This window comes from Podarcis tiliguerta (assembly GCF_965153285.1).
Source record: "Podarcis tiliguerta genome assembly, chromosome: 6".
Lineage (NCBI taxonomy): Eukaryota > Metazoa > Chordata > Lepidosauria > Squamata > Lacertidae > Podarcis > Podarcis tiliguerta.
In genome coordinates, this window is record NC_139539.1 from 44668995 (window position 1) to 44741083 (window position 72089).

Here is a 72089-nt window from a genome sequence, read left to right on the forward strand (position 1 = left end):
CTTGGAGGCGTCAGAGCACAGTCGATGTTTGTGAAAAGCCAGTAATGGCAGACTGCCTTGGGCCCCTAAATTCCTCAAAAGATGGCCTATACTATTATGTTCCATCAATCAAAAGCCCCTTTGCACCAATGCCTGGTGTTTGTCCACAGCATCTAGCGACAGTAATTATAGCCATAATAACATCCCCAAATAATAGGTAGGTGCCATATAGTGGATAAAGGCAGTGATCATTGCCTGCGGTATAATGATAGAGGTTGGGAACTCCATGTTCCCTTCAACAATGTCTAGTTTGGCCCTGATAGACAAGGAAAGTGAGGAATGGAGCTCAATTAGACAGGAGGATGTGATCCTAATCGGGCAGATGCCCATAATGTGTATATGGATGTTACAACTGACTGAGGAAATGAATATTCTCTTTGACAAGCATTGCAAAAATAAGCAGAGACATCTTTGGAAAAACAGGTTCCCATGTCTTTGTTTTTGTTTTTTTTAGAAAATCTAAAAACCCACTTGTGTTTTTGTTCTGCAAAGTATTTTCGGCGCTTGATTTCCAGCACAGTAGTTTTATGGAAAACTTAAAAGTTTGCATCAAGCATTTCTCATATTGCAGGGGAAATGAACATTCTGTTCCATTCAAAAGCTTTCTTTTTTATATAAAAAAGGGGGAATCGTGTTTTCTTCTTGACAAAAGCATTCCAACCACTGTCTTTTTAAATTCTCTGTACAAAGGCAGCTAGAGAAAACTCTATCTCCACTTAATTTCATAGTCATTGTGGCTGTGCACTGAGCTCTGGCACATTTATTTTCAAAATACCGCTTGAAGAGCCAGGGTAGTGGCTTTTTTCAAAGGCAAAGGGAATGGGCTCCATATTTTTCTTCTACCTGGTTCACTAGGTAGCTGAGCAGCTTAGTTAATTAATGCCTGTAAGGCACTCAAGATTCCCTGATGAAAGGTGCTAATGAAGTGCAAAATATTAATTACTGTTGTTAATAGTGGGCCAAAGTCTGAAGCTATTAATTAGTTTATCTGCAGACATCCCCCACTCCAAAAATAAAAAATAATAAAAAATAATCACTGACTTCAATGAGTCAAGAATCCCTGACATTTTCATGCCCACAAACTATTATTTCACTAGTACTTCCAGACTAGAAATAGGAAAGCAACTACTTTAGAATATCCACAGCATTAACACTGTTCCACTTGACCTTTGCTGAGAGCCCTCTTCTATTAAGCAATCTAATCTGCCTGGTTTCTCAGCAGGCAAATTAGAGCAGCCATCAGTGTAAATGTAGAGTATGGTTACCGTTCACTTTTGCTTCTCAGTGACCATAATGTCAGAGGTGAAAAGCCTTGATATGTGTGATGGGGGAGGGGAAAAACTTTTTTGATATATGTTGATACCTTGATCTATCTAAAAGTTCAAGACTGATCCCAAGGTTACCACGAAATCATGCCAGTTATATGCTGGAAAATGGTTTTTGTGTCAGGACTGGGTGGGTAGGTGGATGGCGAAAGTGTCTCACATTTATTAGCTCTGCAATCACAATAGAATGGACAAATGCCCAATTAAGAGGTGACCATTATATCTGATCGGTATACCTGAAGGAGCGTCTCCACCCCCATTGTTCTGCCCAGACACTGAGGTCCAGCGCCGAGGGCCTTCTGGCAGTTCCCTCACTGCGAGAAGCAAAGTTGCAGGGAACCAGGCAGAGGGCATTCTTGGTAGTGGCGCCCACCATGTGGAATGCCCTCCCAGCAGATGTCAAAGAAATAAACAACGATATGGCATTTAGAAGACATCTGAAGGCAGCCCTGTTCAGGGAAGCTTTTAATACTGGATGAATCATTGTCTTTTAATATTCTGCTGGAAACTGCCCAGAGTGGCTGGGGAAACCCAGCCAGATGGGCGGGGTATAAATAATAAATTATTATTATTATTATTAATAACCATTAAGCAGAGAAGTGCTGCTGCCATTGGCACCAATTTTGGCAAGATCAAGGCCATTTGGCACAAGGTCTCACCCCAAATCGGCATGACCCTGCCTAAAATCTGCATAGATGTTGGTGCTGCTTCTCTGCAGACAGCAGATGGGGCATGGCGCAAGGCAGTGGCAAAGCAGGCAATGGCAGCAGGAACAGCTAGGTGGTGGCAGGAGGACAAAGCCACCAGGGCAAAGTGGCACATCTCGCTTCATCTCAAGTGGTGAAATGGGACGCACTGCCCCTGCTGATGGCACTACCATAAAGATCTCCTCAGCAGCTCTCAATTCACAAGCTGGTTGGTATATACAGTGGTTGGCTCTCTAGTAACTTGGCCCCCACCTATATATGGGTTTATACGTCAGAACTAAAGCAATGAATTTAACACGGTAGCTAATTGGCAACCACTGCAAATGCTTCAGCTGCATTTTGCAATTGCTGCAGCTTCCAAACTGTCTCCAAGGACAGCCCCACTTAGAGTGCATTGCAGTAATGTATATGGGAATTTACTAGAGCATGGAACACAATGACCCAGTTTTCCCTGTCCAGGAACAGCCATCTGAATCTGGAAATAGACACTTGGGCCTCCAGCAACAAGGTGGAATCCAGGAACACTTCCAGGCTACAGACCTGATCCTTCAAGTCGAGTGCAACCCCATCTAGAATAGCTTTTGTACCCAATTCCCAGATACATCAATCCACCGTGCCTCCATCTTGCCAGGATTCAACTTCAGTTTGTTGACCCTCACCCATCCCATCATCACCTCCAGACTCTGATCCAGTACCTGCATGGTGTCACCTGCTTCTGATGATGTGGACAAGTGGGAATATCATCAGCATACTGACAACAGCTTGCCACAAAATTCCTGATGATGATCACTCCCAACAACTTTAAGCAGACATTAAAAATGGGTTTCCCACATGGTTGGGTGGTCATCTGTATGAGTAACCTGTGGCTGACAGTGTTGAGGAAAGGAGACATGTCCCTGCACTATAAAGTTTCATGGCTATGTGGTAAGGCAGGATATAAATTTAAGTAAATGGATTAAAGAAATCACTTCTGTTCCAGTCGCTGGAGCCTCCAAATCAGAGTGTCATGACTTTCTGATCCTCAGACATCATAGTTAAGTCACAGCTCCACCTCTGAAGCCTCCAGGGAAACATACAGAGCATGGGGAAGGCAGAGTCGTGAAGAAGCATCATAATGAGAGAGGTCAAAGGAGACAACTATCTTCTTTATATCTCTCAGTCGATTAAGAGATTGTTCCTAAAACACCAGGGGAGAATGAAAACATATATCACCTGAATCGGCCGGGGACAGGCAATAAAACAAAAATAAAAAGGGAATATAATTTATGAGGCACAGTAAAAAATATCCTGGGAACTGGGTTATGGAGAAGAATTCATTCAATCTGATTCAGTGCATCTTTTAAAAATGATGAAGTATATTACAGACCTTCCTTATAGTTGAAAAAATGAGGGAGGGAATCTGTTTTCCCCACCCACTCAAGGCTTCTTCAGTCATAGGCCACTTTGCCCACTGAAACCTTGCAATGAAGAAACAAAGTTCATTGTTTCTAATATCCTTTCCAAATGTTGGTGTTTTTCGGAAGGTGAAAGCGCATTTGTTACTATTAGACATTATGGGTGATGCAGCCAATATCCCCCCAGCCAATCATCAATTCCTGTGAAGTCTCATTTTCCCAGCACTAAAATTGGCAACACCCTCTGCAACTGCAATTTCCCCCAAACTTGACTCTGGGGGACAGAGGCACCATCTTCTGAAGAACATTGAGGGGGCCCAATGCAACCTTGTCACATTGTGCACATGACATCATGCAATGCCCTGATGTCACTCCACGACCAGCTCTGTGTTTAGCCTCAACAATGGGGGGGGGGCAGAGACCCACAGATTGAGGGGGCCCATAGAGCCTCAGCCCCAAGGAGCCAGCACCTATGCTGGGGGGAATTGCAAGAATCCCCAGAACAGTCCATGTGGGGAGGAGAGGCAGATTGTTCCATCTGGCAAGCTGCAATGCTTGTGCAGAGGGAACAGATTAATGTTGAATTCCACCCACTGTAACCTTTATTTGTAGAGGATCTCCTCCAGCTTCATGACCATTTTAGTTGCCCTTTTCTGCACATGTCTCCCAGTTGCCTGAATCCACCCTGAAGTGCTTCAAAAAAATAAAGAATCTAACTTGACCAGAGACTGCAGAGGGGGAAAGTGTTGCGTGCATGTGTATAGACCCAAAGGGGGTAACAATAGCTCCGTAATACAATCTTCAAGCCTCTAAACATCACTGTCTGCATGTACACGACATAGAACTCCACAGTCAATTTCCTAAGAATAACAGCAGAGATGGGGGAGAAGGAGGCATACATAGGTGTGTGGAGAAAATGAGACACATATCTCAGCCAAGGGAAGGCTACCTGAAATATAAATATGACGGTGAAGAGGTCTGGGACATGGACCAGCTCCATGCTCCCTTGAAAGAGGTCTTTGGAGAAGCTCTGACCTTGTGCAAATGAAAGAGAAATGGTTCTTTGTAGGAAGTTTCTCCCTCTTTAAGATCTGGATGGAGTGCCCATCCCAGCTGCCAGCTCAGCTCCCTTTGCCTGCCCAGCAGGTAATTAAACCTTTTATTCCAAGTCTTGGAGCATCAAACATGCCCATCAAAGGGTGAACCCCTGGCAAGCAGGTTAACTGGCTTTAGAAAGACCATGAGAGGAATGGGACTGGGATGCTCCCAGAGCAGTTCTCACAAGAAAGTTTACTTTCAGTGGGTGAAATTCAATGTCACACTCTTCCGGCTGTTCCATTTGAACAATCATTTCAGCTAGTCATCAATCTAATTCCGCCCCCCCCATCTCCTTCTGCTGGTGCCACCACAACTCATTTTGCCATCTGCAAATGGAGTGGCAAATGATGGGAAGCATGCAGAGAAAGGGTATTGTGCCCCCCCCCAAGAGGCCGTAATCTGAACACATAAACACACAAGCCCAATGCACAACCAAAGCGATTGATTTCAACCAGCTCCTGTAGCTGACATGGCACGAGGTGGTATTCTTAGTGGGAATGGCCATAGATTAATGTTTGAGCACATGTCTCACATGCCAAAATGGTCCCAGGTTCATTTTTTACATATACAAGTAAAGATGGGAAAGACACGCTGTCTGAATCCCTCAAGGTAGACAGTACTGAGCTAGATGGCTTAATGGTCTTATGAGTATAAGGCAGCTTCCAATATTCCATCAGAACTTGTGCACAATATAGGAGGTGGAGAAGGTCTCAACCAGCAAATGGATGCCTTTTAGGACTTGAGATACTGAAGGGCACGGAACAGCTTACAGCAGGAGTGACTAAGCTGTGGACCTCCACCTCTAACTCTAACACCTCTAACTGGAATGGCCAGTGGCCAGAGATGAGAGATGTAGTCCAACAACATCTGGAGGGCCACACGTTAGCCACCCCTGTTGATGCCATAATAAAATGTGTTGGTCTTTCTTGGTCTTTGTTGTTTTTGCTGCCACAGTCCAGCACGGCCACCCTTCTGGCAATAGCTCAAAAATATATAATGTGTGGATTGGCCTATGGTCCTAGGATCCAAAGCGTCAGACGGCTCATTCTTGTAAGGAACATCTATCAGCTTCTTTGTGAACGACAGCAGATTTGTTTTAAAGGTCTCAGAACCTTAAAGTTTTCCTAATTGAAAAAAAGTCCTACGGTGCCCTCATCCCTTGCCCTTTGCACATTGGATACAACAGAGCAGATGCAGGCATTACCTTACACCAGGAAATTAAAATCAGATAAGAGGCCAGGTCCCTACTCGCTGCCCTGTGGAGTTTGATCTTTCACCAAGAATTCATATTAGAGAGGAGATGATGAGATCTCGTGTTATTGCTTGTAACAAAGCACTGCAAAGGTCATGAGCTGTCTAATACAGAGAAGTTGATCTGTATGTGCCTCTGAGACACTCCTAGATTGACTTACTGCAATGCCTTGTTTGTCAAGGTATCTGGAAATTTAGCAGTATTTGCCAACCTGTTTGGAATACAAAAGACTCAATGGATTTGACAAACTCTTAAGGAATTCATCATCTGTTCTTTTCCTGTTTTCATTAACAATCAATCCCCTTTGCATGTAAATCCCACTTGGGTGGTTTGAACATAAACAGTAAGACTTTGAACAGAAGCCTTCACAAGCAAAAGTGTCCTGTTCAAGCACAGCAGGAAGAAGTTTTTGTTGTACTGCAATCCTCCCACCCCACCCCACCCCACCCCAAAAAACCACACTAGTCTCAGCAGAAATTTTCAACTTTCACTAGATTGTTTTGACCATGATCATTAAGAAATTTCAAAACATTCATGGGACATTTCTCTGTTTTTGTGATAGTTTAGAACAGTTATCAATAAAAGAGAATCCAAGTGGAAAACTATTTTAAGGTATTTATTTATTTATTTATTTATTTATTTATTTATTTATTGTTTCTTTAAAAAAAACTTCATTTGAAACCAATGTCTCAGAAAGTACAGTTGCAGGGTTTTAATATGCAGAGATTTATGTTTCATTCTAATTCATAAGGTGAGCCTTCACCAAACTAGTACACTCTAGATATTTTGTACAACTCCCACCATCCCTGACCATTTGCCATGCTGGCTGTAGCTGATAGGAGTTGGAGTTCAACAAGATATGGATAACATCAAGTTGGGAAAGGCTTGATAAGACTGCCTGTTAAGCACAATATCATTGGAAGATGATCCACATTTAGGAACTGTGGTACTTACTTATGAATTGGCATGTACAGAATGGCACTGTTGACAATACACACTGAGGATTTCCCTTGCAAGTGTCAGGCCCTGGTTGGCATGAAACACTCTAAGCTCCTGCCAAACTAAGCCTGATGGTACTTTTCTGTGGCTTGTTCAGCTTCAAGTCTTTTCTGTCTTTCAGTGCCTTCCAACTCTTTCCCTACACCTTGCTTGGATGAAAACTCAAAGGATTGTACAGAGCTCCAAAGAACTGATAAGAAGCATATCCATTGCTTAGCTTCCTTAATTTATTCTTTGCAAAGCTCATTTTGATTTTGGCTTGATTCTCTTTTACTCTGATTACAGATTTCTTAAGTGGTGGCCTGGATGCTGTGTGTTTTTGATACAATTTGTGAATGGCATTTCCATACTGGAAAGCATTTTATTCAGCAGTCTGTTCTACTGCCAAACAATCCCATCCACTGGGAAGTTTTCCTGGGCGAGCTTCATTGAAATGGATGGGATCCATGCAAAAACACCACAAATCCAGCTCACAGTGAGCAGCAAGGTATGAAAAGTGGGTGCATTGGTACCATTTTGCTCATGGTGGATCCCTCAGATCAGTAGTTTGCTGGACATAGACACAGATCAGGCTAATAAAGAAGGTTACCCTGATAGTTTATAAAGCAGGTTCAGGGAAGCAAGCATGTGAGTTCTACTGCAAAAGAAGAGATCAGAAGAGTTTGGGTGCCTGGTTTGATACACCACTGTAATTTTCTCCAGGACTAAGCTAATCATTGGACATATGTAAGTACTTCCCTCTTTCAGCAGCAGCATAAAATCAGAATTGGGTATCTGGCACAGGGCATGGCACCCTGTCAAACTTGGCTTTCATTTAAAAGAGGGAGGGAAGTCTCTAGTCCATGCATGAGAAACCTTTGACCTTTCAGATGTTGCTAGAGTGCAATTCCCATCATCCTGGGACAGTGGTCATGCTGGCTGGGGTTGATGGGAATCCAACAACATCTGGTGAGATAGAAGTTCCGCATTCCTGCTGTAGTCCTCTTGCTTATAGGGAATCCTTGGAATCATAAAACTGTGGGCCTTGTAAGCCATTTAGTCCAATTCCTGTCCAATGCATGGAACCCAGGTATAGGGTATCCATAAGAACATAGGAAGAGCCTGCTGGACCAAGCCTGTGGCCCATCTAGATGAGCATCATTTTCTCATAGTGGCCAGCCATTGGAAGCCAACAAACAGCATTCACCCCTCCCACAACTGATTTTCAGAAGCATGCTGCCTCTGACAGCAGAGGCAGAAGATAGCAATTAGGGTTAGCAGCCATTAATAGTCTTCTCCTCCATGAATTTGTGTAATGCACTTTTTAAGCCATAGGTATGTCACCTCACGCAATATAGTACAGCAATTCTTCTTCTTGCCATTTCCACAAAAGAGCACCTGGGACACAAATGTAAGACAATGTTACTGACATATTCAAGATGCAACTGACTCAAATGTTATCTCAGTCTTTCCATTTAACTGTCTAGTAACATGCCCTTAATTATCTGTCAAGTCTGGCTCTACTTTGGGCAGGCAGCACCTGTCAAATCCATCTCTGCAATATGAATCGTGCCAACATGTCAGGGTGTCTGATCGCACCTCTTGACAGTTGCTGAAGGCACAAAGATCAAACCTTCAGTTCAAGCAACAGGGAAATATCACAGTTGCAGGTTTCACAGGGGCTAAATGAACTCAGCCTTTGGCAAGCCTTCTGCTCTCTATGCACTGGATTGCACCAGACATTACAGAGTGATCTGGGTTAGCAAACATCTCTCTTCTGAATGCCAACAATTTTTTCAGGCAATGGATGTAATGGGGAATAACCAGAAAATATGAGGGACAATGGTCCAGATTTGGTTTTTTTAAAGTTATTTTTAATGTTGCTAAAATTATAAGCTTGAAGAATTTTGAAGATCAGGAACTGGCATAAGCCATTTTGCTGCTTGAAGTGAAGGACAAGATGGCGCCCCCTCTGTTGCATGTACAAAAGCAGACTAGACTGGAAGATGAATCTTATTGCAGTGCAGACCTTGTTGTACACATAGCTTTGTCCTCCAGCATCTGCTAGTCCTGAAACCTTTGTAGGAACTGCTCTTTCCTTTTGCTATTTGTCTGGACTGGTTATTCTGAACAAATGATTTCTTAACAAGTTTTTGTCGTTCTTTTATACACATAATTGAAGAGTGATAAAAAGCTGGGTCTTCCCCACTACATGAATACACATTACACAGTAATATACAGAATAAAGAAGCAAATCCTTCGTGGCAGTTGGTAGTGTGAGTATGGAACCAGGGGACCATTCTCAAGTTCTCTTAACAACCTTCGCTACTGTGTCACAGTCAGGAGTGTGGAAAGACTATTTCCCCACCATTTTAATCCTTCCTTATTGGTGAAGCGTGGCTTCCAATCCACTTTAGTGGCTTTTAACAGGCGGTTGTAATTATTCCCAACTCACACAAACTGCAAAAGTGTGATTTTGTGTAAATGATGCATAGATTGGAATGGATTTCCAATTGAACCATGCTTGAGGAAATAGGGAGGGGGGGGAGAGATGTGTTGGTATGAAATATGTAGGCTTTTCAACCCTGTTCTGTTATACATCCCTTAATTTCTTTATATTTACTATTAAGAAGTCAACGTTGTAAAATTTTCACAATAACATGGCTGCATCCAGCAGTTCAGTGGCGCTCTTAAGGGATTCTGCCCTTAGGAATGCTGATCAACAGAAATCCTCTGTCAATTTGGAATGCAGTGTGATCAATGGGCTGATGAAACCCACCTCTATTTCCCTCTGCTCCACTCCCATCAATTCCATGATTTAGTCCGTGTAGAAAGACTGAACTGAAATCTCTAGCCATTTTTCTGCCCCATTGGCAGATGATGAGATTGAGGACGTATTTTGATTATTTGAAGCAAGGTGTATATGTGGCTGAATTTACCCATAGTGGTAGTAGAATCCTTCTTAAAGTTGTCAACCACCATTTTCCCTTACAGGTTCCACATAACACATCCATGTCAGTGCATATCATTCTGGGGACATGTCTGGATAAAAGGGGGGCATTTCCCAACATCTTCCACTAAGGGAAACTGGTGTTGGTGAACAAAGGTGAGCTAGGTTTCAGGATCCATCGTCCCCAAACCCACCACCATCAAATTTTGAGCGGAAAATTTACTATAAATTGTTTAGCTCAGTAATCCCTGAATTAATGCCTGAACACTGTTGTAGGCTGTGTTAGAGCTAACAAGTTGAAGCTTACTAGAAAGAAGATAAGGATTATCATGTGAGTCTGCCTAGGGTCTTGGGGTGTATGGGGCATTAGGGGAGAGATAGTACCTCTAGTGGGGGACACATCATGCTCCCTCTGGGATAGTTTGTCCACCTTTGGTCCCTATACGGCACTCTGCTCTCACCTTTGGCTCCTAGAAGCTGTCAGCATGCAACAGCAGCCACATCCCAGGAACGGCTTCTACTGGCCAGGTGAGAGTCGCCAATAGATTTCAAACCCTCAGTGAGTTAGGGTCTTACCCTGCATGCAAAAAAAGGCTCTGTCAGATTGTGCAGACAATACCAATAGTGAATCCACAGGGACAGAAGATCCCAATGTAGATCTCTCTCCCCCCCCCCCATTCCTGATTTAGCTCTTCACTCACCCCTTCTTCTCCAGTAAGGAGGGAGGTACCACTCTGTGGTTTGCCTCAGGTCCCAAAATTTATTAGGCCAGCCCTGGAGAGGATATTACTTCCAGTGCAAATTCTTCTGCATGTGTTCCTTGTTTGCTTGCAGACCCAATTCAAAGTAGTGCTGATTACCTTTAAAGCCTTTCAGTGCAGACAGGGAACCTATGACCCTTCAGATTCCAGCTTTCATCAATCCCAGCAGCCACCATGGCCAATAGGCAGGGATGATAGGAGCTGGAGTCTAACAACATTTGGAGGGCCACAGGTTCTCCATTTCTGCCTTACATGATTGGAGCCCATACCTTCAGGACTACATCCTCCAGAGTCAGGATTGTAAGGGCACAGGATTGCACCTCCTCCATTGTGATCCCCACATTTTGGGAAGAATTGCCTCCTTATTGACTTTTTAGTAGCTAATGAAAATAAAATTTTGGAAAGCATTTTATACTGGTTAAGAGCATATGGTGCTCATTCTTCTTTTATCTCTCTCTCTCTCTCTCTCTCTCTCTCTCATTCTTGTACTTTTAAATTGTTCAACAGATATTTTAATGGATATTTTTGTGCCTTTTAAAATGTACATTGTATTTTTATGGTTGCGTCTTACAACTATGGTTCAGATTATTGTATTGTGTTTCATTGTTATCTCATGCATGTTGCACACTACTTTAAGTGCCACTTCTTCGCTGTGAATTGCAACTAAATTTGACAAAATAAACACATAAATGTGTGTCTGTGAGTCCTCCCTACTTCCAGCTCATCCTTCCTTGGGAATTTCAAAAATCCCCAGCAGCAATGTCTCAGAAGAGTTTGTGATGTCTGCTCTAATGTGGTGCTTTCCAGATGTTAGGGGATACAACAGTGACCATTGGCTATGCTGGCTGCAGCTGATAGGAGTTGGAATTGAACGACATCTGGAGGATACTAAGTAATAGAATGCTGGTTTGGGGATATAACAAATTATATATTCATTCCCTGAAAGTGCATTTGCTGACAAACCTTTTCAAACAGACAAAATTAAGACCATTCCAGTGTCTTCATTACTGTATTTAATTAAGCAGATGTTTTCCTTAGTTTTGACATCTGGAGATTCCCATGTGATTTACATTTCTACTATGAAATTGTATACAGATGGTAAAAAAAACCCCTGAATGTACCCTCCCACCTCTCAGGCAATTGATGATATTTCCTCTATATAATCTAAACTCTTAATAACTGCTCATTCTACCCTCCGCCTTTACTGTTAACTTCCAATTTTTCCTTGCATGCTTCCAAATGAGTTTTGTAATGAATTCATAAATGTAAATAAGAATCCTTACAATGAAAGATTAGGCAATTGGAAAATGATTTAATTTTTCATCATTCTGGATTATAGAGTGCAGATATTTATATCAATTGAATGTGCACTTTTAAAGCAAATTTTGCAAGTTGGGTGTTTTTCTTAATCTGCTCCTTCTAGTCTTCTGAATACGTGATGAGAGTCTCAGTCATAAATGTAAAGTGCATGTGTTCTGTTTTGTATGTACCAAATGATTCATCTTTGATTAGCCATTCTATCACTAATTCAAGAGTTAATTAATACAGGATATATTAAATCATGTCATATCAAGTTTTGCACAGTAACCCATAACTCAGAAATTATTATTCACTTTTTCAGCTAATAGCCTCATAATGAAGTTTTATACCAACTAATGAACAGGCCTTATACTGTCAGAGCCGTAGTGCTATTTAAAGAAAATGCTGCTTATAAGGCTGTAACCCTCGTAATGGTTTGTAACCAGCTAGATTACTGGCCTGGGTTTCATTTAGAACTCATATTAACCCCTGCTTTAAATCAAATGCACTGGCTGCCAGTTTTTTTCCAGGCTCAATTCAAGGTGCTCACATTAGTGTTTAAAGCCCTGAATGATTTAGGCCCCAAATATCTAAAGGATAATCTCCTTTTCTACAGACTACTTCAGGTGTTAAGATTGGCAGTGGGGACTCTCTAGGTAGTTCTGCCACCCTCAGAATTGTGTACAAATTGACACAATTTGGTTCAGGATTCACAATCAGTGATTCAATCAGAATTCACAATCACAATCAGAATTCACAATCACAATCACAATCAGAATTCAATCAGAATTCACAATCAGAATTCACAATTTCGTTCAGGATTCACAATCAGTTGTGCGATCCCATTGTGGACCTCCTTCTCTGCCCATGAAGAGTGAAGTCCAAAGCCAGAAAAGGAGGTCCACCAGTGGAGACCTCCTTATTGTGATGGCAGAAAGCTATTCCAGCACCACCCCTCTGCTGTTGATAGTCCAATGATGAAGGGGGTGAAAAGAGGTGTGTTGGGAGAAGATTAGGGGAGGCTTTGTAGCCACACAATTCAAAGCTCCCCTTTCTTCTGCCATATCTCTGAATAGAAAGAACAACTACACCAATCCTGGAGCTAGCACATACCCGTCAACTGCCCTGTTTTAAGCAGGACATCCCAGAATCACAGAAGCCAATCCTGGCTTCCATTTGATTCCCAGGTGTCCTGCTCTTTTGGTCTGGTGCTCTAGCGCAAGTCCTTGTTCAGAGCACTGGACCAAAAGACTCTCACTCTGGCACTTGTGAGGAGGGTCGCACCAGAGTGCTGAAGGTTCAGGGCTCAGGCATCACCCTGCTCATGAGCACCAGAGCGCTTTTCAGTCTGGTGCTCTGGGCTCATCAATAGGGTCAAAGGTCCAGCACTCTGGCGTAACCCTCTGATGAGCCCAGTGCACCATGATGCAATCTTGCTCTCTCTCTCACCCCCAAAAAAGCACTCTAGGACGTATATTTGCCCCACCAACCCCCAGCTTTTTAGCTAAATATCAAACTGAACTCTGCCCCCCCCCCTATTTCCAGCTGGCTTGCATCTTGGGCAGCACCAAGGAAGATCTGTGTCTGCTTGAAGAACAACTCATAACTCTGAGTGGTGTAGGATATCTCATTAACATAAGTAAACATCCTGAAATTCTATCCAAAGACCTATGAGTCGTAAAACCTAGCCTCCCCCACCTCACCTTTGCAATGGAAAAATACAAGCCCTCATTATGTGTTCATGCATTTTTCACAGTAATTTAAAATACAATTACCATTATACACCATTTGATGTAGCATTAAGTAACTCCAGCAATCCAGGCATAAATGGCTTTGGAAGCAAGCAAACAGGAAGAACACATTTTTAACTTTTCAACTTGACTTCTAATGGGTAACATTGCAACAGGGGAAACTATTTAAATAAAAATGCATACCACTCATATATTATTATTATTATTATTTTAGTTCATAATAACTTCACTTGCTGATAACTCTTCTGGTTTTCATGTAGGCCGTTTAATTCCAGACTTCCTTGAAACAAAAAAAAATGGTGATACTTATGGGAAACATCATGCAAACCTCAGCTTTCAAATTTATCATAAAAGTTTTACCCCTCACAACTTAAAAAGGCAACTTGAAAGTACTGTAGGTGTGTGGGTTAAACAGAGCAAACAAACTTGACAAGCATTCAATCATACCCCATCAGTGCTAATTCCTCACAATTTTTAGCTTTGTAAAGAAATCAGTGGGACAATGACTGTCCTAGAATTTATCTGCCCTTCCAACAACAGAATCTATTCTTTCAGGGCAAACAGTCGCCCTTATTCCCCATAGAAACCAGTTAAACACAGAGGAACTCGATGTACTCCCAAAATGAGCCATTAAACAGATCCTGCTAACAGGTGTTCTTTTAGAAAGGCCTCCTAAGCTTTTAGAAACAAGGGGGGAGGGAGTGATTGCCTTTAATCACACACAAAAAAGCATATTCATTTTCACAGCAGGATGGCAGGCTGCCTGGTCCAAAATGCTGCTAGGGACGCATGTGTTTCTACAGTCACGGTTACAGCACAACCAAGGGAAAAGCAAAATCCATCCTTTCCCCTGCCTGCAATTTCTTAATCTAGTTTGGAATCTTTTATTACCCCTGACTCTATCCCATTTCCATTTGTTTCTCTTTCCATCACCCTTTCTGCTTGCCAATTAAATTATGCACCCAAACCCATTGTTTTTACTGGCAGAAGAATGACCTTCTAGTATGTGCAGTTTTCCATGTAAGTCCCTTGTTGTTTCTAAATAATGTATTGCGTGATATGACAACATTAATTGTAGCTTGGACTCCTTGGCCCCTGTTCACAGAGCTAAGAGAAGCTGGTTCTTTATCTATTTCTGCTGTTTCTATTGTCAAGGATCTGGCTTGTTTAAATATTTGGGTGACTAGGAAGGCAAGTCGGTAGAATGAAAACCCATTTTTCTCCTTCATGTCTTAGTTCTAGAGTTTCTTTTAATTAAAACATAATTATTTGAAAGACCAAGTAGAGGGGGTTCTGGGGTTGACCCAACCCACCACCACCATCATGCCACATTCCACTGACATCCATGCATTCAATGAACATTGGAAGGAGTGGTACCCACATACAGATATATGTTGGTAGAGCACCATCCACATGAGAAGGAATACTTCCCAGTCAGGGTCGCTCCTCACATTAAGGCACTCTACCTACATGTGTCTGTATAAAGCACCTTCTAACATCCATTGAACATGCAGAAGTTAGCCCTTGTGATAGGTGGGACTAGCTTGTGCAGTGGTGGGAGGAGATGAACCATACAGCTCTGCCCATGTGTTATTTCAATGCATGGGGGCATTTGCATGGACTCCCTCAACAGAGATGCACATTTATGTGCACAGTCCATGAGTCTGATGCAGTCATACAGTTCTCCATGAGATCTTTACACATGTGTTTGAACTAATGGCAGAAATTCTGTTGGTTAGAGCTCTAACCCAGCTGGAATTCGTATTGGAGCTACAGCTTCCACAGTAGTTAGAATCATTTCCAGAATGGGCCCTGGATCTTCTGCTTCCCATCAGGCTCTGAACAGATCTTGGAAGTACATGGAATTACAGAAAGGGGGAATGTAAATAAATGGACTTGACATGAGAGACACAGTTGTCGCTGGCTGGACTGCACTCACTTCCCACATCAACAATATCACCATCCATTGATGTCCTTGAGGACTTGATGATGAGAAAAGGTTTAGTATGACCCAATGAAGCTTCCTAAGACTACACTAAAAAAAAAATTCATCAGTTTTAAGCTATAATGACCCCAAAGCCTATAAGCTATCTAGGTTCAGTCAGAGGCTGCAAATTCTCTCATTATGGAGTCAGACCAAGTTTAAATCTCTGATGCTGAAGATCAGGAGATGATTGCACCTGAGGCTGACATACAGGAGCCCCCAGAAGAACCTCCCATACCAACATGGCCTGCGGGACCAGAGCCAGGACCCTTACAGACACTTTCCCCTGTGCCCAAGTAACCCAGTGCCTCCCCTCATACCTCACTGGTCCAGAGGCACAGGGAGCGCACCAGGAGGGAGGTGATGGAACAGAGGAGATAGTCTGGGGCAGATGCTTAATGAGTCACAGTCCCATCTCAACCTTGTTGGAGCAAGTTGCTCACCTGGAGCTATCCGTGGTCCTGCAACCTCTGACCTGCATTGCTGGTTCATTTTATGGGATCTGGCATTGGAAAAGAATGTGACACAAAGTTCCTGGTGCACAAAGGGGATAGCAATACTACCATCTCTTTGGCATGTTGAAGACCTTTGAGTATTTGCAGAGAGGCCTACCTATGCAGACCTCTCTGTGATGTGATTAGGATGCCAGATTAAGAGTGGGGAGACCCCAAACTGAATCCCCACTCAGCCATGAAGTTCACTGGGATGATCTTCAGCCAGTCACTATATCAGCTTAACCCACCCAACAAGGTTGTCGTGAGAATAAAAGATGGTGAAAGAACTATGTATGCTGCTTTGAACTCACTGGAAGAAAGATATAAATTAAATATACAAATGGAGTGGTCTGGCATTTATTCAAAATACTGCAAACCATTTGGAGTTTGGGTGGCACGGAAAGGCTTAATTCCATACTCCATCAAAAGTATTTGAATCCACACACCTCTAGTTATCTCATGTTGCTGAAGTCCACTCCTATGAATGGATTTCCATAATCATTCATTGTCCACATTTTAATACAGTTCTGGGCTTCCACCCTCCACTGCTTTTTCAATTGTTTGCTCCATCATGAGCTCCTGGAGGCTTTGCCAATTTGGAGTCTTAAAGCTTTGTAATATATACATAGTAGCTCTTGCATGTGCCTATTTTGCTTGGGGTCACCCCTGCACCATGGGAGCTATAATCTTAAAACTGTGGAAACTGTCATTCAAGTAAATTGGATAATAAATGTTCACATTTTAAATGGGTCTTTGCACATAAAGATTATCATGGGATTCAGCAAGATTGCAGGAGGTGGTGCTGTGTGAAAAGGATGAGCCACTCAAGAAGATGTAGTATGCTCCTTGCTATGGTACTGAAAACATTAGAGCATAGCCTGGGAGCACATGGGATATGATGAAAGCAGAGCTGATTTTGGGCCAGTATTCCTGAAATGGCAGAATTGCTGTTTCACCTTACCAAAACTGCAGATTTTGCCTCAATTCTGCTTCTGAATAGCTGAGGTGAACGGACAGGAAATACTCCCATCACCAGGGTGGGGTAAGAATTGAATTCAGCATACCTTTGTGGCATTAACAACTTGGGAACAGGATATATAAGGGACCGCCTCACCCAATATATCCCTGCCTAGCAACTGCACTCCTCAGATGAGGCACTGCTGAGAGAACTATATGCCTCAGGGGAACACTTAGCCTATACTGGAAACTGGGCTTTTAGTGTTGCAGCTTCAGCTCTCTGGAATCATTTGTCAGCCAAAATCAGACAAGCACCTAGTGTAGTGATATTTGGGTGCTTACTGCAGACATTTTTGTTTAGGGCAGCTTTCCCGAGGTTTGAACCTGTCATTCATGAAAATCGGTTTTACTGTTTGTAGGGATAGTTCTATTGCTTTCAGAGTTGGTTGAATGTATTTTTAATTGTTTTTAGTGTTTGTGTTTTACCCACATGTACTCTTACAAGCTTGCCTGAGTATTAAGATCAGCCTCGGGGGGGGGGGGGCACCAGTTAGATGGGTAGTCCCAGAACTTTGGAACCGCTTACTCTTCAAACATAGAACAATAGTAATTAATTAAATGCAAACTGGAGTTGTTGTTTTTTTTAAAAAAAAGGTTCATCTAGTTTCCCAACAATTAGCAGTGATCTGGCAGTGATGGCTGGATCACCACTAGTTGTTAAGAGACTATGAGGATTTTTGTCCCAGTTTTTATTTAATTATCGCACTGTGCTTGAAGAATTGTGGCTGCCACTGGTTTAATTAATGATTTTAATTGATGTTTTTTATCGTAACAGTTATTATTTTTATATGTTTCTAAAGCTTGTATAAATTGCTTTCTGGGGGCAATGGGCCCTGAAAGGTGAGTTATAAATCCTTGAATAATAAATAACTAAATAAACCATTCATCTCCCTTTCCCCCTCCCAGCTATTCTAGATGCTTGTGCTGGTCTTATTTAGGCAATGGGAGAGAAATGTGGCTCCATTCACATTGGAATATGAAACAACCTAATTCACACTTCCCAGAAAAATATGTGAACCAAGACATGGCTATTCTTCAAAATGCTCCAGATTTGACTGTGCAAACTCAAAAATGAGTAGAACAATGTATATATTAAAGGAAAGTGTGCCTATGCTGCATTTAATAGTAAAAATAGCATACAAAGATGCATTATATTAGGAAAAAGTGCTTGCAAAATGTTTATATCGGACACAACTGCATACACTGAAATACTGACAATTTTTCATGAGAATTTTTTTTTAAAGTCCTACAAAATAATGTGGAAATGTGATGAACTGAGTGTAGACCGAAAAATATAGACACTAAGAGAAACCAAACTCAATAGATCTGCCAATCCCTAGCCTTGCTGGACTCCAAGGGGCCTCAGCAGCTCACTTTAAATATAATTAGAGATTGTGGGGGGCAAAATTTTATCATCATTTTTTTTGTATGCTGCCTTCCCCCCGCAAAATAAATCAACGACTTCCAAGGAGCTTATGAGAACAATACACCACAAAATTGTGATTGCAAGAACAATTTCATAAGAACTGCAACAATAAAGCAGCAATACATAGCAAATTCAATAGCAAGCTAAATGGCAGCTGGCTCTCTCATCTCTTCTCTAAAGTGGTACTTACCTACTTCCACTGCTTTACATTTGGTATTCCTCTTCAATGCTGGGGGACCTGTGAGATACTATTTCTCCAAGCACAGCAGAGTCTGACTTGATGTTGAAGCCACATAGGTAGTAATGCTCTTGACAGAGTCATGCATTCCATCAGCGCTGGTGTGGCAGTCCATTGAACACATTGCTCACATCGGTGCCAGCTTGCTAGGCAAAGCAGAGGTGCACAAAGGCCAACAAGTTGTATATGTGATAGTCAATAAGCACCAAGCGGATGACCTGAGCACAGTGCTGCCACAGCTGTGCAAGAGGAACCCACCTATAAAAGGGACACATGGTCAGGCAGTTAGGCAGCACACAGTTCCAGCTCCTACTGCAGATCACAGGGCACCATGACAGAGGTAAAGCAATGGGTGAAGAAAAGATTGGTTGGGCATAAACTTTGCTGCCTTCAGAAGGACACTGCCAGTTCAACTCCATTGACTTGAAAGGGGTCGTCCTTCTTGATTCCAGACTAAGCAAAGCACGGTTTTGTTCATTTCTATCTGGGCATTAGAAGTTGTATGTCAGGTTCCCAGGTTCCCAGCTTGATAACACAGTAAGCGTAGATAATTAAAAAGGAGAATTTATTGCAAAAACAAACAGATAGCTCTGGACGGCTCTAACAAAGTCTCTGGCACCGTTACTCAAGATGACCCTTCTGAAGACTCCTTCCAGCACTTCCAGCAGATATTGAACTTACAACCATTATGTCTTTTGTTTTGCTTCCTATCTAGCAACCCTCCCATTCAAAGACTCCTCGGACAGATTGGATCAGCTCCAACCTCTTCCGGTTCTGAGAGGCTGTCTCTGAGTTTCTTTCTGCAGTTGGCTGTAAACCTTTGCTTGGAGCAGGCTCATTCCTGACACTGTATTTTAGTGAATCAACTCGCTGGTCTCTGGAATAAGCCTTTCCAATTGAGATCCTTTAACATGTTGTTCTATGGATTAAATGTGGGACTTTTTGTGGTCAAACCACATGCTCTGAGCCATGACATCTCTCCCTATGACACCTACACTGCAAAACCTCTATGGTTCTTTTCGGTCTGACACATTGGCTTAGAGGCCTACGGCAATCATACTAATAGAAAATCAGCCCATACACACTTTTATTTGTCCTGTGATTTCAAGTCACATGTCCAAAAGGGGGAAGAAAGTGTGTGTGTGTGTGTGTGTGTGTGTGTGTCCCACCAACTTCCCTAGGAAAACTTGTTGTTTGCTGCTGAATGGGAGCAAACATCAGTCCACAGAAAACCCAACAGCAGGTTTTCACAAGGAAAATGGTAGGATAAAAGAAAAACCTCTCAGACCCATGACTTAAAATCACTTGAAATCATGGAACAAATGAAAGTGTGGATGAGCCTTAACAGAGAGACTGCTAATCTCTTCAGATGTTTTAGCATCCCTGGAGCAAGTGGCACAGACTGCTGCTAATCAGATTGAGTTGTTGGAGGAGGAGGAAGGCAAGCTCCTTGTGGATGTATGAACTGCCCTCATATGGGATGGGTTCTCTCTCCCCCCCGCCGCCCCGCATCCATCCTCTAGCAGTCAATCATCTCAATCAATGAAACTGAAGCTAAAAACAAATGACTTTGTTGCAATCAAAGGTTATTCATCAGTTAAGGATTTGGAAAGCTTTGTCATGTTAAAACCAAAATTAAGTCATGATCAAAGGCAGAACATTTTGATTGTATACCAATATACCACACACTGGCTGTGGACTAATATGCTGACAAATATCAGATCTGATCTGATCTGAATCTAGGAAAAGGAAATAGAGCAAAGAAAGTGAAAATCAAATCTCTTCTCTGTATTATATCCTTTTGGGGATTATTGCTGAGAATTATTTCATTTCTCTGTAGAAAAACAGCATGCAGTCTAAATAAGTCCAGAGGGAAAGATGTATCTGTCAGCTAACTAAAGACCTAGATTTTGATTGATTAAAAGTAACATTACATTTGCATATTAGCGCAGCTTCAGTATATGTGTCCTCCCAAAAACATAGGCTTTTTCCCAAGGATGAGATGACTTTCTATTTAATAAGCAAACACTCACTGTTAAGGAAAAACCATCTTTAACATTTTTGTAAATCACTTCAGGATGTTTAAAAAACCCTCTGTACAAAAATATAAAATGAAACATAACAAGTATCGATAAAAAGTTAAAATAGGTACTTAAAATATTATTAAAATCAGCAGTACTTAAAACAAATAAAACAAATGTAACTTCTACATGTCTGTATAGAATTGCCTAAACATAAATCTTTTAAGTAGGTGCCAAAAAGAGTATAGTGAAGGCTTAAGGTGATCTCACAAGTTGATCTAGTATTGAACAGATTAAAGCTTAATGTGCTTTTGTACAGAGTAAGAGACACAATTTTATATTGTGATTTTAATTTGACTTATTGCAGTTTACAATGGGAAGCAATGCCCACGAGAGAGTTGATTTCTCATATATGGTCCCATAGGTGGGGCTCTGGATATGCAGAACAAACCATGAAGGTAAGGCCTACCCATCTGTGGATCTGTTTGGAGCAGGCATGGCCAAACTTGGCCATCCAGCTGTTTTGGGACTACAATTCCCATCATCCCTGACCACTTGTCCTGTTAGCTAGGGATGATGGGAGTTGTAGTCCCAAAACAGCTGGAGGGCCAAGTTTGGCCATGCCTGGTGCCTCTGTGGGATTTTCCTTTCAGGTGCTTCAGCCAGACATAAATTAGACCCAGTTGCGCATTAAAGCCTTCATGCTGGAGACTGCTCACAAGGCACCTACATATTCTCACATTTTATTGGCCTGACTCTAGCCAGAATATATTTGATATCCCTGTTACTGTACACACAGGCAAATATCATTCTTGTTAACAATTACGCACCACTACTAGTAAAACTGTGCAGTAAACCTACAGGCACTGTGAGCGGTTCTCTAGTCAGGGATTTGCTGAAGTTATAGGCATTGGCACAGATAGACTCTCCTGCTGCTTAATACCCCATTAGAAATTCTCCAGCTGCTTCTGGTTATATATACAATTTTAAAAGTAGCTTGGCCAGATTAAAAGGGCAGGCAGCCTGTCCATGCCATCTTGTGGGCATTCACCCAACTTGTGAAAGGTGCTTGTTCTGAATTGATCAGATCCCCATGTAATGGAAAGTGTGAGAACTCTAACTTTAGTTTCTTATTAGAAAAGCATTGCTAGGGACCATGCTGTCCTGTTACTTAAAACTTCCCTTTGTCTTTGATATGGCTTAGGGAAAAAATGCAAAGAATGCTAATCAGCTGGCAATCAAAGCAGACCATCTCAGTCTTTGGAATGATCACTTCACATTCATTAGCAAGATTGTTATATACTTTATTTGTGAACAAAGTAAAGCTCGGTTTTTGGATACCAATGGGTACAAAACATATTAAGGGGCCATTGGGAACAGGGCTAGTCCTCTCCCTCCAGTGACACTGAAGGCAACAGTGACAAACTCCAGCCAACATCTGATCCTCTCAGTTTTACACATGCTAAATAGGACACATTGATAGGCCAGGGTTCTTGTCCCAATGGAAGATGCTTTGCACACACAGAAGATGCTTCCATCAGCTGAGACGTTACCATCACATATCAGTGTTAAAGAAGGAGTCTGGTGTGTGTGTGTACAAATGTGCTCATATCAGGAGAAATTCTTACCCAAATGCTAAACACTTTTCATGAGAAATTAAAACAAAAGAAAACAGAAATCGATGTGGTAATGTGGGGAACTAAACTAAAGACTGGACAAATGAGAAACTGAGAGGAAGCCTTCCCTAAATTCACCATCTCTAAATCGGCATTCTAGTCCAGTTGTTGTCCAGAGAGCCACAAATTCACTACTCCTGCCCTTAAGGGGTTTAATAAAACTCCCTGGCCTTTTTTCACTCACACACATTACTTGGAAACAAACATATGCACCCTCTCCGCAGCTAGAAACTTAAGTACACCGTTAATAGCAGCCGTTCACCATATATGCACCAAGAAATGTTTGTAAACAGGATAGTTCTTCAGCCCGGGCAGGAGAAACAGATCTATTCAAAACTTTCTATTCACACACTTTCTCGGCAATCCAACTCTACACAATACTTAACATGAGTGTCAAGTAATCAAGCACTGAGGCAGATTTCCCCAAGGAGGAGGCTTCTCTGATCCCATCGCCCAAGGCCCCAGCTGACATTAGCCAACCAAACTGTTCAGATGTATTTCCTGCCACTGTAATTCCCTTTCCCCTTCCCTCCCTCTCTTTTGCTCTCTCCCTCTCTCAATCGCTCTTGTGCGCGCCTTTGTTTATTTGTGTGTTGATGTATCTATTGATTTATTGATTGCCGCCAGCTGCGCTTCATTCCTGGTTCTGCTCGCTCTGCTTGCCTTTGACTGCAGAGAGCAAAGCAGAATCAACCAGCCGTGACCTCACCCGGTGTCTAAAGAGACCTGCTCAATCGCATGCAGCTCTTCAGCAGTTCCTCATTGAGCCATGGAAGGAGCATGGAAATGCAGTCAGATCCAGCAGCTGTTTGCAGAGAAGAGAAAGACTGGGAGACCCAACTCAGCAGACTAAACCTTCCCATGCATGGTTTGCACTTTTACTGTATATACAAGCAGACGCCTATGCACAGAGACCAGGTGCATCTAAATCCCATGGATCACAAGAGAGTTTTAGCAGTGCAAATTTAGAAATCCATATACAGTGGTATCGCGGGTTACATATGCTTCAGGCTACATACGCTTCAGGTTACAGACTCCGCTAACCCAGAAATAATTTTTGTTGTTTAGTCGTGTCCGACTCTTCGTGACCCCATGGACCAGAGCACGCCAGGCACTCCTGTCTTCCACTGCCTCCCGCAGTTTGGTCAGACTCATGTTTGTAACTTTGAGAACACTGTCCAACCATCTCGTCCTCTGTCGTCCCCTTCTCCTTGTGCCCTCAGTCTTTCCCAACATAAGGGTCGTTCTTTTCTTATGAGGTGGCCAAAGTGTTGGAGCCTCAGCTTCACGATCTGTCCTTCCAGTGAGCACTCAGGGCTAATACATCACTACCGGGAAAACCATGGCTTTAACTATACGGACCTTTGTTGGCAAGGTGATGTCTCTGCTTTTTAAGATGCTGTCTAGGTTTGCCATCACCTTTCTCCCAAGGAGCAGGCGTCTTTTAATTTCATGACTGCTGTCACTGTCTGCAGTGAGCATGGAGCCCAAGAGAGTAAAATCTCTCACTGCCTCCATTTCTTCCCCTTCTATTTGCCAGGATGTCATGGGACCAGTGGCCATGATCTTCGTTTTTTTGATGTTCAGCTTCAGACCATATTTTGCGCTCTCCTCTTTCACCCTCATTAAAAGGTTCTTTAATTCCTCCTCACTTTCTGCCATCAAGGTTGTGTCATCTGCATATCTGAGGTTGTTGATATTTCTTCCGGCGATCTTAATTCCAGCTTGGGATTCATCCTTGTGTTAAGAACTTTGCTTCAGGATGAGAACAGAAATTGTGCTCCAGCAGTGCGGTGGCAGCAGGAGGCCCATTAGCTAAAGTGGTGCTTCAGGTAAAGAACAGTTTCAGGTTAAGAAAGGACCTCCATAACGAATTAAGTACTTAACCCGAGGTACCACTGTAACTAAGACCAGAGACATGCATTAACTATTTTTTTTCATAATACAGATAGAGGCAACGGACAGAAATACTACAGGTGAAGCTTTCCCTCCTGTTTTGCTTGATAGAATTCTGCTTTCTACTCTGCTCTCAAGGCACAGGAGCCTTGTCCGGAAATCATGCTGGCGCCCTATCTCCAAATTTAGCTTGGCAAAGGGCCTGTTCTTTAAACCAGCTGTGTCCAAATCTTGGTCTTCCCTGCCTCACAGTCAAGGATATATTCTACCAGCAACAGACTTTCCATGCCCTATGGCAGAGATGATTTAATAGAGATGAGCCGGCATTTGCATAAATGTTATTAAGAAGTTGCCAGAGCCCATTCGTCTTTGCAAACCTCAGCCATCCGCATCGTGTTTGTCAACTGACAATCTCATAATTCTTGCAGTCCATTTCTAATTCCAGAAATGGCTTTCAGGTATAATACCGAAGCTGCTGAAAATCTGCCTTCTGAAATTTAAAGATTGGAACTATTATGGAAACCTATGATATTGCGGGGGGAGGGGGGATGCCGGGGGGGGGGAACCAATTGTGCCAACTGATGGGAAATGTTTTTGAGATGTGCAGGAAATGCAGGGGGGGTTGGCAGTTTCAAGGCTTCAGCAGCCTACCTGTGCTGCTTCCTCTCTGCCATGATCCAAGGCAGGCAGAGGATTCCCAAACCCTGCCCTAGATGGAGCTGCTCCACTTTTCTCAAGAAGAATGCTGCTGTAACTGGATCTGCACAAACCGCCATGCACCCTAATAATCACTGCAACATACATCTATAGGAACCATGAAGAAGTCATTAAAACCATTTATGACTCCCTGCTGGAGATTATACTAGTCAGAAATGCTTAACATTGTTGCCTTCCCTGTTCCAAAATTATTATTATAATTATTCATTGCATTTCTATACTGCGCTATATTGTTAAGGAGGACACAAGTGGCGCTGTGGTCTAAAACCACTGAGCCTCTTGGGCTTGCCAATCGGAAGGTTGGCGGTTCGAATCCCCACAACACTCCCTTTGCTCTGCCCCAGCTCCTGCCAATCTAGCAGTTTGAAAGCAAGCCAATGCAAGTAGATAAATAGGTATCGCTATAGGAAGGTAAACAGCTTTTCCGTGTGCTCTGGCACTCATCACGGTTTCCCAATTGCGCCAGAAGTGGTTTAGTCATGCTGGCCACATGAGCCGGAAAGCTGTCTGTAGACAAACGCCGGCTCCCTCAGCCTGAAAGCAAGATGAGCACCGCAACCCCATACTTTGACTGGGCTTAACCATCCAAGGGTCCTTTACCTATATTTTTAAGGGGGGGGGGGTCAAAATCACAAAGCATTTTACAAATGACAGTAAAACATCAAACAAACCAAATCCAGAATACAACATTACAGAAGAACATCAGATATAAAGTATACATTCAAAGCAACATAATTAACAGGAAACAAAAAGAAATATTTCAAAATCTGGCAGGTGGGAGTTTGCTGCACACATGCCTTTGAAATGCTTAGTCTCTTTTCCATCGTAAGTAATATCAGATGACATGGTAGGGTGGAGGAACTTACCTGACCTCCCAGAAGGTGACTTGCTGCTGCTTCCGGAGAGGGATGATGTTGGGTTGAATAAACGACAGACGAGTAGTGGGTGGCATCTGGGAGGCGTCTCAAAGCCGGAGGCTAAGAGTGTCCCTTTTATTGTATATTGGGCTCAATTGCACCATATATGCTAGGTGCTGATTGGATGCAGTGAGCAACGTGGGCAACGTTCAAGCGTCGTACATATTACATACATAGTGTGCAGGGATACATACAACATACGCATCAATAGATACAGAGAGAGAGAGCACAAGAACATGACAACCTAAGATAACAACCTAAGATAGATAGGGATGTCTTACGCAGGGATTATAAGAGTGCACTTAACATTCTTCTAGTCTGTGGTAATAAACATCGGAAGTTTATAGTTAGATTAGAGGGTCATGACATCAGCTAAGCTTAGGATCTTTCCGTACCAGGGTCAAACAGAGAAGGCACAAAGTGAGGCACAAAGTGAGCGCTTTTCACCTACGCAGTGTCTCTGAGATATGTGCAGCAAGGGAACAGACAGACACACACGAAAAGGGGGGGGGAAGAATCCCTTTCTAGGCATACACAGGGATCCAGAAAACCCACTCTACAGGATGAGGCGCTGGCAGGCGAGCTGGCAATACAGTGGTACCTTAGTTCTCAAACACCTTGGTACTCAAACAACTTGGAACCCAAACACTGCAAACCTGGAAGTAAGTGTTCTGGTTTGTGAACTTTTTTCAGAAGTCGAACATGCTCTGTTTTGAGTGTCACACTTCCGTTTTGAGTGTTACGCCGAGGTCTGTCTGTTTTTGCTATTTATTTTGCGTTTTTGTGGCTCTTTTTGGTTTTGTTTTTGTAACTGTGTGGAACCCAGTTCAGCTACTGATTGATTGATTGTGTAACTGCAGTACATTGTTTCTTGCTTTCATTTTATGGATCAATGGTCTTGTTAGACAGTAAAATTCATGTTAAATTGCTGTTTTGGGGGTTGTTTTTAAAAGTCTGGAATGGATTAATCCATTTTGCGTTACTTTCTATGGGAAAGCATGCCTTGGTTTTGGAATGGACTTCCGGAATGGATTAAGAATCAAGGTACTGCTGTACTGGATTGGCTCTGCTGGTACATTTGCACCATGCCAGTCTTGCTACCTTCTCACCCTCCTGGCAAGTAGCTACAACTCATATGTCAGGAGGTCAGTTAAATGCCTCTGCCCCACCATGCTATCTGTTGCTGATTGTAAAGAACCAGCACTACTCAAATCCTGCAGCACCCTATCATGTTAAATAGGTAGGAAGAGCAATACCCTTCCTGGGACAGAATAAAACTCAACAATCCAGGGAGGCTCATCTGGCTGTTCTGCTGTATTTGTTTTAGGCAACCTTCATGGCAAAGGCAGCAGCAGCAAATATCAGAATTGTTGAATCCCATTATTACAGATCATATCACAATGCAAATGAGCCACTATAGGGGAGCCTATTTATAGATTTCTTCTCTATTTGTTTTACACAAAGAAAGGCAAAAAATGTAAAAGATATCTAAGACTCAATTATTTTTAAGATGGGATACTTTGATATATTGTTTTAATTTTGTCACCGTGTGTGTGTGTGTGTGTGTGTGTGTGTGTTTGGAAGTGGAGAATAAAGAATTTAGAGACAAATCTGGCTATAGAAGAGAGGCCCAGTGTGCTTCTTAGCTTTAAATCAGACTTCCTCAACCCACAAAGTCCCTGTGTGATATTAGGCAAGTTGTATTGCCAAATAGAACCAATAGACTAGAACTCTGTGACTCAAATCCCCGTGAAGGCCTCAGTTCAAGGGAACCATAAATATAAAAATATGGGTTAACTGTGATCCTGCTTTTGGTTCTATTTGAACCTGCAAAAGTTTCAGGCCAGACATACTGCTTTGTTTTCAAAGATGTCCTGTAGATGTCAATTATGCAGTAACATTGCACAAGCATTGCAGAACAATTGCAGTGGAATAATGTGTGGACTGTCTAGTATAAATTCACCACTAATGTTCTATTATTTAACCAATGTCATGTTGCAGAACACACACACACACAACACACCATCTGGTTTAAATTGTTTCTATTAAAGATTGTCTTAGTTTGCAAGAGTATATATATTGCCCCTATTTTCAGATCATAGAATCCTTTCTACAGATCAGTTAGATTCGATGTGAGACTATATTGTTATAGAATGTGGATTGGGAAGAGGGGGTATCTGTGGCCTGTGGAGAATCTCAAGGTCTCGACAGAGAGACCTGGAGGGTTGCGTTCAGTTCCAAGCATCAGGTTCTCCACCCCTGGCAAACCCTAACAGTGGGAACAGGGCAAAAATAATCAGACCCAACTGGAGACACATTGCTGTCAGAAACAAATGGCATATCTCATGCACACCTACTAGTCCCAACACTTTAGAAAGTCTTTCCACACCATTCAGTATCTGACACCAAATTCTTGCTTTCAGTTTACCCTCCCTCATGATGGTGCCTGAGGTAAGATGTTTATGGTTCTGCATGGTAGGGCCAACCCGAAGATAAAAACAAAATAAGCACTTTTTACAGCTTATGCAATACAGCACATTCCTAGCCTTCTGCCACAGCAGTCTTATTATGAAGGTCTTTAAGGCAGTTGGAAAGGGAAGGGGAAGGGAAGGAACGGTGATGCATTTAGCCTACTACTATGACATGGTTTTGCTACTTGATGGAAGGTGACAGAGATGGTATTGATTTAAATTCATACCCCACCTTTCTGCACAATGGTGTCCAAGTCAGATAAATACAAAATAAAATGCACAACATATACAACACACAACATAAAATATACAAATGGAATGCTCACTGGAATAGTTATAGACCTCAAACACACACACACGCAATGTAGCTGTCTAACACTCAGTACCAGAGTGATTCATTTATTTATGCTGGACTTGGGGTGAGGTTGGATTGAGAACCACTGAACCAGCCTTCTGCTGGTCGCAGAACATGCAGTTGGACAGGACACATGCTGGTGGGGTCACCACTAGGATTGGCCAGCAGAAAGCCCCAAAGTAGGGTGTTACAGCTGAAGGTGAGCCAGCTGGGCAGGACCCACTGGATCCTGAACCAGTTACACTGCCATCTCTAGAGTTGGTACAAGGATTTGGTCCAATTATCTCCCCATCCCAAGACTTTCGACCACGGCCATTACAATGCCCCACCCACAGGAAGTGGTGGTTTGGATGATTCCTTATTCTAGCTATTACAAAATCAAAACTGAACTTGTATGTGATTCAAGTTCCAGACTCCCTCCCTCCAAATGCACACTGCACTTATTAAAAAGAAAAAGGGAGCGGGATTCTTCTATGAAAACAAAAATGCATTTCTTCTTCTCCGTCCCTCCCCATTCCAATATGTTGCTGGCTTCTAAAAACTGACAGCTCTCTTTTTGCTTCCTTCAACTAGCTAAGCTCAAAATGAATTTCCGATGCTCAAATAACCTAAACAGATTTTTTGCTATCACGGCAACACCATAAGTTCCCATGGCAATGAAGGAACGTTTTCACTGTTCTAATATGCACATTCTATATATTAGGCTGGCAAGCGTGAATAAATTCCAGGACAGGAACGCCCAGGTAGCCTGCAGGTTCAGTCTACAGAAACTTGGCAAAACATTAGCTAAAGCTATTATGAGGTAGTGGACATTTTAGATAGGGAAGGAAATGGCAAGTAGTAAATTTTAGAGATCCCTGCTGGATTAGCAATATAATGCTGCCTGTTGGAGCTGTGCAATGTTCCTACCTTACAAAAGATGGAGAGTACATGCAAGTTTAAGATGGCCAGCAGACTACTTTGGGGGGGGATAGGAAGGGATACCTGGGATATGCATCCCTTACTTTAGAAGGTAACAGATTATGTATTTCAGTTATTCATATGCCACTCACTCACCAAAGTTTATAAATGGGGTACATAGAAATTACGAAAAGCATACAGTTGATAAAATCAATTAACATTAATCATAAAACTGAAAATCTCCTTAAAATTCTGCCTGGGATAGTAAGGCATTTGTCAAGTACCTGAAGGTCAACATGACATTCAACTGGGCCTGTCTGACATTCAGCCTGTCTGACATTCAGCTTGGTCTGTCAGCCAAGAGGGTGTTCCACAGATTCAAGCCCACAATACTGAATGCACAGCTTCTGGTGGATGTGGGGCCATGCATCTGAGCCATGGGGGACCACATACAGAGAATCCTCTCAAGATCTCAGTGATAAGGTGTAGATATAAGGCAGTCCTTAAAGCAGGCATAGGCAAACTTGGCCCTCCAGATGTTTTGAGACTACAATTCCCATCATCCCTGACCACTGGGCCTGTTAGCCAGGAATGATGGGGGTTGTAGTCCCAAAACATCTGCAGGGCCAGTTTGCCTATACCTGCCTTAAAGTACCCTGGACCCAAGTTGTTAAAGGCCTTGTAAATCCATACAAGAACACTGAACTTGGCCTAGTGGTTTGAAGTACTATGTGCTGGCAATAGTCTGTCCCCATCAACAATCTAGCCACAGCATTTTGCACTATCTGGTGCTTCTGGACCAGGACCACATAAAGCATGCTGCAATAATCAAATTGAGTTTACCAGCGCATGAATCACTGGGGCCAGCAGTTGGCTTTGTAGCTCCCCTCAACTTTCTGCAATTCATGATTTTTTCCCCAATCCAGTACAGTGGCACCTCTGGTTGAGAACTTAATTCATTTTGAAGGTCTGTCCGTAACCTGAAGGTACCTGAGGTACCACTTTAGCTAATGGGACCTCCTGCTGCTGCCGCGCCACCACCACATGATTTCTGTTCTCATCCTGAGGTAAAGTTCTTAACCCGAGGTACAACTTCCAGGTTAGCGGAGTCTGTAACCTGAAGCGTTTGTAACCCAAAGCGATTGTAATCCAAGGTACCACTGTAATTATGCTCATCATGCTCTTTGACACAGTACAAGGTATCAGGACACACATCTGCTGTGGATACATTACAGCAGCTTTCTGTGGCAAAGTATCTTTGATCAGTCCTACTTTTGTTGCCAACTTCAGGTCTGAACTGTAACTTGCAGATGGGGAAGCTGCCATGAAATGTTTTTGAGGGCCAGCCACTGCCACCTATTCCACTATGCTCTTTCCTAGACCTGCACAACAAAGCCAAATGCAGGGTCGCAAGGTGCTGCTTTATCCTGAGTCAGACCATAAGTCCATGTCGCTTGTATTGTCAAACCTAAATGTCAAATTCCGTACGAGGTTTCAGGCAGGGAGCATTCCCAGTTCTATCTGGAGATGCTGGTGACTGAACCGGGGACTTTCTGCAAGCAACACACATGCTCGGCCACTGAGCTATGGCCCTTCCCCATCAATCAGGTGGCCAAGCAAAAGCACATAATATTTTCATTTTGCAGTCCAGGATAGAAGAATGGGGGTGAAGCTCTACAAGCCACAGTACAAGACACGCTGACTGATTTGGCTTGATGGCTTGCAAGTTCTCTGGGCTTGGTCCTTGCTGTCCTCCTGGACACTATATAATCATGTTAATGGAGAATCTCTTGTCAGAGTCATATTTCATCAGCAAATGTTTAATTAAGGGACTGTGAGACCCTTATGCCCACCCACTGGCTTCAGGACCTTAACCTTAAATTAAATTCAGCCTCTGCCTATGAGTTTTGCATCTTGTCGCCAGCAAAAGTCAGTGTAAAAAGTGTCAGTTGAAGATGGAAGATGCTGGCAGTAACAGATGTGGGGCTTGCCACTGCAATATTTTTTAAGCAGTTTTCGGACTGTTACTGATGATGCTCTTGATGTTATGCTGTTGTTTCCTGGTAATTACAATCTCAGTTGTAAGCTGTCATGGATATTTCATAGAAAGGCAGGTTATAAATCCTGCTAATAAATAAACCATAAATATTTCTAGCTGGAGCTCAACATAGTGACAGCACTGGGCAGTCATAGAACTACATTCCAGAAAGCACAAGTCAAAGATCTGGACAAAATAACTATGTTTGACCAAGTCATTTTTGCAGTTGTCATAGGGGCAAGACAAAAATGCTCCACAAAGGTTGGTATAAACTTCAGGGGTGGGTGAATGCTTATAAACTGGAGGGTGGGTACTCTTGCCTTTAAATATTAGGTGGATGGAAAATCTTTTTTTCCTTTCCTTTCCATTTCCAAGCTTTTTAGATGGTGTTCCCCACTATACACGATTTCACATATACTTGTGGTACCCAGGAACGTAACCCTACATAAGTGGGGAGATGCCTGTACTGTTGATGGGATGTTATTCTATGGGATGTTAAAATCACCCCATAGAATTAGAGCAAATGGTGCTCTGCTCACATTCACTGACTGAACTGTCACCACAGTAAAGTCACAATTTTATCCTCAAAATATTTTGCAAACTCATCAGTGTTGGTTTAAACTCACTGCGCTGGCTCACAGCCACTGTGAGTTTTCCAGCACTTACATCCAGCCATCTCCCAATTTGCAAGTTGTAGAACTGACAGCTCCTGGCAACATGATAGCATTAGCAATTTCTGCATCAGGTCTAAGCCTCTAAGGTAGTTGCTGATTCATACAGGCAAATCATCTCTGTATGATCCCAACCAATCAGCCAAGATCACACAGGGAAGTGTGTTGTGCAAACTGGTACCCCACAGAAAAAAACACACACACTGGGGGTTAAAGCAAGATGCTCCCCCAGTCCCGATCTTTGTCATCCTGTGCACAGGCTTTTGAGCTGAACATTCATGATTTCAAGGACTAAAACAAGTGATTACAAAATTGAAACCATGAAGAAAATCCAAAAGTTACAACCACTTAGCACATGTTCCATTTCTCTTTATAGTTCTGGAACAATAAAGGAAAATGACCTGGGATTCTAGTTTTTTTGTTGAACAGGGGTCCCCAAACTGTGATGAGCTTCATTCAAGTTGTCCATGGCATGACTGTGAGGAATACTTATAATCTGAATTTAACTTGTAATACAATAAAATAAAATACAACATAAGAAATAAACGAAGCAATAAAAATACAATTAAAACCATACAGCATCTAGCACAGTGCATTATAGTTGACACAACAGGCAAGAAAATCATCAAGTGGTCTACCAAGAAGTTTGGTGCCCATTGCTGCAAAACTCACTTTCTATATAGATGGACAAGTTTTCAGAAAGGGCTCAGTGCCTGGCAGCTTCCATATGACACTAAATCCCTTGCCCAAAAGGGAGCTCAGCATTCGAAAAATTTAGCCCCAAAGCACTTTTCAAAATCTGTTTGAGTGTTTACAAGACTGCCAGCCTAACCCCTGAAATACACCACCACAAACCAAGAATATTGCTTGGGGGAACAGTTGCCTCTAATTGTTACAGAAGTTTAGGAAATAAGAAGCAACAAAGAAATAAAAACCGAAGATAATTAAGTACATAATTGTAAACACACAACTCCTTAATTAAGCTTTTCCTCTTTAAACCTGACAGAATCTGCTTACAAGGTGATAGCACAGGGGGGAGTTTGGCATATGGCAAGCCATCTGCAGACTGAATGCGCCTTCTATGGAAGTGAAGAAAACACACACACACACACACACAACTTTCCAGTACACAAAAGCATAAATTGCTTAAATGTAGTGGCACAGTGATTTGTCTTCATCCTCTGAAGAGGAATGATTTGATGCAACATCAGCCAGATAAAAGGATGTCAGAAAGAGCTAAGATGCATATTATGGTCTCATAGATGTTCCTCTCTTGTTGCACCTGCACTTCACAACTTCTTTATGGAGACAAAGGAAATTAGCTTCCCCACCTTTGTTGTACTATTAATTAGACTGTGCAACTCACCGCTGGACAAGACAGATGCAGGCAATAATTTAACAAAGTTTCTTAAAAGAGCTTTGACACTTGTGAGATTATGAGCCCCATTCATTCCAAGGTTGTTGATTATTCAGGTGGGCTGTGATTGAATATCAAGCTCTCCAAGTTATCTGAGGTAAAGTGCTTCTAGCTGCTTGCAGAAAGGGAAAGGCCACATTTCACAATCAAGTGGCTTAGAAGTTGAAAAATGCTAAATAGCTAAAACAGATTAGGTGAATTAGAAGAATACGGAAAGGGAAAAGCGACAGCAATACCAGAATTCCCAAGAATATACGTAGATATGCAAATAGGTGCATGGTAGAGGATAGGCACAAATCCTGACCCTCTTCTGGTAGAAGTAAACCAGTTGAGAGGGTTGTGAACCATCCTTCACAGTAGAGTAAAGCTGTCCAGATCTCTCTTTAGCATTCAGCTCAGATACAGATCAGTGAAGATAACTTGTCCGTTGTGCCCCTGCAAAATAAACCAGTTGGAAGAAATGAGACTTCAGGACATTGATTCCTTAGCTGAATATAGCTGCCTGTTGTAGCTCAGCAAATTAATGACACTGTTATCATAAAGATGCAGCAATAACTTTCTTATTTAGGGCATGTTCTGTAACTATAGAATTATTTCTTCTTATATTTCAGATATCCCTGTACTGAAGACACAGTTCACATCCCCAGAGATTGAAAGTATTGCTGAGACAAATAGTGCTTCAGTTTTAAGGTGATGGATGTCCTGAATATGAGTGAGAAGAGAGGAAATCATCGCTATTTATGACCCAGCAATGCTCCAAAGAGTTATAGAAACCCTATTTTTAGCTAAGGAATGTGACCTTTTCTATATGTTCAGTGCTCCAATTCAAGACTATCAAGACTAAGAAAGGGGACAAAACCAAGGAGATGAAGAAGGAAAAGAACAAGCAGTGATCGCTCCACAGGGAGAAACTTCCTGAGCAAAGTGAATGTAGACTTTTATCTTTGAGACCTCTAGAATTTGGGGCACAAAAATACCAGATGGTGAATTGTTAACTCCTTTTATTCTATGCAGTGCATGGCCAGGAAAAGACATGTTTATAACAGAACTTCATGAACTAATTTGACTAATTCCCCTTTGAGAGGAAACTGCAAAGAAAATAGAGGGCTTAACAGTAGAGCTGTGCCCCAGCTTTAACCTAGGCCCCAATCCCAAGCCAAATTGGGCCTCTTTGAATCAGATTCAGGTACCCCCAAACTGCTAAAAGTTCAGTTGATGGCCCACAGCCTCCCAGGGCTGTCAGGCAAGAAAGAGAAGCATGACTGAGATGAAGGCAGAGGAACCATGCAAAGGAGAGATCGACACAGTGCCTGCATTTTCATGGGAGAAGGTTTCTCAACCAGGCCTCTTTTCCCCTGTGTCTCAGCTTCTTTCTGCCACTGCCAAGCCTTCCTTCCTACCTCTTCCTTCTTGTCTGATCCGGCATAGTTCGCTCCTTCACCAGCAGCTTCCTTTGCATGCAGGGAAGTTGCTTGCGGAGGAGCAGTAGCTAGTACTTTGCTAGATTGGATCCTCCCATTTAACAGCTGTGGGAGGACCTGATCCCACACAGTCCCAGTGTGCCACCACCCCAACCTTTGTTAAACCCTACTTTAACTGTATGCTAAAATAGAGTTTTTAAACCCTTAGCTCTGCCCACTAATTGCTTCAAGCACAGATCCAAGGTGGGGCAGGTGGCCCCCAGGGCAGCACAGGGTAAATTGGCCTGATCCAGAGGCCACAGGTTGGAGTGATCCATGTACAGCCCTACAATATAGCATAAGTGAAAAATGGGTCAGAGTAAAGCAAAGAACTTGGGGCATGATCCAGCAAAAGTTGTGTACTAAGTTTCACTCCTTTTGAAATGAATGGGATCTAATGTTGCTTAATTCTGCTGGATTATGGGCCATTACAAAATTATTTACAATATGGGCCCAATGAAAGAAAGACTAAAACATGGCTGGTTGAATAAATTCTAATTTTGAATGATTATACTGTACATGGTATTTCAGAATGACTAACTACAAACCTTAGAAGCCTCAAACCTTAGAAGCCTCAAATCTGATACCTTTCAGGTATAAGGGAGAAGCAGGTTTGTCTGAATGGAATTTAATCTTGCCCACTGGAAGGTCTCACAACATTGAACTTCAGCAATAAACAACGCCAAAGTAAAGATGAAATATGTTTGCAACTACTCTGTATTGTAACTTCAGGACCATGTGAATGAAAACACATCATTCCTGAACTTTTCACCCTGAAAAAGAGAACATAAAATCCCCACGCAAGTGATCACTACTGCAATGAGAATTTATTATGTTACCATCTCACAATGTCCCCATAACAAGGCCTTTGTGGGTATGTTACAAATGACTGGTTATACCCTTTTATCAGCCTCTTTCTACAAACTATGGTATTAACCAAGCAGACTGGTGCTAGAAATTCTGAGTTTCCACAGAAGATGCAAGTCCCCGCCAGAAATGGCCAATTTCCTAATTTAAGGTGGATGACAATATTTGACAGACAAGGTCCACTGTTCACATTCACGGTGAAATTGTAAAGATAATAGTATGTCAGGAATTTTCACTGACACATGTTAAGCAAATTATATCCTGTTCTTAAGAAAGTGTGCTCTGCCGTGGGTTCTGTTCAGGGCGGTATAAGTCTTTCAAGTTGTTTTCTAGGCATGATTAACGTCCCTATGAAGCAAAACAGAATCCAAAGTTGGGGCAGAATCAGAAAAGCTAGAGAGACTTCATTTAGGAGAAGTGAATGAGGGCTTGAGTATAGTCCAGTTGACCATGGGTCTTGCGTCAGCTGAGGAGCAGAAGGGCAGAGAGGTCCCTGAGGAAAACCTCCAAGCCTCAGCTGAGCAGTAGGAAATGATTGCCTACTACTCCAACATCCAATGACTCTCCAGTAAGGATGGGGGAGAAATTCAGTTTACATTTACAGGTAGACCTACATAATTCACACTTTCTGAAACAATATGAGAATGGAAACAGAGTCATCCTATGAAATTTGCACTTCTCCAAATTTTCCCACAGTTTTCCATTCAAGTGATGTGTTCCAACATGCATATACTGCGGTAATCAAAAGGTAAAAATTGCAAACTGCTATGGAAAGATGGAGAACTGAACTTTGGGCTGGGGAAAAAAATGGGAACCTGAAAAATCAAAATCGACATTCACCCCCCAGAAATAGAAAGCTTGGCTTGGGCACTGGGAGGGAAGGTGGTGAGTTCTAAATATATTATTCCCTGTTCCCATCACCACCTTTCCTTCTCCCTCTCCCTTCTTTCCCTTCACTTTTTGCACCATTGAATCCCTATTATTTGCTATTTGTTTCTTTATTATTATATTTCTAGTCTGCTCTTCATCAGTTAACAATCCCAGGGTGGGTTACCAAATAGAAAGATAAAACTATACAATCATAGATAAATAAACACCAAAAGGCTGATAAAGTATAAAAATCAACATGTATATCTCTAAATTTCTTTAAATTACTCATGACGATCCTATCACTGAACAATTTAACAGTCCATCAAAATCCTGCAATGGACTGGACAAAAAGGTATGTTTTCAGTTGGCACTAAAAAGTCAACAACATCAGTGCCAGCTATACTTCAGAGAGAAGGGCATTCCACATGTGGGGAGCCACCACAAAGAAGGTCCTCACCCACATCACTGCAAGATCACCCCACCCAAGTAATCTATTCTGAAGTTTTATGCAAAATCTTCTGGATCTGGATCTGGATATTAGACAGTGAAATATCTGTACAGTATTGGTTGTATACCACAGTATTTTTTCTTGAATTATTATAATAATATTGTTCTTGAAGTTTAATGATTTTACAGAAGTTGCCTTGAAAGGGCTATGCCCTAAAAGGCAGCCTAAAATGCATTTTTAAGCTACCTTTATTTAAAACAATCAATAGAACAGGGGTCAGCAAACTTTTTCAGCAAGGGGCTGGTCCCTCAGACCTTGAGGGGGGCCGGTCTATATTTTTTTTTGGGGGGGGGGAGGGAGAAGAAGAACAAATTCCTATGCCCCATAAATAACCCAGAGATGCATTTTAAATAAAAGCACACATTCTACTCATGTAAATACACGCTGATTCCTGGACAAACCGCGGGCCGGATTTAGAAGGCGATTGTGCTGGATCTGGCCCCTGGGCCTTAGGTTGCCTACCCATGCAATAGAATATATAAATATAAACGAAACCATGTCTAGGCACCCATTAGTGCCCCCTGGTGTGAGTTAAAAGTTGGAGACTTTTAACTCACTCATATATGACTGCTTTGATCTGTGGCACTGGCACTTTTACAAGTGTCACATAATGTTCATTCTGCGCTCACAAGCCATCCATCTTTAACAGAGCAATCCTAAGTAAGCCAGCAAAAGTTATGCCAGCATAAGTCACCCCTTTTCCAAACTCCATTCAGTAGGGATTTGATTACTACCCTTTTCACCAGCTAAGTCTGACTGGGCTGCTAGATCATGTGACTGAACTGAAAGGGATTTGGAATAGGTGTAAATCTTACCTTGTCCTATCTCACCACATGGCACTACGTCCCCAGAACGCCCCATTTGGGGGACTGGCATAAGTTGCACCTGGCTTTTGCCAGCATTTGAAAAATCGATGTTATTCACATTTAGATCATTCCATCCTGTTTATAAATAAAAGTCTGTTTTTGTGACTATTTTGTGATTGTGCGATATATAAAGATTGCTAGATAAATACCTATCCATTTAGCCTGCTTTCCAGAAATCCTTCCCTTGTCAGCAATGTCAGGTCAATACAGTAATAGGCAGGTGTGCTACTATTTGTCAGATCCTGTGCATTGCTGAATCTAGACTGTCAACAGAAATAGCACCACATGAATTGTTATGGGATGCTGGGCACAATCTTTTCCCAAAACATCATATTGCTTTTTCAGCCATGGCAGGCAATCAACTTCCCAGTGCTAACCACTACAGGCAGACCACTGGCAACATATCCCCCACTTTGTTACATCTGCCACCACTCATGCCCTGGTGGCCTAAGCCAGGACAAGTGAGCTTTGCATGGTTTGCAATTTATTTAACCAGAATTACGGGGTCTATCGGCTACATTGCCAGTCTCCTGCCAGACAAGCATCAATCCATCTCCCTTTCCTTATCTCCTATTAACATAAATCCTGGAGTGTAATTCAAGTGGTCTAGGTAGCTTTGGGAGGAAGTGTATCTCCCTGGGCAGTACAGAAATCCAGTCAAGCCCAAGCATTAAATTAATTGAGTTCTATTACAGAAGAAGAAATGGGGGAAATGGGGGCAACAGTCTCTGCAGTAAAAGAAAATAAATCTGTTTCCTGGTCTACTTCAATCTCTACTGAACAGTCTAATATTCATGGGGAAATATTAAAGGTTTTCTGCTACCTAATCAGGAAGGTCAGAAGTGGCAGTTGAGGGACTGTCCAACAGTAGGATGGGCTGCTTTCCAGGGCTAAGCACAAGTGAAACACAAGTAAAAGGAAGTAAAAAGAGAGGGAGAGATGTGATTAGTACTGGGAATTACCCTGAGAAGCTGAGAAGTAGGCCAGTAGGAGGCTAATCATAGAATCATAGAGTTGGAAGAGACCACAAGGGCCATCGAGTCCAACCCCCTGCCAAGCAGGAAACACCTGACCTTCCAGAAGAGATGGAAGGATCTGTTCATTTAGGTTCTCTTGGTTTCCTATTTTTCCCATCTTAAATTTATTTCTCCATGTTTCTGCAGCAATTTGTGAATTATTTATTTTTAAAACCAATGTTGATGATAATTCATCAGAATTTTAGTTACATTTCTCCTAATAAACACACTTGTATGCAGTTGCGAGTAATGTACATATTTGCGAGTAATTGTCCTTAATATAATGCATTTTTATGTGCATTTTCCCCACTAAAATATTCATTTTTATGCACACTTTCTCTAAGTGTATGCATTTTTCTAAACACCGTTTGGAGAACCGATTGCAAAATTCAGACAACTGCAAATTTCAAAAGACAACTGTGTTTCATGTACAGTGGAACCTTGGGTTACGTACCGTCCTCCTTACGAACGCTTTGGGTTACGAGCTCCGCTAACCCAGAAGTAGGTGTTCCGGGTAGCAAACTTTGCCCCAGGATGCGAGCGGAAGTCATGCGGCAGCAAAAGCGTGCCTCAGGTTAAGAACGGTTTCGGGTTAAGAACAGACCTCCAGAACGAATTAAGTTCGTAAACAGAGGTACCACTGAATTTCAGAGCATGTGAATCTGACAGACTTTCCTTTAAATGAGAACTGGACATAATTTCTTCCACATCCTGATCTGCCAGATATAGCTGTGGATTTAATGGGGATGTTGAGGGATTCAATGCACAGCTTTTAGGAATTCAGTCTAAGGCATGAGATTTCTGAAAGTGGCAGGTCCACATCACCGCTTCACTTCCCTATTCAGCCTATTCCTGCTAGTGCTTACTTGCAGAAGAAAAACACTGCTCACTGTAGGTGGTGCGAAGTATGATAGTGCATGAATGTTACATTCATAGCCAATGCAATATAATAGGCCTGTCAATTTAGGCCTAGGATTCCTGCTCAGCCATGCAGTTCCCTAGGGCGACACTGCCGTGCTCCTTCATTCCAGTCTTATTTCACAGGTGGAGCTCTGAAAGTAAAAAGGGATTAACTTCCATGTAGTTCACCCTTGGTTCTATAGAAATAAGGAAAATAAAGTTCAGCAGTGCATTGGAGAAGAGAATGTGACCTGTTATCTGTTCCAAGAGAGACCCGTTTTCTACTTTCATCTGCTAACTTTGGAGGATCAGTCCCACTTTTAGCAGCATGCCACCCTCTTTTTGTCAGGCTACTGAGTAATTCACAGTCATTCTCATTACTCTGTCAATGCACTTGTGACACAGCAACTAATAAAAAACTAATGTGATAGTGTTTGCTTTTTTTGCTGCTGACATTTTTGTGCTCTTGGCTTATCAGACTTATTTGCTTTATGCTTATTGACTCAATCAGGTGCTTCTCTTTCCTTCTCAAGACTCCAAATAGCAGCTTCATTCTAATCTCCCAACAACTGTCATCATTTCTAGTGCACAAGAGCCTTCCTTGGCTCCAGAGGCAGATGGGGGGGGAAATGAATTTGCTATAGGAGTACGTGGTGTGCCTTCGTGAAGAGCACGGATGGGGAGAAATTGGAAGCTATATAATCCACACTCTGCAAAACAATGTGCAAACCAAAACACCTCTCCAAATTTTGCAATGCTATTCTGTAAGCTGAGTAACATGTACAAAATGCCTCTACTAGTAGAGGAAAGTGTGTAAGTAATTGAAAACTGCATTATATTAGTGGAAACTGCTTGCAAAAATGTATATTTTAGGAGAAATTTACACTTAAATGCTGATTTATTTTCATAAGAACTTAAAAAAAAACACAAACTGATGTGGAGACTGAAGATTGGGAAAAATAATAACTGAAATTGGCATTTTGGCCTGTTCCTAGTGAGCAGGGGTTGTGCTAAAATTGCCATTTTCATAGTTTTCCAACTTACTGCAGAATTTTTGAAAAAGTAAATCCATTTTCTTCAAAGCAGGGGAGGGGGCTTGATTCAGGAAGTTTCTTCTGAGTTTGATTCTGGAGAGAAGATGGTACACGTGCCTCTAAAGTTGTGAGTGCACCTCCATAGCAGGCTTACTGCTCAGTTGGGCAGTCTGACTGAACTCTAAGTTTCTGTTTAGAAACTACGTTTCTAGCTCTTAGGTCAGTAAGTGCAATCAAGGTGACAAAAAAAAGCATGTTGTAATCTGGCCTCAGTTCAGGAATGGGTGCAACAAGCGAAATCTTAATGCAGATAAGATGGGGACATGATAGTTCGGAATTATAATGGTGTGGGAGTCCATTATACCACCTATTCTAGCTTAGACTGCACTCCACACACAGCCATCACATGAAGAAGCAGGCATACAGTTTGGCAGAATTCCTTGACCTGATGCTTTCCTTAGATATTCACATGATGGTGAATATGCATCCAGCATGGAGGAGCGATGCAGCAGAGGTGCCCTCCTGACAGCAGCTTCACAGCTGCTTACCTGGACAAAGTAGAAAAGGACAGCAGTGAGACCAGAGCTGTGGGGGACACAGCAGCAGAGCCAAACCAGCACTGCTCCTGGTGCATAGTCTCCAACTGCCAGGACTGTCACACAAAAAAACCTTAAGCCATCACGGCTTCTCACTTTGTCGTGCAGAGTCCCAAATTCTCATCTTTGCTGATGTACACCGACAGGAAATGGCTTCACGTGGGGAAGTGGGGGGAAGAGGAAGTTGTTGACTGAGGTTGCCTTCTCCTTCTCCTCCTTCAGCCATGCTGAATAAAAATGAGAAGGAGGAAGTGAGCCAGGTCAGGCTTATAAGAGAAGGTGGCGGCTGGAGGAGACCCTGAGCAGGAGCAGGCCCCAGGGTGTGTAGGGTGGGGTGGGGAGTGTGTAGCTGGCAGAGTGCAGGCAGGCCTGAGGGAGGCTAGAGTTTGAGGGGGGCAAGGAGGTTATGGGGGTCAAGGATTGGCACTGGAGCTAGCTGGGCTTTGCGGGGGGGGTATCTGTATCATGAAAGACTTTAATAAAAATCTTAACGTGCAAAAAAAAAAAAAGAGCCCACCCCAGCAGTGATAGTGATGTAGAACAGAATGTCCTTATTTTCATCAGAGGAATGTTGGAGGGTATGTGGGTGTACTTGTACAGCTTTAATAGCACCACTGACTTGTTAGGGACTGTGCAGAAAAGGAATGGTGGAGACTGCCTCCCCAGCCTGACCCTTCCAGAGAAGAAGACAGTTCAGAATTATCATGGGAGAGGAGGAAGAAGCAGCACCAGAGGCGCAACAGCGGATGGACACAGTGTCTTCAGAAAGCATTCCAGACCCCCCACTCTCAGAACCCGGCAAGCATTGAAAGTAGGAGAGCAAAGAGCTCAAAGGCAGAGGGCACTTCTCAGCACCTGTAGTGATGATGCACGAAGGGAGAGAGGGAGGGGGTGGAGACCTACTCGAAGCAACGCCCTTATTCCAAGAGGTGACATTTCCAAGCCTCTCTCTGTGATATTTAGTAAAAAGCTGTTGGTAAGAACTTTTCCTTGTCTTATCCATTCCTGGCTACCTGCTGTGGGGGTTGGAGCCACTGCCTCCTGACATGACTATTCAACTATTGTTGACTCACGTTGGATTCTACTTAAACAGTACAACATTACGTAGCAGTACAAAACAAAGGAAAGATAGAATTGTGCCATGCCCTTCAAATTATTCTGAACATATCAGAGTTTAATTTGTTTTGAGATGGTCTTGGACTGTGTGGTGTGAGCAGTTTTGCATACAAACCTGTGAGGAAATCCCATTAAACCACATCTGCTGTCTTGCTTTCACTGTCTCTTTGATTCTATGCCAGGGATAGGGAACCTGTGGCCCAGTTCATCTTGGTCCTACATACTGATTCTTCGGTGGAAAAGGAAAAAAGCAGGTGCTCCTTTACTCACAACTATTCTTGTGGGAAATGAGTATGCATTTCAGAGTCAGTTTCATTGCATCTGCATCTGCGTACAGGAGAAGGATGCCAGCTTTGTCTGCTATTTTTTCATTGGCCATGGATATTGCTTTTCCTGAAGACTGCAGTTTTCACAGATGTCAAAATCAAGGTTGACAGTCAGAATGGTTTCACGGTGGTAGGATTGTTTCAAACGCTTCTCAGTTGTATAATTCGGGTAAATAGTTCCACGATGTTTTGCTGTGGGCTGCAGTTTAGTAACAGTTATAAACTTGAAACATGCTCTACACCTGAAGAAGTGTCACTTTTTGATGAAAATGTTCACATCATCATCTTTTGAACCGTGCTTGATGAACTTGGAAGCTGTTTTCGTAACACCCTTACACCCTCAGGCTCCATCCAACACTGTTGACTTAGACATAGGGCCTTCAGCATCCCTGGCAGTGTGAGCTTCCCAATCTCTGCTGGTTGCTGATGGGAGCAGGAACATATGAGAGTGTTGGGGTGCAACAGCAGGCTTTGCACAGGCACATTCCTGAAGTTCATCAAGCAGGTGAGAACACAGCTGCAAATACTGTATTGGCAAGTGGTGCATAAGGTACATTGGCCAGCATAGCCGCTATAGGTGGTGGTAAACTGTTGGAGTAACCAGCATGAGCAGGGAATTTAGCTTTGCACCAGTAGTTTGGGATTGATTCCCCAACCCCTTCATTCTGGTGCAAAGCAGTACAATAATAGACTTGGCAAAATGAACTTTTAGGTTGGAAGGATATGCAAAAGATTAGCAATTGAGGTGACCGAACTGAACATATGGATTAAAATAAACATTCCCCCCCCCCTTTTGTCCCCATCTAAACATCCCTTTATATGCCTGTTGTCTTTGTCCATGGAGTTTTCTTGGCAGGGATACTGGAGTGGCTTGCCGGTTCCTGCTCCAGGTGGATCACGTTTGGTCAAAACTCTCCACTATGACCTGTTCATCTTGGGTGCCCTGCTCGGCATAGTTCATAGCTTCCCTGAGTTCTTCAAGCCCCTTCGCCACGGCAAGGCAGTGATCCATGAAGGATCACTGAACTATTTAAAATAGCTGAACTATTTAAAATTTTAAAAGATGATGCTGTTAAGGTGCTACACTCAATATGCCAGCAAGTTTGGAAAACTCAGCAGTGGCCAGAGGATTGGAGAAGGTCAGTATACATCCCAATCCCAAAGAAGGGCAGTGCTAAAGAATGTTCCAACTACCGCACAATTGCACTCATTTCACACGCTAGCAAGGTTATGCTTAAAATTCTACAAGGCAGGCTTAAGCAGTATGTGGACCGAGAACTCCCAGAAGTGCAAGCTGGATTTCGAAGGGGCAGAGGGACCAGAGACCAAATTGCAAACATGCGCTGGATTATGGAGAAAGCTAGAGAGTTCCAGAAAGACATCTACTTCTGCTTCATTGACTATGCAAAAGCCTTTGACTGTGTCGACCACAGCAAACTATGGCAAGTTCTTAAAGAAATGGGAGTGCCTGATCACCTCATCTGTCTCCTGAGAAATCTCTATGTGGGACAAGAAGCTACAGTTAGAACTGGATATGGAACAACTGATTGGTTCAAAATTGGGAAAGGAGTACGACAAGGCTGTATTTTGTCTCCCTGCTTATTTAACTTATATGCAGAATTCATCATGCGAAAGGCTGGGCTGGATGAATCCCTAGCCGGAATTAAGATTGCTGGAAGAAATATCAACAACCTCAGATATGCAGATGACACAACCTTGATGGCAGAAAGTGAGGAGGAATTAAAGAACCTTTTATTGAGGGTGAAAGAGGAGAGCGCAAAATATGGTCTGAAGCTCAACATCAAAAAAACGAAGATCATGGCCACTGGTCCCATCACCTCCTGGCAAAAAGAAGGGGAAGAAATGGAGACAGTGAGCGATTTTACTTTCTTGGGCTCCATGATCACTGCAGATGGTGACAGCAGCCACGAAATTAAGAGACGCCTGCTTCTGGGGAGGAAAGCAATGACAAACCTAGACAGCATTTTAAAAAGTAGAGACATCACCTTGCCAACAAAGGTCCGTATAGTAAAAGCTATGGTTTTCCCAGTAGTGATGTATGGAAGTGAGAGCTGGACCATAAAGAAGGCTGATCGCCGAAGAATTGACGCTTTTGAATTATGGTGCTGGAGGAGACTCTTGAGAGTCCCATGGACTGCAAGAAGATCAAACCTCTCCATTCTGAAGGAAATCAGCCCTGAGTGCTCACTGGAAGGACAGATCCTGAAGTTGAGGCTCCAATACTTTGGCCACCTCATGAGAAGAGAAGACTCCCTGGAAAAGACCCTGATGTTGGGGAAGATGGAGGGCACAAGGAGAAGGGGACGACAGAGGATGAGATGGTTAGACAGTGTTCTCGAAGCTACAAACATGAGTCTGAACAAACTGCGGGTGGCAGTGGAAGACAGGAGTGCCTGGCGTGCTCTGGTCCATGGGGTCACGAAGAGTCGGACACGACTGAACGACTAAACAACAACAACAAACATCCCTACAGACACAAATCTTGTACTTATCCTTAAAAGCAATAAACTCTTTTTGAAGCAAAGTAGTGTGGTTTAGGGCAGGCTTCATCTCATGTGGTAGAAACAGCTATAGTTTTGTGTGTAGACTACGTAGAAAAACGAGTACTCAATTTCCATCGATTCATGAATAAAATGCTGTGAGTAAACAGGCATAAGTCAGTTTACACATACTTATTGAGTGGCACGGCTATCATTGGTTCCTTGGACACATTTCCTAAATGTATAATGTCCCCAAAAGGAAGCAAAACATAGAGAGACATTGTAGAGATAGAGAGTGTCTATCTCCATCATTTTCCCTCCCAGACCAACAAATGCATGGACCTTGTTCTCTCGATCCCCTCCCTCTTCCTCTTTCATTCTGGTAAGATGAAAGTCAGCAACTGATGAGGAAGATAATCACAGCTACTGCCTCTCTTCACACATTCCTTTTTGCATATGGCAAATGCTTTTATGACGAATAATTTCTCTAGCATGTCTAAATTTTGCAAGATGCTTTATGGTGATTATCTCGTGTATCCTCGCAGCAGCACTATGGTGTGATTGTTGATATTCTCACCTTATAAATAGGAGAATGAGAGAGAGAGACTTGCCCAAGGCTATCCAGAGTTTCTTCTTGTTGTTTTTCTGGATTCAGATCTCTGCCAGCTTCATATAATGTCTGCTAGCGCCAGTGTCCCATGTCACTCAGTTAACAGCAGCATAACTGTGCAGTGCTAGCAGAACCACTACGACCTCTGTTTTCCCTCAGGTAAAGACACGCACCCCCATCTTCCTTGATTGCTGCTTAGCAGTGACAGCAGGAAAATGCTGCCTCTTGCTTCCCACACCAGTAAGGGAAAACGCACACTAGGTTCGCAGCCTAGCAATGCAGAACTGCTCAGAGCTTTCAAAGGGATTTCCATTTGTGTACTGCCTGCTCCCAGTTCAGTCCTCCTTCAGAAATGAGCACAGCAATTAATAAATCACTTCACACCTCCTTCCTTTTCTTGCTTTTGACACTCCACACAGTTCTCCAGCAACAGCCTCCCGGAGGCCAGCAGAAGCAAGCATCCCACCACCTGCATGTAAATTAATTACCTTTAGCTTCCGCTCTCTCCCCTTTGCCATTGCCTGTCTTGCCAGGAATAGTGGCCAGCTATACTTAGAGCAAGGGATGCGGGTGGCGCTGTGGGTTAAACCAAAGAGCCTAGGGCTTGCTGATCAGAAGGCCGGTGGTTCGAATCCCCGTGACAGAGTGAGCTCCCATTGCTCAGTCCCTGCTCCTGCCAACCTAGCAGTTCGAAAGCACGTCAAAGTGCAAGTAGTTAAATAGGTACCGCTCCGGCGGGAAGGTAAACGGCGTTTCTGTGCGCTGCTCTGGTTCGCCAGAAGTGGCTTAGTCATGCTGGCCACATGACCCAGAAGCTGTATGCCGGCTCCCTCGACTAATAAAGCGAGATGAGCCCCGCAACCCCAGAGTCGGCCACGACTGGACCTAATGGTCCGGGGTCCCTTTACTCTTCTTATACTTAGAGCAAGATTCATCTTTCTGCTTTATAGACATGCACACACACAGGCCACCAATTTGTGCACCCGTCACTTATCCCTTTTTTGCCCCAGAATTGCATCTTACTCAGCCTTTTCTATCACTTCTCCATTGTTCTCTCACAAGCCCTCTTCAGCACTGAGCCAAAGGCCTGTCTAGCCCTGCCTCCTGTTCTCATAGTGACCAACCAGATGCCTAATGGGGCATCTGAACATGACAGCAACAGCACTCTACCCAGCTGTGATTCCCAGCAATTCAAATTCAGAAGCATTTGGCCTTCAGCAGTGGGAGGAGGGCATAGACCTCATATAGTCATTAAGAGCTCTATCCTTTGTGAATTTGTCCGACTCTCTTTGAATGCCATCCATGTTGCTGGCCATCCCTTGTAGGAGTAAATTCCGTAACTTACCTGCACACGGCCTGACATCTGTGTTAAAGCCTCACATGGTGGTGGGAGGAAAGTGAGGATGAGCCCATTGACTGTGCCCCTTCCATCGCATCTACATTTCCAGCTTCAATGCTTTTCACAAGCTAGAAAGGGAACTTCTGCAGCCTACTTGTGTAGGCTCCCCATGCGAATTAGAAGCCTGGAATAAGTTCCTTTCCGCAACACATAGAAGGTGATTCACAAGTTCTGTTCCCAATATACAGAAGGCTATGAAGCTAATGACAGGGAGGGGATGGGCTTATTTGTGCTCCTCTACATGCAAGCAATGGCAACTGGGGTGTTGAGTAGAGTGACTTACCGAGGGCTACAGTTTTTACCCCCTTCCTTCTCTTCTCCCACATAAACACACCCTTCTTACCAGTGGCGGAGGAGGGGGGCGGGCCACCCCAGGTGCCAGCCTGGGGGGTTGACATCACCACGGGTGGGCACCTCCCCCTTGGGACGCTCACACATGCAGCGTGCCACGCCCCCACTGCCCCAGGTACTGAAGCCCCTTCCTCCGTGACTGCCTCTTACAACTAATCAAATTGACTGCACTGCCCAGGTTCTCCATCTCATGCCCCATTCTTTCTGTCTTTGCTCCCCTCGTGTTCTTTCCTTAGTACATCAGTATGCATTTTGGTTTATTGGTCAGTAATATTGTAAGACGTATATCAGATGCATTTGCTCACCCGCCCCCCTCCAGCAATCCATAGTAGGGTTCCCTGTGCTCCAGGGACATGTTATTTAGTGCACAGAGGATATATAAATGACAATAACTGTAAACAGAGAGAGAATCTTAGGTTTTTCTATTAAAATTATGGGCATAACACTATTAAGAACATGATTCAGAGTTTATGAACACATTATTTATATTGATTTATCCCCAGAGCCGTCAAGACTCCTTGAACATAATTAGGCTTGACACATCCAATGCTGGAATTAAATGTTGATATCATATAATGAAAATTACATGCTTTGGATTTTCTGTGCTGCGGCAAAGCACTAAAACAAATACCAACATCTGCATAGTATGCCCTGCATGGCCTATTAATTAGGTACTGCAACCAATCAAACCATTTATGACAGAGACAGGAAGGGCCTGTCTGATTCCCAAGAAAGGGAATGTCTGGAGGGAGAGTGGAAACACAAAGCATCATAAAAGGAAAGGTGATGCTCATAGCAAATGGACATGGACTTAATATTGTTTCATAAAAGGTCACATTCCTGTAACCCAAGATCTGTTCTGTCCCACCTGTTTCTAATTTCCTCTCCTACAATTTGTATATACAGTCTTTATACAATCACCCTGTTCCAGCAAAAAAAAGATCCCCAATCCATGTGATGGTTGTGGACCCATGGCAGGGTTCACCTAAGGAGTCTCAGGAGGATCAGAAGAATAAGGGGATCAGGCAAGCTGCCATGCTGGAACTGTTGGGATGTTCACCATAGCACAACATTGAATTCCACCCTTTTATGTTAATTCAGCCCGTCACAGAATCTCATGGATACATCTGTGGGATGGAACTACTAGGATGTGTAGCCCCACTGAGAGCCACTCAACATATTTAACATATGTCTTTGAAGGAGAGAAGGCTCCTTACAGTTTTCTTCTCCTGTTGGTGAACAGAACACTTCTTTCTGCTACAGAAAAGCTGCACCTATTCTGAACACATACATACTCTTTACAATTATTCTGTTTATCTTGGTAACATTTTGTGGCCATGAGTTGCATCCATTAACAGTATCTGGTATCAGTGCACAATCCTGTGCATTTTACTCCTCCTACCAGTTAACGGTGCCATTTTATTATGAAAGCCGAGCAAGAAAGAGCTCTTTTGCAAGAAGGAGCTCATTTATAATAACAAGTGGCCCATCAGTCCTTTCTCCCATACCATTCAAATCTCTTTGATTTCTTGCATCTCCACCTCCCCCAGATTCTTTAATCTATGGACTCATCCTTCTTTGAAGAAAATACTGCTTGTCTCCTCATCTTCTTTGAATAGTGTCTTCAATAGTGTCATGATCTCTCCTTTATAGTTTAATTGTTTCATTACATTTCTTCATGATTACATGATATTTAACACAAGAAATGCACTACAGAGGGGAAAGGTACATTCTATAATAGCCTGGAGCCAAGAATATGAAGCACCAGATATCACAGCAGATTTATCTCATGCGCTTTCCCTATTGGAGCTATATTTACTTGACTGAATGTTGGATGTTTCTCCTTGGGGAGCATTAATCTCATAGATCTATGGAGTGGAGCCATATAATATTAACTGTCATGTAACATGGTGGATCTACTGCATAGGGATGCTAAGTTGCTCATTGATAAAGCCCCGGTCTGTTATTTGGGATACACAAGGAGATTGTCATCTCAGCAATATTAATGTCTTGCCTATCACCTTAAATCCCAGTAGCCATCTTACATTAGCATAACGCAACTCTCCTATCTGTGCGGCATTTCCTAATGGAGATTATGCCACAGCAAAGTCCTGTACGGCTCGGCAACAGCGCTGCAGGGTACATCTGTATGGCGGCAGTATGAAAACGAATTAACTTATGGACTGTCTTATCTCGCCTTGGTGTGCAGAATTTCTTTCAGCTGGCCTAGTATCTCGCCATCAGAGCATTTTAGAAATGCATTTCTCCTCAAAGCTTCCTCCAACAAAGGCTCAGAGATGTTTAGGGTGCATCCACATCACAGATTTCAACATGAGATCAGTTTAGCACTGCAGTGCTAATGTGAAAGGAGCAAAACATGTCTAGTGAGAGTTCCTCACCCAAAGCACTTCGGAAACCAGAAACTTCTGTATGCTGCATGGCCAGTGCTCATATCTAGCTTTGATGGGCACAGGTTTGGATTTAAGGGATGGTGGCTGCCTGGGGTGCCAGGCTTGAGGTGCCTGTTATAATCCCTAACAGCTTTCCCCAATCTGGTGCCCTCCAGATGGGTTCCATTGCAACTCCCACCAGCTCCAACCAACTTGGCCACAGTTGGGTGCAGTAATGCTTCCAAATACCAGTTGCTGGAAGCCACAGGAGGAGAGAGTGCTCTTGTGCCCATGGTCATCTGGTTGGCAACTGTGAGAGCAGAATGCTGGACTTAATTAGCCATTGGCCCGACCCAGCAAGCTCTTTTTATTTTCTTGTAGAAGTTATCAGGCACATCATCTAAAGGGCCCTAGGTTGGGGAAGCCCGGATTATAGTAGCTACTCAACTAGCTGAAATATATAGTACAAACAGTTAACCTTCCCCAGGAAAATGGGCAACACTGGCAACAGCAGCCAAATGGAAGACTGAACTGGGACTTACATTGCAGGACTGGCTTGCCAGAGTCTGGAAGATAACTTTATTGGAGAGGTTAGATGGTGGTTTAGAGGTCAGGTTCAGAAAAATAAGTTTTAAAGTACTTCGCTTATGTTTCTATTAAAATAAAAAAAATCCTTCCAGGAGCACCTTAGAGACCAACTAAGTGCATGCACACGAAAGCTCATACCAATAACAAACTTAGTTGGTCTCTAAGGTGCTACTGGAAGGAATTTTTTTATTTTGTTTCGACTACGGCAGACCAACACGGCTACCAACCTGTAACTAGAACTATGTTTCTATTAATAAATCTGCCTTCCGAATCAAACTACCTGTGGCACATGTATTGTTATCGAGAGTTCTGATCCATGGATAAGCTGTAACCCTGTATGTTTCTGCACTTTCCTTTTCTGACCATCTGTACTCCAGGTTTTATATTGTTTTCTTTTTCTTCATTGTTTATTGAAAATCAATAACATACATATGCCATAAAAAGAAGAAAAAGAAAAAGAAAAAGAAAAGCCGACAACACCTTTATGGCCATCATGTTCTTTCTTTTGTAAAATTCACAGGAAAATTGGCAGTATGAGTGCTGACGCAACAAACGTCGTGCGAGAGAGTATTTGTGATCCTATCCATGCATACAAGCATGTACGACTGGGATAAATCATCCATTTCAGATAATATTAATTAATTTCATTAGATTTGTATACTGCCCTTCATCTATAGATCCCAGGGTGGTTGACAACTTAAAAATACAAGATTAAAAAAACACATAATAAAAACAAAAAACAAAACAAAATCTTCCCCACTCCCCATCTCCTCCCACAACCTCATTTAAAAGGGTATAGGGTGTTAATCAGCCAAAGGTGTATAATGAAGGCGCCAGCTGAACCTCCCCGAGGAGAGCATTCCACAAAAATAAACCAAGCAGCAAAGTCAGAAAACATATTCTAAAGTCAACCAAATGGAGGGAGTACTTCTTCATGGGTGTTATTTGATCTACGGCCAGCTATGGAAAATGGGTGGGGAGACTCTCCAGTGCAGTGAGCAGCTTGTCTTGCATTCCCATATAAAGCTACCAGATTCACGAACATGCTTAGGTCTATAGCCCTTTGCAGACATTACATCTGGGGGTGAAGTAAACGCACATCCCTGTCAACTGCCATGGGGAAAAAATGGGACATCTTGTTTGTTCTCACAAGAGGACAGCAGCCAAAATGGCCGTCACAATTTGGGGCTGCACATTTTCAGGCATGGTGCCCGAAAACACACATTATGGGCCACTGTGCAAGATCACTACTCTGGTCTTTGCGTAGGTACAGACTCGCGCAGGAGTGTGCAGCTGGAAGATGGTGTCCTGGTTTTGGTTTGCTTCATATTTGAAGGATATGGACACATGGGGAGGGAGTGGTGACGAGTGCAGTAGCGCCATTCTCCCTCTTCCCCTGCTACCTCATGGGGAGTGATTTTGCAGTGGGAAAACCTCTGTCCTTGTAAAAACTCTTCATGATTTTTAGAGGCCCAGAAAGCCAGAGTTGGGCCATGATTTGTCTCAAGCGTTTCCCTTGTCTAAGAGTGACACTCATCAGCCATGCTGGAAGTTGTAGTCCAAAACATCTGGCTTTATTAGATGGCATCTGAGAAACTGCCTGGGGAGGAAATCATCTTGTACTTAGAAATTTTATTGCCCTTATGTGGATTTTGGATTTCTTTTATGGGCCAACATGACTACTTTTGCTCTTTTTTGTGACTTAGAGCATACAAAATGTTTATGAAGGCCTTCCTCCCTTGATCTTCATCACATATTTTACTCGGCTATGAGTGATCGCCAAAGAAGAAGAAGAAGAATCTTCACCACAATCTTTGCTAAGTCGTTAGGAAAGACTGTGCACATAGAAGAGCTTGGGCGGGGGGAGTCATGAAGATGTTGCTTACTGTAGCCTGCAGAGACTGTCATTATTGCCCTCATAAGGTTGAGGTCAAACACAGCTGACTTGGCAGTCTTAATGTTACACATAAGTACTGAATATATGCACAGCCCAGAAGGCCCATAGGGAGAGAAGCTGGAGACTAATAAACTGATATTAGGGAGTAATTCAATTATGTGCTTCCAATCTTGTGGGCAAAGATTGCTCAAGTTATTCTTCCACTTGGGATGGACTTTGTAAAATAATAATAAAAAAGACAATGAAGCTTGGTTGAATCATTGTTAAAACGGGCCTTCTTTTAGTCTTTTTTGGATGGCTGAATGATTTATATCGTGTCTGAAGGACACGAAGCCAAACAGCCACCTCCTTGTAGCATCCTGAGTCATATCTACCATGTGGGATGTGACAGGGTTAAACATCCTCTTGAAAAATATATCTTGGCTTGAATAGCGCTCTATAATTATTTGACTTCCACAATCCTATTAGCAATAAGCCAGCCTCTCAGCTAGAACCATCACTCACTTTGCACCCAGGTTTGCCTTGCGTCCCACGCAGTGACTTGCTGTTATCTCACAGTTTATTACTGTAAATTATTAATGTCAGAGATGCTGACACAACAGATGGAGGATGGGGAGGAAATTTATATCTATCAGACCAATGAATTCCCACATTTCTATCTCTGCTTTGCTGTGTCACCTCTTTTTGGCATTTTGCAGACAGCGATTTCATCCTTGGCCTGCTTTTCACTATCCCGCTTATGTCTGATATTGCCTGAGGCAAGTGTAGAAATTCTAAAACAAAGTAAAAAAAAAAAAGTTCATTCGGTAAGTGAGAATGGCTTGTTCAACTGTGTGTACTAACCATGTTCAAAACCTGATTCAAGTGCCACCAGACTCTCATCACATGTTATATTGGGCTTTTCCAGCAGGGCTGGCTCTGGGATTTTCCTGACCCTCATTCAGCAGAGAAGCAGCGGAGCCCCTTTGGCACTGAATCTTTGACTTCTAACCCCACCCCTTCCCTCTGTGACCCATTGTAATGGCTCGTGTATGCTCTTCGCAATAAGCACCTCTGCTCACTCATAGATATTTACAGTTCTTTATTTTACATATGTACAGGCAGCATGTTACAATCATGCATCTGAATTCTCCAGTTCAGATTCTGGGAGTGGCTTTCACTGGCTTCTCCTCCAACAGAAAAGGCGGGGAAGTTTCATGTGACGCCTCTCCCCCCTCCTCTTTAATTCTCTCCTCTCCTGGGCAGATGGAACAGACACCGCCTCTCCACCAGTGCCAGAACTTCCTGTGCGGTGCTGGGGCTCAGCTTCTGCATCGGAGAGCCTTTCCACCTCTTGGCTCTTTCCCCCTTCCTCATCCCTCCCCAGCAGTCCCATGACACCCATCCCCTTTGACCTTTCCCTCTCTACACTAAAACAAATCTTATAAAATAGGAATTTGAAGTGATGTGCTATATGGATTGGATAGAGACTTTGCCACAAAAGCACGATAAAAGACTTTACGTTGTTGGTGGTGTTTTCCTAGCCCATTTGGTTATCTCAGAAGTTCCTGTGGGAAATTAGGAAGAGAGGTCACTGATGCTATCATTGAACTGTGCTAGATTCTTTCATATTTCTCCTTGTGTCCACCTAAAAACTTCACTATGCTCTCTCTCTCTCTCCCCTCCAACCCAGCTCCAAGTTGATTTTACATAGAGTCAATGATGATGTTATTGCACAGAACACAAAGCTTTTATCCCCCTCCAGTGCTTCCAAAGAGATCACTCATGGATCCAACATGATCAAACAGCTCCCTGCAACACACACTTATTTCTCAATGCATCTCCTTAAACCTGTCTTAGAAACCAGCTTTGTTGGGTTTCAACTAAGCCACATTTTTTAGGAGAATGCTAAGATTCCTTTTCACATATTCCTGAATGTGTACATATTCAGTGTGCTATGGAGCAGCATAGATTTTCCCATAGGTGAACCCATAGGTTCACCCCCATCCACTCTGTTTGCTAAACTGGGTTCAGCTCCACCTGCACCATCTCCTGGGGTCACCAACCCGTTGACCCCATGCGCAAATGCACCCACAGCAAAATTTCTAAATTAAAGTCCATGCATTATTGGACTTTGTAGCCTCCTAGCATTGACCCAAATGCACCCATGTGCCATAAATCCAAGAATCATAAGCATGCTGGGCCTAGGGGAGTATGGTTCAGATGAAAACAAACCAGGACAGGGCCAGAAGGCCCTATTGCCCTACTTGTGTTGGGAATAAACACACAGGTATACATATGAAAGCCAATAAGCAAACATGGATTGCTATACTCATTCTCCCTGACAGTGTGCAATGATGAACTTTTTCTTATTTATAAAGACACGTTTACAAAATGCAGGGCCACACATGCAGCCTGAACCTGTACAGTCTATCCACAGTCTGTAAGAATTAGACCTACATATCTGCTGCTGGCAAAGGATCTATGATGGATGCCCACAATACCCAGATCCTATTAGCTTGAAGGAAACGTACTTAGATCTCAGTCTGATTGTTCACATTATTCTGGGGCAGGCACCTGAAACATCAAAGCAGACCACCTCAGCTAATCCCTTTCAGTCATCCGGTAGACTCCAGATGTGCAAATCCGTGTCACTGACTTCCAGGTTGCATGTCATACAAACGCATTTAGAATCTAGAGGAAGAGTGGATTCACAGTTCATGCTTGCAAGATAACAGCAGAGGAATGAAAGCTACCCTTCCAGCTCTATGCCTCTCTGAAAGGACCGTCAACACAATCATTTTGATGGAGTGCACAGATAAACTGCCTGTATTGTAAGGAGAGAGAAGCTGTACAGTGGCGAAGCTTTGCTGCAACATAAATAAATCAAGAGCCTACCTTTGATCTTCCTCATGTAAACTAAAGAAAGAAAGAAAGAAAAGATGGTAGCACAGCAGGGTCTGACCAAGTTCATCTCTGTACATATAGCAAGTGCTAACCAGGAAATGAAAGTGCAGCACTTTTAGTTTTCTTTCTCTTTATGCAGACTGCCCTCTGTATAACTTCAAGAGGACTCTTGCTCACATGGCTGCTATCAGGCCAAATGCATAAAATAGTTTCACAGCACATTGCAAATTAAAAGCAATAAACATGATAAGTAATAATAGAATTGTGGGTGTGAGAAGCAACAGCTACAAATTGCAGCTACAAATTACGCTGGAAATCAGAATATTTTAAAGGGGGGGTTAAAGCTAGAAAAATCCTGGTATAGCCTCCCTAAAATAATTGTGGGAACAAATAACTTCACAGGGTTGAAAACAAAGTCAGAATGATGTATAGTGCTTATTGTGCAAGGACTATTCTGAATAGCGCTCCGCTGAGGTCACTAAGGGGATGCACCCCACAAATAAGGGCTGTTGCTTTCCAAGGCAGGGGCAGGGTGGAGAGATATGTTGTTTCTTTGCAACATTGGGAACTGCCACAGCCAGGAATAAGAAGCTGGCTGTCATGGGCTGGGCCCAGAAATCTTTCTGCTCAAGGCAAAGGACAAAAGCGTGCTCTCCCCCCTTCCACATACAGAAGCTGACTCAATTGAGAATTGGATATTGCCTCAGCACTGGTGACAGGACAGCACCCTCCACCACATCTGAGGGCAGCATGCTAGCTTAGGTGGTAGAGGGCAGGCAATATGATGCACACAACTCTACCCCTTCAGCATCCCATTACCACAGCCCGACATTCAGCATCTGCCAACTGAAGCACCGTGTCACTCTGCCTATTGGCAGGGGCGGCCCTGATAGGCACGCTCAATTAAATGTCCCTTGGGGAGAGTTGGCTGGGTTCTCTCTTGCTCATATTTGGGGCTGTGAAGTAATTTTCACTTAGGTCAGATTAGCAGTGACCCTGTCTAAATGGCAACTTAATTCCTTCCAGCACAAGGACTCTTATCACCTGTCCACTTTCTCCTGCTGATATTGTTCAGGGGTAGGAAATTGAGCTGTCACCTGCTTATAAAGGGATCTTAGTTGATTAAATGTATGGCTTTGAGATGATCATAACTGCATACGTTTTCAGTTGTTTCTGCACCATATTTCTGAAGCAAGAAGCATGCCTTCTGTATTTTGAAATAATTCCCATGTGTCAAATGCAAGCTTGTCTTAGCAGCCATCATATCAGAACAGGCATCCCCTCCTAATTAAGAGGAAAGCATTCACATTGCCCCATTTTCCAGCGATTCTTCTGAACACTGCTGGATTCAGAGTCTCAATTAGGAGAAATGGAATCACCAGGGCTTTGCGAAAGGCAGTACACCTGACCAAGACATTCTTCCCCCATTCTTGTACAGATGGAGGTGTTCAGCTCCTAAGACTTGGTTCACGCACCCAGGATTCTCTACTAGATTGCTCTGCTGTCTTTTCCAAGGGTGAGCTGCTAAGGTCCTGACGGGGAGTTGTGTTTATGTTCCTGTGTTTGTCATTAATTTATCAAAGCGACAAGAAGCCCTGCTAATGAAGTGCTGAAGATGAATTGCCTCTTGGTCAGATTACGGGCAGCTGATGCTGTACTTAATTACCCCAGGAAGCGTGAACTCGATGAATACTTCATAATGCAAAACCCAAAAGTAAATTATTCATTATTCATCCATCAGGGGCAACAGTAATAAAGAGAAAAAAATCCAGCAAACGGATTGTTGATGGTGCAGTTATCTTCCCCAGGCTGAGCAAAAATAGCCAGATACACTATTCTCTATACACTAGATCCTCTATACAGTAGGGTTACCTTGTATTTTACACTTATGAGCTCGTCTCACACTAATAGTGTGGAATAGCACATATGAGCTAACACATACAGAGCTTGTCATATAAAAGGTTTGGGGAGGATAGATACTGTCTACATGGAAGATTGGGGTAATATATATCAAGAGTCGAACACTCCTCCTTTTCAGCTGAAATACAGTCCCATGTAGAAGAAATAGTGCGATGTTTGGCCAAGACACAGGCCATAGAGGGTTCAATCCCTAGATTCCTTGGGGGGAAAGGCAGCGGGGTGGTCAGTGCTATCATGGGGTGAGGGTGGCAGGTTGGAGATGCAGTTTTGCATACATTGTTTGCTTGGATAACTGTATCGCAAAATTCAGGAAGGTGTTGATTTCAAAGGGTAGTTGTGTTGCGGTTTGCAAATTGGTTTTTCAGTAAAATGCAAGCAAAATTGAATTTCTCCCAGATTCCTACATCCCTGACTAGATTCCACTCCCAACCACCCCAACAGATTCATTGGTTGATTTTACAGCATTTGTATGCTTTCCCACAAAGTAAAGGTTGCTGGGCAGCATATAATTAATAACACTAAATACAAACATACACTCAAACAAAAAATACCATCAAAAGTGGCATGTGTGTAACAAAGGCAGCACTGACCTCAAGCAGCCTGTATTTTCCTACTACAAGCAGACCCTTCCCAAGAGGAAGCCAATGTTTTTAACCTTCCCATATAGAGGGCTAAAATGTTGACATTAGTAATCTCCTGGGCTACAGCTTATTGGGTGAGTATGCTGCCCTAATTAGATGACCTACTTTCTCACCTCCCTAGCCTAAAATTGCTGTTCCAAGGTAAGGTTCTTTACTCCTAGGTAAGGGGTTTCTTTTTCTAATATGAACTTCTGTGGTTGGCCCACTTTAAATCTATGAAACCAGCCCATTACAGGCCAAATGGGTCATTTAGCAGTTGGATGCATATACATCCAGTGCTTGACTTTATGGGAAACTAAGCATTTGCCTGAAGTGACTTAAGCACGGGAATGCAGAGGAAGGTCACCTGAACAGCTGGTGCATCTGAGCCCATCACACTCCTGCAATCTTACAGGCTGTGCCAGACTGAATCCCATCATCCTTCTCTCTCTGGCCCAGTACAGTTGGGAGAGGGAAGAAAGAACTGCAGGTGGAAGGTTTCTGAATCTCACCTAACTATGGTGATGTTCATATAGAAATAAACCAAACTTCAGAGCTCTTTGGGCCCATGATTGCTAAGAGCCTTCCTTTCTGTCTGCAACGACATAAAAAGGTAAAGGTAAAGGTACCCCTGACCGTATGGGCCAGTCTTGACAGACTCTAGGGTTGTGCGCCCATCTCACTCAAAGAGGCCAAGGGCCAGCGCTGTCCGAAGACACTTCCGGGTCACGTGGCCAGCGTGACATCGCTGCTCTGGCGAGCCAGAGCCGCACACGGAAACGCCGTTTACCTTCCCGCTAGTAAGCGGTCCCTATTTATCTACTTGCACCCAGGGGTGCTTTCGAACTGCTAGGTTGGCAGGTGCTGGGACCGAACAGCGGGAGCGCACCCTGCCACGGGGATTCAAACCACCGACCTTTCGATCGGCAAGCCCTAGGCACTGAGGCTTTAACCCACATCGCCACCCGCGTCCTTCTGCAACGACATACACAACATTAAAAAGACCTGGCTGTGTATATATGAAAGGACAGATCCTGAAGCTGAGGCTCCAATACTTTGGCCACCTCATGAGAAGAGAAGACTCCCTGGAAAAGACCCTGATGTTGGGAAAGATTGAGGGCACAAGGAGAAGGGGACGACAGAGGACCAGATGGTTGGACAGTGTTCTTGAAGCTACCAACATGAGTTTCACCAACCTGTGGGAGGCGGTGGAAGACAGGAGTGCCTGGCGTGCTCTGGTCCATGGGGTCACAAAGAGTCGGACATGACTAAATGACTAAACAACAACAACAAAGACAGAGTACTGTTATTGCTTAGAACTGCTGCTTCTATCAAAGCAGAGAATACCAGCTAGGGGTTCCACCTGATGTAGCAGAGACAGTGAAAGCTGAGTTCAAACCCTTGCCCAGGTATTAAGCCAGGGACCAGTCACTGTCTATTGAAGCTACCTTGCAGAGTCACTGTGTGGGCAAAAGAGAAGAAAGTTCCTGAATGCTGCCTCAAGCTCTATGGAGGAAGGATAGAATAAAAATGTAGTAAATAAATTTAAAATATGTGTGAATTAGGAAGGAACACTACTCATCACTGTCACTGGCTGACACCGTAGGAATTTAGGTATAAGCAACCAGCCTTTTATGGGGTCTGATTAATCCCACATATGTATGGAAACCCAAGGAAACCAACTTCCTGAGATCAAACCTTCTATGAACTTGATCAGCAAATGGTTACTCTGGAGCTTGAGACCTAATTTCATGCATCCGTAGGTCAAATTTCATGCAGATGCCAAGAAGGAGAAAGCCAGTCAGAGAAAGAGAAAGCGAAGGTGCTGTTAGAAAGGGGGAAAGAGAGAAAAGTGTGCCCCCTCCTACCTTCGGCTTGGCCCACTTTTGGAGTCAAGTCCCAACCAACATGTGGTCCCTGGGAAGAATTGCCTCACCCCTCTACCACCTAGATAACTGTAGGTCTCTAGTGCCCAAGGGATAAAGCCAGTGATCTCTCAAATCATGGAACTCTAGGAAAATCAGTATGAGATCACTGAATCATAGACACATAGAGATCGCAGCCTGTTAACTGCTGCTCCCCCTCCCCTCGCACACAAACAAATGCATTCTCTCAAATGTTTAACAACCTAGAGTGACATGGAGCTTCTCCACTCTTATATTCCTGTTTTCCTACATAATAGAATGAGCTTCATTTGTTCTGATAGTTTTCCAAACTAGTTTACAGGATCTTAAATGGACAAAACCACCCTCACTGTTTGTCATGGGGTGTTTGTCACAGGTGGTTGGAGTGGGGGAAATAGCCTCCTAAAATACCGTATATATATTCCTGGATACAAGGCAAAAGAAGGAATGAGGGAAGAGAATTATGTGACACTAACTCTTCCAGAGAGAGAGAGGGGGGGGGGAATATAGTAAACAGCAACAGTTTCTTCAGGAGTATTTTTGCATAAAAGAGGCAATGAGGCAGCTTTTTCACTCATTCTGGGTAGCTGAAGCAAAGATCATTAGAATTTGTTTCAGTGCCATTAGCAAATGGAGATATCATCTCCCTGAACATTGTCCCCACCACTCCCTAGTTCCACAAGTGTGGGGGCAGCCATGATCTCTCAGTGATGAGAGAAACAGTGTTTTAAAGGGGAAGACCCTTTCCACATAACTGGCACATGTGTTGGAGCTGACCCTTCTCCAATCGAGCGGTAGACAAAAAGGCTAGAATATACTTTCAAATGGGAGACTTGCTGGTGCCAGATTTTAATCTTCTTATCTAACTAAACTGAGAAGCAGGGCCATCTTTACCCGGGGGTGCAAGGGGTGAGGGGCACCTGGGCGCTGAATTCTGGGGGGTGCCAGGAGTGGTGTCTGACATAAGCATAAGAAAAGTTAATTTGGGGAGTAAACTAAATTTGGGGTCGCTGGGCGGATCTTTGCACCCTGGTGGCGCATATGGTAAAGACGGCCCTGCTGAGAAACTTGGGAGAGCAAACCACAAACTTAAGCATGCCTCATTGCCTCAAACTAGGGATAAGGAAGAAATGTGACTCAGTTCTGACACCAAAACAAAACCATTAATCAAAATTTGCATTTCTCTGAGTTTTGCACTGCAGTTCTCCAGTCAAGTAATATGTACAAAAAACCATATACACTAAAGTGTGCATAAAAGTGCATATACCGTGGAATCTCTGGTTACGTACCATCCTCCTTATGAACGGTTTGGGTTACAAGCTCCGCTAACCCAGAAGGAGGTGTTCCAGGTAGCAAACTTTGCCCTGGGATGTGAGCAGAAGTCGTGCGCTGGTGGTGCAGCAGCAGTGGGAGGCCCCATTAGCAAAAGCGTGCCTCAGGTTAAAAACGGTTTCGGGTTAAGAATGGACCTCCAGAACAAATTAAGTTCGTAAACGGAGGTACCACTGTATCAGTGGAAATGATTTGTAGAAATCTGTATATCATAATGTTTTTTTAAATGTAAACTGTGGAAATGTGGGGAATGGAATTTATTAATGGGGGGGGGGAGAAAAATTGACAGATTTGTGCATCCTAACCTGCAAGATTAAAATCTTGTATTTTCTTCTTTTCTCAGTCTGAAAATACACTTGTGGTCCTCCCAATTTTTCAGAACCACCTGTCCCCTTCCCTCATCCCCTCCCCTGAGTCTCTTCATTAAAATCTTGCAAGGTCTAGCACCCACAGCTGTATCACTGTACTATTTTATCTCCTTTTGAAAAGGTTAGTCACTTCCCTTCCAATCCTGGGACTCAGGCATGTGTGTCTTGGCAGTCTCTGTGTGTCAAGAGGACACCATGAGAAAAATCTTCCTGTCTCTCCAGCAGGCAGGCTTGGAAATGTCAGCTCCTTCAAATGTGGCTGGCAGCTTGCTGGGAGGTGGAATACTGCAACAGGCAGTGAAATGCAGTCAAGGGGCAGCCTTGTATCTGATCAAAGGCTGGTGCTCAAACAAAAGTGAAATGGAAGAACTTGATTGCATGGCAGATGCAAGGCATTACTGGTCATAGCTGCCACACATGGCCACATTTCTGACGTCCAATCTCTTTTCTTTCAGTGAATCAATCAAGACAGCCTTCACCAACATGGTGCCCCCCAGATGTTTTGGATTGCAACCTTCATGAGCCCCAGCTACAAGTCCTCAGCTGATGGGAGTTGTAATCTACTTGAAAGTGTGTCCCTTCAAGTTCAATACAGTTAACTCCCAGGAAAGCATGCTTATGTTCACATCCCTATGGTAAAAACATGTTTTAAACAGATCCAAAATAACTCCAGGGATTTTGTGTGCGTGTGGGTGTTTCCCTAAGGCACTAAATAAATTTTGAAACTACAAAAACTAACAAGAAGCAGCTATAGTGAGAGGAAAACATTGATGCATGTATGTCTCACAATGATTCGTAATACTGCATGCATGCCCTCCCCTATACCCCCTCCATCCCAGTTATATTTAATGTGATATATATATTTAATATATATTTAATGTGTTAAGAGTTCAGTGTCGGTTGCTAGCACCCACAGACAAAAAGGACCAGAAACCACCCTAAGAAGCTTAGAGAACTGAAAAGCTCCCTCATGGTCTACAGTTCCTTTCTATATTTTTTCTTAGGCTTTGATTGGCTCTTGTCTTAGCCTAGCCTTCCAATCAACTACAGCCTCTATACAAATGCCCTGGAATTAGGAATCACCCACTTCTTGGTCATTTAGTTGTTGGCCTGTTATGATGTCACTGTATCTTTTATTGTCCACACCTGCACAACCCTCTTTCCTGCCTACTTCTTCCCTCATATGATGTCAGAAAGTTTTACACACATACGCATTCTCACATATACATACTCCTTCTTAACCTATCAAGACATGCTAGTGGTCTTCCAGCTGCTAGCCAGTAGGTCCTCTTGCCTAGACTCCCTTCTGCTTTAACTCACTTACTACATTTGCCCTATCTGTGCGAACACAGGGCCGTGTTTGCTACAGATGGGGTGAAGAGATTTGGAATTTCCTGAGCATCTAATCATCAGGATCATCAGGAAACGGTGGTGATGCTTTGCATCATTTTCCCCGCCAGCCCCCTCATTCTTGTGCTCAATTTGTCATTTCACGTTCACCCCAAAATCTGCTCTCCTTCTGGTGTTCTCTGGACCTTAAAGAATATTTAGCCACCTGTTAAATTATTTATCCCTCTGAGGCTTCATGTGCTAAGGGCAACTTGCTGGTCTCCTGGAGAATTAACTAGAGCTATAAATCAAAGAGACATTTGAGAAATTTCCTGCCGCTCACAGTGGCGATGGCTGAGCCTGTGAAATGTGTAAAGTCACTGTGTGTAGGAATCGGTGAGTGAGTGACCAGATATATAAGGGTTCTGGAAGAATAAATTGCATGTGGTTTCAAACCAGGGTGGGGGTGACCCCACTCAGTGGTGCACCTAGGTAATTATAGTCCCTGGACTTAATGGTTTTACAGGGGTCTGATGCCCTCGTCAGACAGCCAGATGCACTGCTTCAGTTGTGACACTCACAAGTAAGATTTCTCTTCCCTCCTCACAACACATATCGCCATCCTGTACCTGCTAGTCAGGAACTGGCCATCTCATGAGATTCTCAGCGCTGGTATTTGGGAAGCATGGAAATCAGGGGGTGCCTAACAGTCTTGCACCTGCACCCCACAGCAGACCCTATGCGGATGTGCCTTGTGATACAAATGCCTAACTCTTTTCCTGTGTTATCAGCACTGACTCATTTTGCACAACGATCACAATGTGACTGTAATGTTGAGGTTGGCAAGCTTCATCAAAAAAGGAAAATACAGCAGATAAATTGATGGAGAGAAGCAAAAAGAAAAAAGAAAGAGGAGAGGTTATTTCTTTGACACATCACTCTCCTCAGAGAAGGGTAGCAAGGTTTCTCCTTGACTGAGCAGGCCAGGTTAAGAGCAACTAACAGGTTTCTGCGGGAGATAGAATTGGTGTTACCTCTTAGTGCTGTTCAGCTAGTTTAGGTGTTTTCTGGCAGTGACACACAGAAGCTTAGCAGCAAGGCAAAAACATATTGATCTCCAAGAGCTTACGGGGCCTGGATGCTGTTAGTTTTGCTCCCAATCTGCCCCAAACGACTTTACAATAAAACCTTATTGCTATCATCCTGAGTCCCTGAGGAACCCAGCAATTTCCAGGCACTCCTCAAGCATGAAAAGGCAAAATTTAAATGTCGGCACCTGTTGTATTTGCTTGTACTTCATCAACATGTTATCTGATTTTATGTGTTGTTGTTGTTAATCTTGTTTAGCTTAACCTGTGCTCAAATGGCAGCTCAAAATTATCCACTCAGCTTGTGGGCAGAGACATTGGGAGGACAATTTCACCAAATTTCTGAATGGGAGGAATTCTCCAGCAGTTCTTACGTTGTTTTCTTAAGGTTTTCTTTGGCAGCCTGGCCAATATGCTGGACCATCCAGAATGGTCCTTAGACCTAACATCACCTCAGGGCATTGAGAGGCACCACCCAAAAAAAGGTGGAGAATACTTGGAGAAAATTATGTAAGGTGACCTTCTCCTCCTTCTAAGGAGGTTAGAAAAAGAAACATCTCATAAGTTTTCTCAAGGTGGATGGATGAGTCTTCTGAGAAATTTCAGCTCAGCTCTGTAAAGTACAATGCAGATGATGTCCCCATTTTGTAAATTTAAAAAAAATATCAATGGCATTTGGGACACATCTGCAAATGAATTTCTCTTGTTTCTATATAGCTATAATGGGAAATGGGAAAAACCCATTTCAAGGCAAAACTGCATACTGCATAACAGATGTGTAACTGGATTTCCCCTTACATGTATTTGCAAGCATGTAAAGGGGAGGGGAGCAGATCAGAACAGCAGTGTTGGGGAAGAGAATGTTACCCTTTACCTTTGGCCTGATCTAATCACCTCCATTTTGTTAGCCTCCTGCATCTATTTTTATGTGAGTTGCTGGGAGCACAAATGACAAGTCTCTTGCATAATGTATACTTTTCTCCCTATCGCAGTGGGAGAATCTCACAGCCCAGTTGACATTGTTGTGATCCCCTTCTGCCTTGAAACAAAATGGGTATGTTTGTGACTTTCTGAAAAATGAGGGGGATTTGCGGGGCTTTTTTTCAACTGGAACTCAATGGAACTCAGTTCTTCAGGATCTCAGGTGGGAGCCATTGCCATTGTAATAGAACAAGGGAGGCGTTCATGGTGAGTTCTGGCACTTTTCCCCCTAGAAAAATAGCACTGAGAATGTGCTTATTGCTTGTGAAAAATGGATTAGCAAGATGAGAAGGTGTTGCATTTTGAGCCTATTGATACCATTATTTTGGTTCAGCACAGAGAAGTGCAGGATGAAATGGTAAGAAAACCGCTGATGGCTGCAAGGGTACACTTATTATGAGATATATTAGGAGGCTAGCCCCCTCAAAAAATACATTGGGGGGTCAAAACCGCCTCCGTCCTTAGGGGTCGGCACCTATGGAAACACATAACCAAGGGCAAAATGCACGTGCATGAAATTGTTATGGGTGAACATACTTCTCAGCTATGGCTTTTCCCTTTAAAATGTATTTTGTAATGATCATTTTATTTAAGAGACTTATGCTCCACCCTTCAACAGATTACCAGAGGAACTCCTCCAGTCAGTAACTGACGCTGTTCCACATCCTGAGTGCCTAAGCTTAGGTTCTCTACCTCATATTCTCCTTGTTTTATATTGGCGGGTTGTTCCTGAAAAAGTTAGATGTATGCTGGAGATATGCAAGTTTGTTGCTCTAAACAAGTGTTACAATAATATGAACAATTATCAGATCGCTTTTCATTTATGATGTAGAAAAGCTTTGTTTTCTTAATACAGTTATACATGAGTGGCATCCTGAAATTCCCCGCTATTTATGAACAGAGAAGTTGGAAGGACCAATTCCACAAACTTTCTTCAGAAGGAGGAAGAAATTCTCACAATTAACACCAGCAGTGGCACAACTTCCTTCTTTTTTCCTTAGATGTTTGGTTTGCTACTGCTGCAAGTAGTGAATGGAAATTGCTGAATGCATAAAAAGTATACATTTCCTACAAAAGAGAAACAAAACTGTGCTGTCTACCTGTTAACATTCTCCAAAAAGCCCCAGACCAATCATCATTCCAGGGAATTGTGCATGGAAAATGGCAGACACCACATACACAACAATGGAAAGTATTCAGAAATCTGTCCTTTTCCAAGGGTGGTGAGAAAAAGAAAGATTTCAGAAATTATCAGGGGGGGGGGGGGCTTTTGCAAAATTTCTGCTCTGTTCTAGAAGGTTGACTGTATGCTTGTACCCATCAAGACTGAAATATTCCATGTTGCTGCAAGCTTGTTTTCAATGCCAACAGCTTTGAGTGAAATTCAAGGAAACGTAGTGCTGGTGTTGGATAAACAAAATTGCTACTCTGCTGAATATTTCCCAAAGACTGAGCTATCAGTTCACCTGGGCTTCAATTGCAGTCAGCCGTGCCTTCGGAAGCTGTTGAATGCAGTCCGTGCGAAGCCACGTTTGACTCCTTGCATGCCTCTCTGCGCTGCCACGTGGGACGTAATGTGTTTGCCTCGGGGCAAAGCTGCTGTGTAAACAAGCTGTCGAGCTGTGCTGCCATAGATTGGACAAATAGCTTTCAATAAACAGAAATGCAAACTAGTTGGGCTGTTCCTGGAGCTGCGCTGATTCAAAGTGACGCCGTCACACTTGAGCGAGGCCAGGATTCAACATCCTTTTTGAATTCTTTTCTTATCATCCGAAAACCTGTCAAGTGTTCCGTTTGGGAGGTCTCTTCTTCCCCAACAAGACTTCTCAAGCGTTTCTTCCTTGAAAAATATAATAACCATATAGCGCTAGTACCCACAAACAACCCTGAACTTTAACCTTTTTGTATTGCTGATAAATGCTGGATTATGGTTTAGTATTGGTTTCATTCTTTTAGCATGTTGCTTTTAGCACCTAGTTTTATAGTAAAATATTTTAGGTCACTTCTAGGAATTGCTACAGGCCAAAAAGGTGAAGCAAACAAATTGAATATCTTTTTAAAAAAATCAATATTTTCAGCCACTCCAGAATTTATTAGGAATGAACTTAGAAAGCTGTCTTATAGACAGACCATTGGTCCACCCAACTCAAACTGGCAGTGACTCTCTGGCAGAGTCTCAAGCAAGAGCCTTTCCCAACCCTATCAGGAGTTGCCAAGAATTTAGAATCTTGGACCTCTTGTGTGCAAATGAGCTCTAGCTGTTCCACAGAAGAAAGGAAAACTTGCTCCTTTTCTGTTTGAATATTAAATCAAGAAACTCACTCCCGAATAATTCAGTAAATGGGGGGGGGAGGTGAGGCAGATTCAAGCTTTCGTTTGGGAGAAATGATGAAGAAGATTGATGAGGGTGATTTCTCAGCAGGAAATTTTCATCTGAGCAAAACTGTAATTATGAGGTGTGACTACTGTGTCAGCTCCTTTGTGAGTAGGGTGTACTGGTGGCTTATTGTGTTTTTTGTGATATCTGTTTATTTATAAGGTGAGCGTGAGGGAACAGGCAGAACCACAGACTGATAGAGTTAGTTTTCAAGCAGCAGCAGCTAGACCCCAAACCAAACAGAGTGCACTTTAAGATTCTGTCTCTGCTGACCACAACCAAACTGTTAGTTGCCCATTAGGAAAGCATCTATAAAGGGCTTATCCACACAAACCTTTTGCCCCAGTCTTTCCAGGCACAAGTCTGTGCTTTAAAGGTCTGTGTCCAAGCACAGACACCATTTTTTCCCTCCAGAGCTTTCCCCATGAAACCCCACTCTTTAAAGCTGAATCGGAGCAAACAGCTATTCAGATTTTCCATGGGTTGCTGTTTCCTGTGATTGAGCTTTAAAGAGAAGGTCTTCACAGAGAAAACTCTGGGGCAAAAAAAATAAGAGGGGTGGATTCAGACATGGAGCTTTATAGACATCAGCTGTGCCTGGAAAGTGCAGGCGAAAGGTAAGTAGGAGAACCCCCAACTGTTAGCTGAAAGCCTTGGGGAAATGCTATTCCCTCGCCTGATGACAGTAATAAACCTACCTTACCAATAAAGAATGGTTGCCATCAACTAGGGATGGGGGAGAAACTCAAGGAAGTGTGCATTTAAAGGTGAAGTTGCCCAGTTGGCACTTTCTGAAACATGATGTGAACCAGAACGTAGCCATCTTCTGAAATTTGCATGTCTCCAAATTTTGTGATGCAGTTCTCCTGCCAAAAATGAATATTCTAGCATAGTGTTGTATAAATGCATATATTAATTATTGCAGTTAGCATACAATACTGCATTATATTAGAGGAAATTGCTTTGCAGAATCATACCTTCCAACATTTCTCGGATGAAAATAGGGACATCCTATTCCATAATTATAATTTTACTATTTATACCCCACACATCTTACTGGGTTGCCCCAGCCACTCTGGGCAGCTTCCAACATATATAAAACACAATAAAACATTAAACATTTTTTTAAAAAAAAAAACCTTCTCTATACAGGATTGCCTTCAGACAGCTCGGGAGTCAAATAACTCCATACCCTCCAACATTTCTCCAATGAAAATAGGGACATCCTACCATACCCTCTAACATTTTTCTGATGAAAATAGGGGTGTCCTATGAAAAAGCAGGACATTCTGGGATCAAATCAGAAACCGGGAAGGCTTTTCTAAATCAGGGACGTCCCTGGAAAACAGGGACCCTTGGAGGATCCGCAGGATGTGTGTATCAGGCAAAACCAATGGGAACTAACTTTACACCAAACAATGGGAAATGTCAGCAATGACTAACAAGGCAGAGAAACAATGGAGGCTCAGAAACTCTTGGCTACACAGCTGCAGAGGACCAAAATGTTCTTCTCAAGGTACTTGTTCCTTTGGCCTTCCTTGTAATCTACTCTCAGTCACTTCTTTCAACCAGATCGTGTTCATATTTACACGAGAGTTCCGTTGATCTTCAGCTGGTGCTTCCTCAAAGACCTGTTTGTCTGGGGGCAAAGAGAGGCTTGATTAATCCATGGTTTCTTGGAGTCCCACCTCCTGATGCTGCCAACTTTCCACCCATGCCCTTTTTATTCACTTGTCTACAAACCACCCTCCATGCATGGCTTAGAAGATTATTTCTTTTTATTTTTAATGTTTTATTGTTTTCCTGCTGTGGGACATGTACATGTGTGCATGCTTACTTTTCACATCCGCACCCTCTTGGGGGCTTCCATGGAGTGTGGAGAAAGAGAAAGGCGTGAGGTAGCCAATGGTAGTGCGTTGTTTGTCAATACCTGAAAGAAATAGGTGGATAGGGAATAGAATAACTATATACAGTGGTACCTCTGGTTGTGAATGGGATCCGTTCCAGAGTCCCATTCGCAACATGAGCAGAATGCAACCCATGTCTGCGCGTGTGCGGGTCGCGATTCGCCATGTCTGAGCATGCACATGACATCATTTTGCACATCTGTGCATGCACAAGTGGCGAAACCCGGAAGTAACCCTTTCCAGTACTTCCAGGTCGCTGCGGGACACAACCTGAAAAAAACGTATCATGAAGCAAACGCAACACGAGGTATGACTGTATCTTCATTTCTCCTCCACTATCTACTCCACTGGGAGGCCTGGCGCAGGGTGTGTGTGTGTGTGTTTGTGTGTGTGTTTAACATTTCTTGGCCTAACATTTGCTCATTTGGGGGGGGGGGGGGTCAGGAGAAGACTAACAACATTTTGATCCCTTTCCCCAGCCATTTCTTGAGGGCAAGCCAGGAGGTTTTATTTCAACACCTTTTGAAGATAACATGAATTTGTAATAATCCAACCAGTCTTGGTGTAACAAACTAGTTTATTGGTTTTCAGGTTTTCTGAAGAGATATTTATTTATTTATTTAGCTTTCGTAAAAAATAAATAAATGAGAAGTTCACCCATGTGTGTGTGTGTTGTGGGAATTCTGGTTGTAGAAAGTTGATTTTATAGGATTTATTTTATAGAGATGAATAATCTTCAGAAAAGTTATATATATATATATATATATATATATATATATATATATATATATACACACATAAAATCTCGATTGGTAAGGCACTTGGGGGAATACAAAGGAATGCACTTGCCCCAACTCAAAATCGAGAGAGGGTAGCCAGGGTCTATGAGAGCTCAGCCTTACCGCCTGGAGGGCAGGGGCCAGGGGAATAAGAATGAACAAGATAAAAAATGTCAAAAGTTCCTGTCAGCATTTTATATACTGTCAAATGCTGAGCAACAGCTGCAAGTCGATAGGTGAGTGTGCAGCACTGTCTACCTGAGCAAACGTACAAGGCTGACACATCACAAACATTCAAACAGAAATACAAGATTTCACAAAATGGAAGGCACGAGGTTAAGATCACAAGTTGATCTTCCCTCTGACACATGACCAGATGCCTCAGGGACATGAATCCCAGACTTTATGAAGCGGAACAAAATCATGAATTAGGGGGAACTGCGCGGGAGCCAATTCGTTAGGTAAGGGCCTTCAGACAAGATTCACTGCAGTGTTCTCCGCATTAAATGATAAATGAGCCCTGGAGCTTCTGCCAGCCAAAGACGTTTGCGTCTTGCTTAAATTCACACTGATTGCTTGGCATCCTGTATTCTGTAGATGATTCCTTAATGTGACTGATGATTTTTATTACACTTTTTGGGGGGAACGATTTAAATTGCTAAAATCCAACTGGCTTTATTCCACAGTGTGAAATGAGGTACCTGACTTCGAAGGCAGTTAATGGAGGAAGACTGAAGTAGGCGGCCCACTGTAAAATCATGGTCTGCTGGGCTTGCAAGGGCAAGAAGCATCTTCCCTGCATCTGGTATCGGAAGATAAGGCTGTGCTTCATTTACCTCTACCCACATGAATTGCCTCAAGCATGCCCTCTCCCGCTTGGCACCTGTGAAGACCTCATAATATGCTGTGAATAAACCACACCCTTGAACACCAAGAAATGGCCGGCAATTAACAGCCCAACTTAGTTCTGCCTAAACTCTGCCTCAAGAACCACTCCTCCCTGTCCTGAATCAATAGTTATTGTGCCCCTGTTTTCCTCCCACTGTGAAATTTCTGAGCATCATACTGTTATAGATTGGGAGGGACCCCGCTAAACCCTAGAAATTGATAAATGGTAGGATTTTGATTAATTGGGATATGGATGAAAGTATAAGCTGCAGAACAGTACCAGACAAGGAATCCCTATGCTGGCTTATGCAAAACAGTCTGGCTGGCCTAGTGAAGAGCAGAAAATCTGTTGATATAACAAAAGGGGTTGATGAGCCATCCGAGAGGAATCCTTTGGCCTAGGGAGACAGGTTTTGCCGAGGTGATGGGGGGGTTGTTTGACGTGACAGGAAAGGAAAGGACAGTTTTTGAGCAAGGGGTGCTGGGAAGAAGGAGGAGGAAGAAAGACTGGGATCCATCTTGGGAGGGCTGGCTGGGAGAGATGCTTTGAACTACAGGGCTGCACTGCTATGGAGGACAAGCCCCTCTTGAAATGGCCATGCTGGACCCTCTCCATGGAGGCT